General features: G+C 41.7%; 2 protein-coding genes across 2 annotated transcripts; both read left to right on the top strand.

Annotated features, from left to right (window-relative positions):
* Positions 1 to 4,531: 4,531 nt before the first annotated feature.
* Positions 4,532 to 7,999, top strand: PENK (proenkephalin). The gene is made up of 2 exons (XM_068525983.1): positions 4,532 to 4,669; positions 7,094 to 7,999. The coding sequence occupies exons 1-2, from the start codon at positions 4,532 to 4,534 to the stop codon at positions 7,745 to 7,747; spliced, it is 792 nt and encodes a 263-aa protein (XP_068382084.1). The 3' UTR covers positions 7,748 to 7,999.
* A 38,013-nt stretch (positions 8,000 to 46,012) lies between these two features.
* On the top strand, positions 46,013 to 70,899 carry LOC137751283 (short-chain dehydrogenase/reductase family 16C member 6-like). Its single transcript, XM_068525792.1, has 6 exons — positions 46,013 to 46,330; positions 47,310 to 47,441; positions 54,368 to 54,467; positions 55,029 to 55,173; positions 68,782 to 68,907; positions 70,830 to 70,899. The coding sequence occupies exons 1-6, from the start codon at positions 46,013 to 46,015 to the stop codon at positions 70,897 to 70,899; spliced, it is 891 nt and encodes a 296-aa protein (XP_068381893.1).
* Positions 70,900 to 72,089: the final 1,190 nt, after the last annotated feature.

Raw genomic sequence — 72,089 nt, 5'->3', positions numbered from 1 at the left:
GTCTGGTTGCATCCCCAGCTATCTCTTCCTCGAATCTAATGAGTCATAATGTGACTTGCTTTATTCACGGTCTGATTACCTATACTTAATACTAAAATGTATGTTTCCCTGTCTGAGAGTGGAAGGCCAAGGTTAGGAGCTCTCTTTGAAGTCCTTCTAAGCTTACAGGATGCACACAGTGTGTTCCACAGGCTTCCTTTAGTTTCCCTTCCCGGCTGGTTTGTTATTGTTTCCTCACTCTCTTTCTCTCTCTGACACATTGACACATTTTCTATTATTTACACTCAGTTTCAGGCAACTTTGTACCAGGTTCCTTTTTCTTCCAAGGGGTTTATTTTGCTCCCTGGCTGTTTGAGGGTGAGGATGTGCCAGCATTCACCCTCCTTAGAATGGGGATTTATTACAGCACAAATCATCTTCCCACCAAGTCCGCTTACACCCTCTCTGCCACGGTGCTCTTTCTGTGCCAGTCTGAAGAAGATGCCTCAACAGTGGTCCTTCATGGTAATATGCCCAGCTCACAGAATCCTATCTTGCAAAGCCCACACTTTACAGTGTAACTGAAAATGGGCAAGTTTGCCCTGCCTCTGGTGTGACTCCAGCATCTGAAATGTGAGAACATGGTGCTTTTATGCTGAAACATTACACAATCCCCAGAGTGCGGAACTGCCTTCTTCCCACTGCTGCTATTTTACAGAGAGAGGGGCAGAAAAACCAGTTTCCATAACAAAGAATGTGTGTTTGGGCGGCGGGAAGTGGAGGGGAGGAGAGGAACCTGAAAGACATCCCGGAAATGATGGGAAAGGACCCTGAAAGGACTTGTTAAAATCCCTCCTAAAGGCTCCCAGAATACATAAGAACTGAGTAAAACACCACTCATCATCGGGGCTTTGAAAGCCACATTTCTTGGTCTCTAGAATGAATCTCTTTTGTCTAGTGTTTGGGACCTTAGGATCAGAAGAAGGTGAGGTCTTGATCATAACCTGGGAATCAGAATTTTGTGGATTAAATGCTTTAAGAGAAGGTTCCCTTCTCTTTTTTGAGTCTGATTTCTGAATAAGTTTTTCCCCAGAAGATAAGGCAAAATCTATCAGTGCTTGATAAGTATTTAAAGGATCGTGAAAAATGAATCCCTTGCAACTCACTACCACTGTTCAAATATAAAGAAATGAACACAGAAACGTTATGTCTTGTAGCCCCAGGGTAGATGGGGGAGGGTGGTAGGAAGAGATCCTCGCTGTTTGGGGCACGCAAACCAGACCCACCTCTCCCCACCTCATCCCTCCAGTCTGTCAACACACATTCACTCAGTACCATCTACATCCCAAGCATCTAGGCGGGTGCTGGAGCACTCAGTATCCCCACCCTACTCCTAGGGGACAGCCTTCTCTTTCCTTTTCTCTCTCCCCTGACATTTAAAACGCCTCAGAGGGCTTCCCTGGTGGCGCAGTGGTTAAGAATCCGCCTGCCAGTGCAGGGGACACGGGTTCGAGCCCTGGTCCGGGAAGATCCCACATGCCGCAGAGCAACAAAGCCCGTGCACCACAACTACTGAGCCTGCGCTCTAGAGCCCGTGAGCCACAACTACTGAGCCCACGTGCCACAACTACTGAAGCCCGTGTGCCTAGAGCCCATGCTCTGCAACAAGAGAAACCAGCGCAATGAGAAGCCCGCGCACTGCAACGAAGACCCAATGCAGCCAAAAATAGATAAATAATTAATTTAAAAGCCTCAGAGAATGATGCAGGTTCACCAAGAGACACTAACTCAGAGGAGACAGTGATTGTTCCAACAGAAACAAAAACCAGGCCTGAGGGTTGGGGGGCGAGGGGCGGGGGGGAGGAGATCTCCCCAGAGAGGTGTGATGGGACCTGCTTCTGCCTCGTTCTGTCTGGGCCGGTCACTTGGACGTCACTTGTATGCTCGGATCCTCGTTTTTCCCGTCTATAGAATAAAGGTTGGAATAACTTATCCCCAAGCCCCTTTCAGTCTTCAGCTTCTACTTTTCCAAGATTCTAAGGGGTCTTTCGGCGTCCAGCACTGTGTACCCAGGGAAGCAGCACGTGGTGCGGTCACTCACACGGGGGTCTCAGCCTTTGGCCCCGGTTACGTGTTTAAAGTTCGTACCTGGGTGATCCCCAGGATGCCAATGCTCAGATATAGCAAGTTTTCTCCCCTTTTAGGCCCGGTTGTTCGTGCACGGCTTTCGCACTGAGTACTGCAGTGTAGTCGCTGCCGTTCCAGACCCCGGGCGGCAGGGGGAAACCTCGTTCCTGCTGGGGGACGGGTAGGTAGCTGGAGACAGCATCACCAGCTCTCCACCCTCGTCCATGTGAAAAGCCTAAAACGTCGAAGGGGAAACGTGCTGCTTCATTCCGGCAAGATGTCAATGCTGGCTCCTCCGAGCTGTGTGGAGCGTTCTGCCGCCGCAGCCCCGCGCTCCGCTTCCCGGCCCGGTGCAGGGCTGCCTTGCCCGGGAGGCAGGCAGGGGCGCGGGAGCTGCTCCGCGGCCTCTCGGGTGCGTGTCCGCGGCTGGCACCCTAAGACCCCCTCCCCGGAGCCCAGACCTACGCAGGAGAGCGCTGCCCTCTAGTGACCAGAGTGGGAGACGCAGCGCGGCCCGAGCTCGGAAGAGCCCTGCGGCGGCTGGTCCTCGCGAAGGTCCAAGCGCTGGCGCATCCTTTGCAGAAGGTGGTTTGACTGGGAAAGCACTGGGATTCTTTCTCTGTGTACGAGCTGTGGGACTCTGTGATTTCCCTCTAAGACCAGGACTGATAGATACATAGATGGATGGATCGATCAATAAACAATAAACGTAGGATAAGTAAATGATAGACAAACCTAAAGGCAGATGGATGGCAGGGTTAGAAACACGTTTTTAAGGCTTGCCGTGCGCCAGGCACAAGGCTAAGTGCTTTGGTCCATTATTTCATTTGCGTCTCTCCGGAACCCTATGCGTAGCCTCCGGCCCTATTGTCCCTCATTACCTCTGTCCCTATTTTCCAAATGGGGAAACTGAGGCCTCAGACAAGGTAAATGGCTTGCTTCTTGGCAGTCTTCCGTAGAGCGAGGATGGTGAGCGGGCCTCAATCGGCGGCCCCAGCCTCCGCCGTCGGCGCTCTGCCCGGCCGCGCCCCAAGCCCCAGACGCCCCGGGTACCGCGTCCCTCCCACCTCGCTCCTTCGCCACCAGCCCTGATGCGGGCATCGCCCCGGCCCCGCACCCCGTCTCACTTGTGGAAATCCCCCAGGACACCCTGGTGGGTGGGAACATCGTTTCCGAAGCGTGGGCTTTACCGCGTGCGCGCTTGGCAAGGGGTCTCACTAATGAGAAAGGGGAAAGCTCTGTCCAGAGATTTTAAGATCCCCGGAAAGTTTCAATCAGTCATTCCTTTAACCGTTAACTGAGCGCTTACTACGCGCCTGACGCTGTCAGCAAGGGAGTCTAGGGCGGGGACAGACCGGTGGACAAGTGACCACATTCCGGACGGCTGTGCCCGGCGCCCACCCGGGCCGCGGGGCCGCTCCAGGAGGAGGCGGGGGAAGGGTACCCCAGCACACACTCGGAGGGTCTCCAGCACATTCCGTCTGCCCCGATAACTCCCCCTCCAGCCTGGGGCCTCGACCGGAGCCCGCACCCCGGGGAGGGCGATGGCAGTGACCTTGCGCGGGGGCCCTTGATCTCATCCCACTCTCTCCCCAACTTTCCTAACTGCCTCGGTGTGTCACCCGGCCGAGGGGTGGGCCGCCACGCGCATCCCCCCGCCGCGGTCCGGACCCCCCTTCCGGCGGGGGCGGCACGCGGCCGGCGTAGGGCCTGCGTCAGCGGCAGCCCGCCGGCGATTGGGGCGCGCCCGCCTCCTGCGCTCCGGGGCGAATTATAAAGTGGCTCCGGCCGCCGCAGCCCGGAAGGCGAGGGAGGCTGGCGAGGCGGGCCCCCAACCCTGCGCTGCGGCCGCGGCGACGCCGAGGACCGAGACGGTGAGCCCCGCGCCGCCCGCCCGCCTGCCTTGCTCTCCTCTCCCTCCTGGAGTCGCCCGCCCCGGCTTTCTCCGACCAGCCTGTGCGCCCGGAACAGCGTCAACGTGAGTGAACTTGGCCCAAGCTCGCCTTGCTGCGTGGGTTTGGGGCCGTCGGCCGGCTGCGTTTTATTCCGCGTTGCGTTGCATGGGGTTCCCCAACTTTCTTCCGCTCCTTGTATGTGACCCGGGTCAATATCGCGCCTCCCCGGGCTGGCGCGCTCTCGCATTGGGTCTCCGTAGTCCCCTCCAGAACCCTGCCCGGGGCAGCGGCCGCCAGGAAAGGGAGCGAGTGCGAGGGGCCGCCCCGGGGTCCGGGTGACAGTGACAACTCGGGAACCGCGGGGCGATCGGAGCGGTCCTCCAGGCGGGCGAGGGGACCGGGAAAGAGTGTCCCGGCGGGCTGTGGTTCGACGAACGCCCCGTTGCAGCTACCCCGCGAGGAGTCCCTGCCGGGGACCCGCTCTGCGCCCCGGGCGGACTCGGAGTTCGTGTGCCCTCTCCCCGCAGACCATGGCGCGGTTCCTGAGACTCTGCACTTGGCTGCTGGCGCTCGGCCCCGGGCTCCTGGCGACCGTGCGGGCGGAATGCAGCCAGGACTGCGCGACGTGCATCTACCGCCTGGCGCGCCCGACCGATCTCAACCGGCTGGTGAGTGTTGCGCGCGGCGCGGGAGCTGGTAACCGCGACCCTGCGCGGACAGCCCGGGTCCGCCGCGCGGCGCGTCTCGGGGTCACAGTCGGCGCGGACCCCTGGTGACCCAGGGGTCCCGACTGTTCCCCGAACGCTGACCAAATAGGTCTCGGGACCCGCGGCTATCTAGGGACCGGAAAGCGCGGCGGCGTCTCCGCGCAAACCAAGTTTGTTTTCACCCCGAGGAGGCGGGAGCCCCGAGCTGTACTGTCTTCAGCACCTCGGAGAGCACTGGGCCGTCGCCTCACCTGCGGCCAGGAAGGTGCTCAGTTACCCCGCCTCCTCGCGTGGCCCACCAGGGCCCCTTCCGCACGCAGCCATCTTCCCATCCTTCCCGCAAGCAATATTGACTTTTTTATTAGTGATATTCCGCTGCCTTTATTCGAATGTCATTTCTCTAGCCCTTTCAAGCTCAGGTCTCTCAGACCCTGACCCTCACTTGTGGGTAGGAGAGAGCAATGGGATGGGGAAGGGATAAAGGGAGGGGAGGAAGGGAGAGCGCAGCAGACTGGAGAGAAGAGGTCAGCCGCCGTTTTACAGACAGCAAGTGATGCTGGAATTCCACTTCTGTCCTGTCTAGAACGTACTTGTGTAACACCTACTAAGACAGCAGTTTACTTTGGCTATGAAGAGGGCACAAGAGAGGTGGCGGAGTCCAAAGAGGTCGCCACAATGCAAAGATAAATTACGCAGGGGCTTGGGGTGGGGGGGGGGGGAATCTAAGGTCAGAAGAACTGTCTTTCTAATCATGGTCTGTGTGCTCTTGAATCACTCCTGTTGCTCTACTGAGTCAGAATCTCTGAAGCTGGGACTCAGGAAGCTTCATTTTAACTAGTTGTCCCAATAATTCCTTTGCACTGTCTCCTCAATTTGTTGAACTTATGTGATAACTGAAGTTGGGCAGAGAATAATGTATTAATCCAAAGAGTTCAGCTCCTCACCAGAGCTTTTGAAGCAATTTTATTATGTAGATGCATAAAACAGGGACAAAAATTGAGGAAAGGATTCCACAAAACCCAAGGTGTATATTTCAGGTTAAATGTTTCTTCGTTCCATTTGGATTACCTGATCCACTTCATTTGACAAGTAGTAGGGCTTTATATTTAAACTCTGAGAAAAATGCTGCATCTTGAGTAGGGGTAACAATCCCCTTCGTCCATCTTTTTTCTTTCTGATTTGTTTTTTGTTTAACTGGTGAGTTTTCTATTGGAGCTTACATTTAGGATTGTTATTTTCTCTGTGAAAAGAGGCTTGTTGATGACTATATTGTTAGAATTACAGCAGCTCTGGAATTTTCGCTTGGATGAAAAAGACACATGAGAAATTAGGTTGCTTAGCCAGAACTATGTAGTAAAATCAATGTAACACATATTTATTGAGTTATTGAGTTTCTACCATGTGAAAGACACTTGTGCTTCATTCTGTGGTGGATACAAAGATAAGCAGGCATGCCATGATTGATGTCCAAATTGAATTTACCCTCTAACACAGAGGGTAAATAATACAAAAATGCATAGATGGCTACAGGAGCATATAAATATAAATTAACACCACTTCCATTCTGTGACTGTGCTATTCCGATTATTTGCCATTATTTGTTTTTGAAGGAATCCCTTTTAAAAAGCCTTTTGGTAACAGTATACAAATATTCAACATTAATTTTTGGCCAATAGATTATTTAAATTTCATTTTAGGATGGAAATATTCTTGACACCTGAACATCTTAAATTTTTAATGATGTTTTGATTTCTTAATCAGATGTCAAGAATAAAACAGAACCATTTTAATTAGATCTTTAGATTTTTATATATGCATATATTTAATTTTCTTAGACACAAAGCTTAAATAATCATTAAGAGCTGCTTAAATATATACCCTAAAGAATTTTGTTGCACTAATAAAATGCTTCCTTTCATTGTGAAAATAATATGTGTGTATTTCATATTAAGTAATATACCAATATATTTTAAAATCTCCAGAAAATGCCTGGTTTTTATGTCTAAATCATGGGTTGGTAACTGGGTTCTGTAAGTAGACTTCGGGGGGCCATAAAACCCCCGAATTGCTAGGAAATAACTTATATAGGTTAAAATTGGGTGGGAAAAATATCTTTACAATATTGCAATGGCACAGCATATACAATCTGTTAAAATGCAAAGAAAAATTCTAATTTGATTCCATTAATTCTCCACAATCTCCCCTTCTGAATTTCCTTCGATTTGCCTGTTCAGTACGGCAAAAAGTTGTAATAAGGAAAATGAGATCATTATATGGGAGTTTCCACATCAAAGCAAGCATAGAGTGGTCTTAAAAAAAAAAATGTGTTTGGTGAATGAAATCAGAAAAGCCTCTTTTTATCACTAAATCGAATTCTTTTCCCAGGCTTGCACACTGGAATGTGAGGGGAAACTGCCTTCTCTCAAGACCTGGGAAACCTGCAAGGAGCTTCTGCAGCTGTCCAAGCTGGAGCTCCCTCCAGACGGCAGCAGTGCCCTCGGCAAACAGGAGGAGCACCGCTTGCTCGCCAAGAAGTACGGGGGCTTCATGAAGAGGTACGGAGGCTTCATGAAGAAGATGGATGAGCTGTATCCCCTGGAACCGGAGGAAGAGGCAAATGGAGGGGAAATCCTTGGCAAGAGATACGGGGGCTTCATGAAGAAGGATGCGGAGGAAGACGACGCCATAGGCAATCCGTCCGACCTGCTGAAGGAGCTGGTGGGAGCGGGGGACCAGCGAGAAGGGGCTCCCCACCAGGAGGGCAGTGATGACGCAGACGTGAGCAAGAGATACGGGGGCTTCATGCGAGGCTTAAAGAGAAGCCCCCAACTGGAAGACGAAGCCAAGGAGCTGCAGAAGCGGTACGGCGGCTTCATGAGAAGAGTGGGTCGCCCCGAGTGGTGGATGGGCTACCAGAAAAGGTACGGCGGCTTCCTCAAGCGCTTTGCAGATTCCCTGCCCTCCGACGAAGAAGGTGAAAGTTACTCAAAGGAAGTTCCCGAAATGGAGAAAAGATATGGAGGATTTATGAGATTTTAATCCCCTTTCCCATCAGTGAGCCCAGGCCCCAGCAAGCCTTCCTCCACCCCGCAGTGAGAGACTGCTTCGCCGGTCGTGTTGTATTGTCCTGTGTTGCTTGCATTATATAGTTGACTTGATTGTCTGGATAACTTAACTGTACAACCTGAAAGCTGTCATTCCAGGTCCTGTGTTCTTTTGAGAATCCTTAAGCCTTCAAGTATTGGTCTCTTGCAGCTGTCTTGTTTACATGCTCAAATAGTTTTTGGTATTACCTTGTCCTTTATTTTTGACAAAACGCCAGTAAATGCATACTTGTATGTAGATATAATAAACCCATCACCCCAACTGCACAACATTCTTGCAAGTTTCTTCCCCTCCAGAGCTCTCATTCACCCTTAGGTCTCCACCGCATATCCTAAACTCACAGACAGTGAAACCATCTGCTTTCAACAGAAGTATCACTGGCCTACTCCTCTTCCAACTGCTGAGGCTGCAACAACATTTTTCATTTAATTCCTTGTATATGACATCTTAGATGAGCAAACACACAGTAGCAAAGCAAAATGTATTTCCACTCTCGTTTCTGGAATTCAGATACGTGAGGAAAAACCAAAGCCTCATAAAGATACAAACTGTACCCTCCTGTATAAGGAACTCTGCATTTACATCCAAATGTGTATGTCTCTTTTCTTCAGCAAAATATTTTAGACGTTAATTAAAAAAAAAATTAAAGGTAATTTAGCCCCATTTTACAAATACAGAAAGTGGAGCCCAGAAAGGTCAATTCATTGGCCCAAGATTGCCCAGCAGTTGAAGGGTAGAAATGGAATGAAGACCCCAAACTTCTTGCTCCCAAGCAATGTCCTTTCCACTCCAGTTCCCTGTCTCTCATCCAGGCCATGACCAAGAATTGGAAGGACTTGGGTCTCTATCTTGCTCACTGTTACCCAGCCCTACACCACAACCGCGGTGGGTCCTCCAGTATCTGATGAATGGACAGATGCATGAATGGAGGGATTTGGCGACCAGATCACTGGGCAAGGTATTATGAATGTTTTGGAAGGCAAATTCTCATCACACAAGGAGTTTATGGCTCCTTCACATTAATTAAACCATTTGGGACAATAGTCAGGTACAAAAAATGTAACATGTCTTTGTTTTTCTAATTGAAACCACCTGCAGCTAAATTCCCATCCACTGAGTCATTTTCCCAGGACCCTCACTCATCCTTTCCTTTGCGTTCTTCCCCCCAAATCAGAGTTTAGCAACTGAGGGAGACAGAGGAAGAGCCTCTCTCTGCTCTGCAGCCCAGGTCTGTGCAAGACCATGTGCTGCATCCCGATGGGGCGGCCACCGCCCCTCTGAGTCCAGCCCTGCTGGGTTCTCGGGACATCCCCACGGCCATGTGCTGTCCCCCCACCCCCTGGTCAGTGCAAGGGCTCACAGGTCCCTGCCACTCACTGATCCCCACCAGCTTCTATCTCATCTCCATGATCTTTGACAAACTAACTTCCAGGCCAGAGCCCTCCTCCTTTTGAACTAGAGATGCAGATAATGTAAGCGTTTGAAGCAGGTTGGAAAGGAGCTGATAAACAGCAGCAGGCCTGTGGAAATCCGTGTCCGGAGCAGTAGGAAATGATGGGGCTGAAACACATCAGAGATCTTAGGTCTCTATTCAACCTGAGCCAACTCCTTCCCTTGGAAATGCCAGCCCAGTACTTTTCCAAAGAAATCTGAAACCTCAATTTTCATGATCATATCTCAAGTTCTTAATTTCAGCCTATTGATTCCATTTAAACCAGTGTGGCCCAAACAAAACCCATCTGCAGGTCAGATTTGAGAGACAAGGGGCTAGTCCTTCGAGGGAAAAAAAGTCACTTAATGCTCTCCCTTGGAGACACAAGAGGGAGGAGATATGGGGATACATGTATATGTATAGCTGATTCACTTTGTTAGAAAGCAGAAACTAACATACCATTGTAAAGCAATTATACTCCAATAAAGATGTTAAAAAAAAAAAAATTCTCTCCCTTAAAACTAAGGATACCCAAATCTGAGAAAGAGAAATCCAGCCTGCACCCCAGAGACAGTATGAGTAGAATGACTGGTTCCTTCCCTTTAAGACAATAATCCAATTATTATGTTACTGTAAAACAATACGTGTACATATATATCTCACCCAATATGTATGAGAAAATACAATCAAATGAATATACACTCTTTTTCAGATCAAGCATGGTTCTTCCCGAGGAGCCTTTTCATTTCTACTTGGGGTAGCTGTGCAGACCGAGCTCAGATGTTCAGAGTGGTTAACAGACAAATGTCTGGCCCTCTACTTCACCGTCTGGGGCCCCTTCTGAGGGCCCACTGATGCCCCGGGGAGGACGCTGTCAACTGCTCTCATATTTCCTCACCCCTCACACCTGCTGGTGAATTGAGGGCCTGGTGGATGCACCACAAATGTTTAGGGAGGGAAGGAACAGAGGAGAGCGACGGGGAAACAGAGGAAGGGAGGAGAGAAGGGAAAGACCATGGAACACGATGGTTTGTTCCCCTTAGGTGCACGTGGGGCTGTCAGCCCCTGCTCAGAACATCAAACGAAGCAAGGAACTCACCCAGGCTGACCTTAACAGTGAGGTCACATTTTGCGCACAGCAAGGGCGGCTGTGCGCAAAACGTGACTCCTGTGGCTCGAGGGGTGCTGGGTAGGTCTCCCTGTGTCCCCAGATATCCCCCAGGCTGTCCAACCTTCAGTCTGAAATACCGTCATCAGCTTTATCTCTTAAAGGCTTTTATTTTCAAGACTTTCCTATTTAAATGCTGAGAGGCATTTGCCTAAGAGGCCCCTGGGATGCTCTTTTAAACGCAGATAACTGTGCCCTGGCTGTGGCGCTCAGCGTGTGTTCAGCACAGGTGCTCTGGGCCCCATAACCGCGGAAGGGTTAGGACTAGCCCAGGACGAGGACTTCAGGTTGATGTGTCCTATACTATATAAAAAGAGTGTATATATGTGTGTGCGTGTAGTAGTAATTGTCAAGCGTTGTACCTTGCCAACCCTGGGGAAGACTCTAAACACTTCTGCCCTTTACATCTTGGTATCAGAGTCTACAGTCAAGTACTGGATGGAACAACGCTTCACTTGGAGAAGAGACAGGGCATGATCACCTTCAATAGTGGGCATTGGTCAGTCCCCCATTATCAACAGGTCTCTCCCTGCAGCCAGTGCAGGAAATTCACCTATGGGAACCCATCTCAAGCCACAGGAGAAGAAACCCTGTCCCTTCCCTGCAGAGGACAGATACAGCAGTGGTTGGCCAGGTGTCATATCATGCACATGCTATAAGCAGAGACAAAAGAGCCCTCATTGAGCCTGAAGCAAGGAGAGAAATTCCCACATAAGGTGGTATGCCTGTCCCAGGCTGTGTAGCTTTTTATCTCTTGGTAAGGAAGCACTCCAGGCTCAAGGTCCATCCTTATGTGGCTGAGTGGGGAGTCTAAAGATTTCTCTTGAGACCGCCTTTCCCAAGAGGAATGTGTATTGCAACTATTCCATAAGATTAACTCTTAAAAGTGGAATTAGTGGATCAAAGAATATGGATATTTAATATTTTATGGTTATTGCCACATAGCTTTCAAAAATGCCATACCAGTTTATACTCCCATCTACAATGCATAGGCATCCTTTATGTGTGCTCACACTCTCACCAGTGTTAAATAATTTCAGTCACTTAATTTTGCCATGTGATGGGTAAAATAGCGTCTCGTGTTAATTTGTATTGTCTGTGGCTGGTGAGTCTGAGCTTCATTTCTGTTGGCTGAACATGCTTCTATAAATTTCTTGTTTATTTATTTGCCCATTTATCTGTTTGGTTGTTTGTCTTTTTCTTACTGATTTATAGGTAACCTTACATATTTTATTAAATAATCTATTTTTGTGTATATATTGAATTATGTAATTAAGAAGTTGAAGCTTTTCATCATTGTGTATATTAATCTGTAAACATAATGCCTCAAATTACAAGTCTCTTGAAAAAGCTTTGGAATTTAACTTTCTCAAAACTCTAGAAATCACATAATTGTGCTCTACATGATGTTACTCCAAGTAGGAAACAAGTCTAAATGTCTCCTGATGGAGGTATCCTTCGTACAGTGAAGCACAAAAAAACGTGGAAGCATTTGAGGGTTGGAAAATATCACATGGAAACTCCCTTGTGCACAAATAATCTCACAAAATAATCTGCCAACAACTAATCCATGCATTCAATTATTGACCCAATCATCTTTCCAAACTGTAACACGGTCTAGTGATGGCTGCCATAGCAAACAGAATGCGCAAAGCCTTTGAACAGAATAAAAATAGGACCATAAAAATAGGAGCTGTAAAAACAGGACTAGGCAGAAATGGTTTGATATGGTCAAGGATCTCTAAGTTGAAAGCTGTAATCCTCCTTGAAGCAGCACAGGAAGATTTGTGTAGTTGAGCATCTTCTACACCTGAAAGTCTTCAAAGAAACAAAAACTAAATTTTATATGACTGACTCCTTGTTGTATAGGGTCTTAGAAGATATTCCACCAAGGGAAAAAATCTTTGTAGTATTCGATCAAAATTTAAAAGCCACTAAAACAAACAAATATATATATATATATATATATATATATATATATATATATATACACACTGATGAGAGTCCATGCTCTCATCTAAACTCATAATGAAGATATGTAAAATGTTTTCATTTAAATACATAATTATGCTCAGAAAATGATGAGCATATGTGCAGCCTAGCACCAGATGAGAGAGATGCTGCACTAAGCAGGAGTTGAAATGGGGGCTCCTGGGCTCTGAGTCTGGAGTCTGGGGGAGGCAGCCTCCTCTTTATTTCATGACAACTGGGACCAGATGGCAAGAATGAGAGCCAGGTCCATAGCCAAGGACCTGAGATATGGGCAGGTCTTGCCCATCAGTTGAAGAAGGCTGAAAAAAGTCAAGATTGTCAACTAGGACTGCTGGTTACTTAGGGTGGGAGGAGTAAGTAGATACAGCTGAAGGAACAGAATGTGGGCAAAGCCACCCCCTGGCTTAGCCACTTAGATTTGCAATATGACTGACTTCATTCTGGGGAAGTGGCCCCAAACCTCCAATGTGAATTCCATTTCTGAAACAAAACTGTGAAAACAAGTAAGAATGAGGAAAGAGAGAGAGAAACAAATACTTTGGTTTGACATGAGTAGCACTATAAAATTCTATAATATATAAGGAAGATGATGTTAAGAAAGCCAACAAATGCAACAATAATGACTTCATTTGTGATGAAATGCAAATATTAAGCCCAACTGAAAAGGAAGTTTAAAGGACTTCCTGAAAAGGAAGTTTAAAGTTTAAAGGAAGCATTCCAAGATTTTCAAATAGATAAAGGCAGGAAGGCCATTCATAAAAAAGGGAGCAAGAAATGATGAAATTAAAATAAACAAGGTATATAGTTATTAGGAAAAAACACTAATTAAATGGGATAGATTCTAGACCAGACACAGTTAAAGACTGTTTTATATAATAGGAAGTTAATAATGAGGAATTCATCCACAACAAACAAAGAAATTTTTTTTTAAAAACTTGAAATCGAAGTTAACTGACAAGAATAGATTGAATGGCTTCAGTAAATACCTTTTAGAAGTTCCAAAAGATGAAACTGCAAAGAATGACAGAGAAGAAAATAGTAGCCCTTCACACCCACTGGAATGGCTATAACAAAAAAAAAAATATGGCCAATAGCAAGTGTTCTCCAGGATATGGAAAAGTTGGAACCCTCAAATATTTATGGAAAACAATTTGGCAACTCCTCAAAAAGTTAAATATATAGTTACCATATGACCCAGCATTTCCATTCCTAGGTACATGCACAAGAGAATGGAAAACATGTGACTGCACAAAAACTTGTACACAAATGTTTATACCAACATTATTCATAATAGCCAAAAAGTGGAAATAATCCAAACATCCATCAGCTAATGAATGGATTAATAAAATGTGATCTAACCTAGAGGGGTGGAATAGGGAGGGTGGGAGGGAGGGAGACACAAGAGGGAAGAGATATGGGGATATATGTATATGTATAACTGATTCACTTTGTTATAAAGCAGAAACTAACACACCACTGTAAAGCAATTATACTCCAATAAAGATGTTAAATAAAAAATAAAATAAAATGTGGTCTATCTATGCAATGGAATATTATTCAGCCATAAAAATGAATGAAACACAGATGCATGCATGCTGCAACATGGATGAACCTTGGAAACATTAGGTTAAGTGACAGAAGCAAGACACCAAAAGGTCACATATTGTATAATTCCATTTATATTGAATATCCAGAATAGATAAGTCCATAGAGACAGGAAGCAGATCAGTGTTTGCCAAGGGCTAGGGTGAGAGGGGAGTGAATGGGGAGTGACTGCTAATAGTTCTGAGGTTTCTTTTCCAGGTGATAAGACTGTCCCAGAATTAAATAGTGGTGATGGCTGCATAACTTGGTGACATATAAAAAATGACTGAATTATATCTCAATAAAGATGTTATTTAAAATTGTCCAGCTCTGGTGAAAACTATAAACCCATAGGTTCACTGAATGCAACAAATTCCAATCACAAAAAAAGAAGAAAAATACAACAAAATACATCACGGTCAAATTAAAAGCATTGTACTTAAAAATACAGTGGCTGCAAATTTCACAGGATTGAAGAAAGATTTTAATCCAAAGATAGAAAACATGAAGGGGGTGCCAACGAGGTTACATAAAAGTAAATCCATATCTAGCTACACCATAGTGAAATTTAAAACATCTTCAGTAAAAAGAAATCGTAAAAAACTACCAGAGATAAAATAAAATTATCTACAAAGGAATAACAGACAGATTGAAGGTTCTATATCAGACATAATATATGCTAGAAGACATTGGAAAATATCTTTTAAAAACTAGCCACAGTGTCGGAGGAGGATTGAAGAAAGTCAAGTCAAAATCTTACATTTAATTAAACTAGTATTAAGAGTGTAAAACTGAGACATTTTGAATAATACAAGTATTAATAAAAATTATAACAGCTTTATTGGTGTGTAATTGATAACAATAAACTGCATGTACTTGAGGCATTTTAAAGATATTGCTTCACAATGTTCAGGACTACACGCTTCTCACAGCAAGTATGCTGTCACCCTCATCTTCCTTTTTCTTAATTTTTATTTTATATTGGAGTACAGTTGATTAACAATGTTGTGTTAGTTTCAGGTGTACAGCAAAGTGATTCAGTTATATATATACATGTATCTATTCTTTTTTGATTTCTTTTCCCATTTAGGTTATTACAGAATATTTAGAAGAGTTCCCTGTGCTATACAGTAGGTGCTTGTTGGTTCTCTATTTTATATATAGTAGTGTGTGCATGTCAATCTCAAACTCCCAATTTATCCCTCCCCGCTCCCCCCCTTCCCCTTTGGTAACCATAAGTTTGTTTTCAAAGACTGTGAGTCTGTTTCTGTTTTGTAATTAAGTTTGTTTTTATTTTTTCATCTTTCTTCTTCTGTATATAAGATGTCTTTTTTTCCTTTGGCTGCTTTTAATTTGACCTTGATGTATTTTGTTGTATTTTTCTCCTTTTGTGTGATTGGAATTTGTTGCATTCAATGAACCTATGGGTTTATAGTTTTCACCAGAGCTGGACAATTTGGGGTCAATATATCTTCTAATATTTTATTATGACGCCCTTATTCTTTTGGAAACTCCAAATATACATACATTTGTCTCCTTGACGATGTCCCACAGTTCATTGATGCTCTGTTCATTTTTTTTTCAGGATTTTATCTCCATTAAGCACTTTACCTATATTATCTCACTTTCTTTCACAACAAACATACAAGTTAGTTAGGCAATTTTATCACCGCATTTAGAGCACTAAATGGTAGGTAACTTGCCAAGATTACACAGAGCTAGTCATTGGAAGACCAGCATTCTAACCTAAGCAGTCTGCTTCCAAGGCTTGTAATTACTTTTATCCACAGCAAAAGAGAATGCAGATCACGTCTAGGATAACTGTGGAAACCAACTATCCCCTCCTTCTCTTGTTTGCCTTGGGAACTTGTCACTTGACATACCCCAGAAGTGAAATCTGACCATAATGCAGAAGCATATTTTCCAAGGCTCTGTACTGTACTTTCTGAAACATCCAAGGTGTCTAATGCTAAATGGCATCAACCACGAGCTCCAAGCCTTCCCTGGTACCATCCTCAGGCATCATCCCAGGCCCTGGGAAGAGCTGAAAGGACAGCAGGAGCTCAGCTCAGCCCATGAACCAATCCACCAAGTCAACCTTAGACCTTTCATCGAGTTCATAACAACTAATGAACTAAATCCAGTATCAGAAGATGTGAGGATTATATGTTACAATCCATATCCACCTCTTCATTTCTTAAGACATGTTTTGACATTTGTCCCACTTTCAAAGTTCAGAGAGGAGCTTCTGTCCAGAACAAGAAAGTAATAAGTATAAAAATGGTCTCACAATGTATAGGAAAGAGTTCAATATAAGCCACAGCATCTTCCATATAAAGACATTAACGTAATAACTACACTGAAACTATGCTTCCAATAGTGGGAATCTGGGGGAGGAGGGAAAAAATTCTTAAAAGAATAGGAAAAAAGAGCTGTACCCAGCACCAGTCCCTCCCATCAGGAAACTTGCCCAAGCCTCTTAGATAGCCTCATCCACCAGAGGGCAGACAGCAGAAGCAAGAAGAACTACAATCCTGCAGCCTGTGGAATAAAAACCACATTCACAGAAAGATTGACAAGGTAAAAAATGCACAGGTCTATGTACCAGATGAAGGAACAAGATGAAACCCCAGAAAAATAACTAAATGAAGTGGAAATAGGCAACCTTCCAGAAAAATAATTCAGAAAAATGATAGTGAAGATGATCCAGGACCTCGAAAAAAGAATGGAGGCAAAGATCGAGAAGATGCAAGAAGTGTTTAACAAAGACCTAGAAGAATTAAAGAACAAACACCTATAAGAACTAAAGAATGAACAAACAGAGATGAACAATACAATAACTGAAATGAAAAATACACTAGAAGCAATCAGTAGCAGAATAACTGAGGCAGAAGAACGGATAAGTGACTTGAAAGACAGAATGGTGGAATTCACTGCCACAGAACAGAATAAAGAAAAAAGAATGAAAAGAAATGAAGACAGCCTAAGAGACCTCTGAGACAACATTAAACACAACAACATTCACATTATAGGGGTCCCAGCAGGAGAAGAGAGAGAGAAAGGACCTGAGAAAATATTTGAAGAGATTATAGTCGAAAACTTTCCTAGCATGGGAAAGGAAATAGCCACCCAAGTCCAGGAAGTGCAGAGAGTCCCAGGCAGGACAGACCCAAGGAGAAACATGCCAAGACACATAGTAATCAAATTGACAAAAATTAAAGACAAAGAAAAATTATTGAAAGCAACCAGGGAAAAACGACAAATAACATACAAGGGAACTCCCATAAGGTTAAGAGCTGATTTCTCAGCAGAAACTGTACAAGCCAGAAGGGAGTGGCATGATATATTTAAAGTGATGAAAGGGAAGAACCTACAACCAAGATTACTCTACCTGGCAGGGATCTCATTCAGATTCGATGGAGAACAAAAGCTTTACAGAGAAGCAAAAGCTAAGAGACTTCAGTGCCACCAAACCAGCTCTACAACAAATGCTAAAGGAACTTCTCTAACTGGGAAACATAAGAGAAGAAAAGGACCTACAAAAACAAACCCAAAACAATTAAGAAAATGGTCATAGGAACCTACATATTGATAATTACCTTAAACGTGAATGGATTAAATGCTCCAACCAAAAGACACAGGCTCGCTGAATGGATACAAAAACAGGACCCGTATATATGCTGTCTACAAGAGATCCACTTCAGACCTAGGAACACATACAGACTGAAAGTGAGGGGATGGAAAAAGATATTCCTTGCAAATGGAAATCAAAAGAAAGCTGGAGTAGCAATACTCATATCAGATAAAATAGACTTTAAAATAAAGAATATTACAAGAGACAAGGAAGGACACTACATAATGACCAAGGGATCAATCCAAGAAGAAGATATAACAATTATAAATATATATGCACCCAACATAGGAACACCTTAATACATAAGGCAGCTGCTAACAGCTCTAAAAGAGGAAATTGACAGTAACACAGTAATAGTGGGGGACTTTAACACCTCACTTACACCAGTGGACAGATCATCCAAACAGAAAGTTAATAAGGAAACACAAGCTTTAAATGACACAATACACCAGATAGATTTAATTGATATTTATAGGACATTCCATCCAAAAACAGCAGATTACACTTTCTTCTCAAGTGCACACGGAACATTCTCCAGGATACATCACATCTTGGGTCACAAATCAAGCCTCAGTAAATTTAAGAAAATTGAAATCATATCAAGCATCTTTTCTGACCACAACGGTATGAGGCTACAAATCAATTACAGGGGAAAAAACGTAAAAAACACAAACACGTGGAAGGTAAACAATACGTTACTAAATAACCAAGAGATCACTGAAGAAATCAAAGAGGAAATCAAAAAATACCTAGAGACAAACTACAATGAAAACACGATGATCCCAAATATATGGGATGCAGCAAACGCAGTTCTAAGAGGGAAGTTTATAGCAATACAACCCTACCTCAAGAAACAAGAAAAATCTCAAATAAACAATCTAACCTTACACCTAAAGGAACTAGAGAAAGAAGAACAAACAAAACCCAAAGGTAGTAGAAGGAAAGAAATCATAAAGATCAGAGCAGAAATAAATGAAATAGAAACAAAGAAAACAATAGCAAAGATCAATAAAACTAAAAGCTGGTTCTTTGAGAAGATAAGCAAAATTGATAAACCATTAGCCAGACTCATCAAGAAAAAGAGGGAGAGGACTCAAATCAATAAAATTAGAAATGAAAAAGGAGAAGTTACAACAGACACCACAGAAACACAAAGCATCCTAAGAGACTACTACAAGCAACTCTATGCCAATAAAATGGACAACCTGGAAGAAATGGACAAATTCTTAGAAAGGTATAACCTTCCAAGACTGAACCAGGAAGAAATAGAAAATATGAACAGAACAATCACAAGTAACGAAATTGAAACTGTGACTAAAAATCTTCCAACAAACAAAAGTCACGGACCAGATGGCTTCACCGGCGAATTCTATCAAACATTTAGAGAAGGGCTAACACCCATCCTTCTCAAACTCTTCCAAAAAATTGCAGAGGAAGGAACACTCTCAAACTCATTCTATGAGGCCACCATTACCCTGATACCAAAACCAGACAAAGATACTACAGAAAAAGAAAATTACAGACCAATATCACTGATGAATATACATGCAAAAATCTTCAACAAAATACTAGCAAACAGAATCCAACAACACATTAAAAGGATCATACACCACGATCAAGTGGGATTTATCCCAGGGATGCAAGGATTCTTCAATATACGCAAATCAATCAATGTGATACACCATACTAACAAATTGAAGGATAAAAACCATATGATCATCTCAATAGAGGCAGAAAAAGCTTTTGACAAAATTCAACACCCATTTATGATAAAAACTCTCCGGAAAGTGGGCATAGAGGGAACCTACCTTAACATAATAAAGGCCATATACGACAAACCCACAGAAAACATCATTCTCAATGGTGAAAAACTGACAGCATCTCCTCTAAGATCAGGAAGAAGACAAGGATGTCCACTCTCACCACTATTATTCAACATAGTTTTGGAAGTCCTAGCCATGGCAATCAGGGAAGAAAAAGAAATAAAAGGAATACACATTGGAAAAGAAGAAGTAAAACTGTCACTGTTTGCAGATGACATGATACTATACATAGAGAATCCTAAAGATGCCACCAGAAAACTACTAGAGCTAATCAATGAATTTGGTAAAGTTGCAGGATACAAAATTAATGCTCAGAAATCTCTTGCATTCCCATACACTAATGATGAAAATATCTGAAAGAGAAATTAAGGAAACGCTCCCATTTACCATTGCAACAAAAAAAATAAAATACCTAGGAATAAACATACCTAGGGAGACAAAAGACCTGTATGCAGAAAACTATAAGACACTGATGAAAGAAATTAAAGATGATAGAAACAGATGGAGAGATATACCATGTTCTTGGACAGGAAGAATCAGTATTGTGAAAATGACTATACTACCCAAAGCAATCTACAGAGCGAGTGCAATCCCTATCAAATTACCAATGGCATTTTTTACAGAACTAGAACAAAAAATATTAAAATTTGTGTGGAGACACAAAAGACCCCAAATAGCCTAAGCAGTCTTGAGGGAAAATAACGGAGCTGTAGGAATCAGACTCCCTGACTTCAGGCTATACTACAAAGCTATAGTCATCAAGACAATATGGTACTGGCACAAAAACAGAAATATAGATCAATGGAACAGGATAGAAAGCCCAGAGATAAACCCATGCACATATGGTCAACTAATCTACGACAAAGGAGGCAAGGACATACAATGGAGAAAAGACAGCCTCTTCAATATGTGGTGCTGGGAAAACTGGACAGCTACATGTAAAAGAATGAAATTAGAACACTTCCTAACACCATACACAAAAATAAACTCAAAATGGATTAAAGACCTAAATGTAAGGCCAGACACTATAAAACTCTTAGAGGAAAACAGGAAGAACACTCTTTGACATAAATCACAGCAAGATCTTTTTTGACCCACCTCCTAGAGTAATGGAAATAAAAACAAAAATAAACAAATGGGACCTAATGAAACTTAAAAGCTTTTGCACAGCAAAGAAAACTACAAGCAAAACAAAAAGACAACCCTCAGAATGGGAGAAAATATTTGCAAACGAATCAATGGACAAAGGATTAATCTCCAAAATATATAAACAGCTCATGCAGCTCAATATCAAAAAAAACCAACCCAATCAAAAAATGGGCAGAAGACCTAAATAGACATTTCTCCAAAGAAGACATACAGATGGCCAAGAAGCACATGAAAAGCTGCTCAACATCACTAATTATTAGAGAAATGCAAATCAAAACTACAATGAGGTATCACCTCACACCAGTTAGAATGGGCATCATCAGAAAATCTACAAACAACAAATGCTGGAGAGGGTGTGGAGAAAAGGGAACCCTCTTGCACTGCTGATGGGAATGTAAATTGATACAGCCATTATGGAGAACAGTATGGAGGTTCCTTAAAAACTAAAACTAGAACTACCATATGACCCAGCAATCCCACTACTGGGCATATACCCAGAGAAAACCATAATTCAAAAAGACACATGCACCCCAATGTTCATTGCAGCACAATTTACAATAGCCAGGTCATGGAAGCAACCTAAATGCCCATCGACAGATGAATGGATAAAGAAGATGTGGTACATACATACAATGGAATAACACTCAACCATAAAAAGGAATGAAATTGACTCTTTTGTAGCCTTTGTGCTATTTCCCACTTTCCCATCCACGTTCTCCACTTTGTTCTGTGACCCCAGGAGGCTACCTGAATGGATTCCTTCACTGGGAGACATTACTCCCTGGCTTCCTGCTGGGGTCCACCTGGCAGAAGCACCTGGAGATCAGAGTAAGAGGTGGATGATTTACACGTCTGGCCTCCTCCCTGCAGGGTTGCCTCAGGCTCAATAGGCCCCTGGACTAAAGGTCTCAGAGCACAGCCCTCCGTGCCTTCTGTCCTGGTGATGCTTGCTCCTTTGCTCCTTTGGACCTAGAGGTGGCAAAGTGCCTGCTGTTTCCAGCCACTGTACTCTGCACTCTCCCATGTGGTTTTCTCAAGTCCTGCCAACACCTCTGTAAAAAGTCTCTTTATTCAACTCCCCTTGAATTATCCTAATTTTGAGCGTTTCCTGCTGGGGCCTTTACCGTACAGATGCTGGTACCCAGGACGCCATGCTGTGAAAATAGAAAGCCCTGAAACGCAAAAATAAATAAATGAAATAAAAGAAAAGTGAGGTAATATGTTTATAAAAAAGGAAGGAAGGAAGGAAGGGAGAAGGGAGGGAGGGAGGGAAGGAGGGGAGGGGAGGGTAAGAAGGAAGAAATCCTGAGACTGGGGAAGAAAAGACAGCAGAGAAGCCGTACCCATGATGGGGCTGGCACCTGCTGTCAGAACAAATTACTCTGTACGGTTCTGTATGGTTTGCCATTTCCATAGCCATGCTAATCAGAAACCTAGGAAAACGTGACATTGAGATCACTGTGAGGTCACAGGAGATTTGAAATTCCTCAGATGCCCAGAATTATGACCATTTCAAAATATTCTGTGATTAGAGTGAACAAGGCCACTCAGGAACCCACTCTGGGTCAATTCTCCGGTTCTTCGAGGGCATCTCAATATAACAACGGGGAGGAATGCTCAACTCCAGGAAAGAGATCATATTTTCTGAATAAAAACACACATGCAGTACTTGCAGTGGATAATTGTAATGAAACATAACTCTCGGATGCCCTTAAGCCCTTGGAATTTACCGGATCTGAATTGCTATAGAATGCTATATTCCACAACCCTGCTTCTCTTAAATGGATTTTGTTCTATAAGAGTTGTTTTCACCTATAGGTATGTTTTCGATTTTGTACATATTTAACTGTGTACATTTTTCAGATGTGCTTTAGTGGAAAGAGTACTAGGCTGTGAATGAGGGGACTGGTCCAGCTTTGGGTCACCTGTCTGACCCGTACATCATCTCCCCAAGCTCCAGGTTCCTTATTAGTCAATCAGGGACGGATGGTAGCAATCAACCTCATTTTGAGCATTCTTACAATGATGTCTTCATTCTGGTTCCACAAGCTCCTCGTGCTCTGCATAAAATAGGATACTGTGTAAATGCAAAACCTAGTATTCTCATAAGGGAGAATTCCTTTGTAAATTTTATTAAAGTGGGTCAGATCTACATTTCTATTGTCAGCTAAAAATGCTTCTTGAAAATGAATTTTATTTAATTGTCTGCTACACTGTCAGTTTAGTTGTTTAACTAATTCGAGCAAAATACATTTGTTACAATTAACCTTGTACCTATTACGTGGTAAGAATTTCAAAAAAGACTTGGGCAATGATGAAAATTTCACAGCAGCCCCAAATATTGAGTGTTCTGTCAGGATTTCTATGCCACCATATTAGCAAATGCTGTTTCATCATGTTTGGCTTTATCTATCAAACTTTAACCTGATCTGTCAAACTTATGGCAAAAGATCAAGTAACTTCAAAAGATCAATCACTGTCCTATAATTCCATTTCAGAATCATGGGACATATTTCAGTAAATTCCAGAAGGCAAAAGGAAACCACACGTCTACACATACTAAACTTTTAAGTATAAGAAACTCTCAAAGTGTTTATCTTTAAATCTACTGTCATTTTTTTCTCTATTTGTCAACAAGAATTAGGCTTTATATGCTTTATGGATGACATAAATCCTGATCTGCTCATTAATCAATTAATAAATAGCTGTTATATACTATCATGTGAGAGGTGCTGCAGGGTAACAGAGTACATAAATATTACTAGGGAAGGTCTATTTTAGATTCTCTGAACACCCTGCTTCTTTCCTCTGTCACATATAATTAAATATTTTTGATCAATTCCTACTGTTTTCTATTTGACTTCCACTCAACTTCTGAGAAAAAATAATCCTTGGTGCTTTGTCATAGCTGTATCCTGGGAGCCTAGCACACAGGTCTCAACAAAACAGGTGTTTGAAAAATATTTGTTGAATAAATGAATGGCTTACAAATTAGCTGGGAGGAAAACGCACAGAGTTAATTATCAATACAAGGGAGGAAATGATGGGCTCAGGCAACAATTCAGAAAAAGAGGTGTCACTGTGTGCCGTATGGAGGAGATGAACTTGAGCTGTGATTGGAGAGAGGACCTGCCCTTCCCGGAACGTGCTGTGGGGAGCATGGAGTGGGTGCTAGGGAAGGAATCTGGCCTGGGTGTCACATAAGTAAGTCTCACATATATTCAGTCATAGCGGTCCACCCAAGAAGATTATGCTTATGATGGATTAGACACATCACCTCAACAGCACCAAGGATTAGCATTTTTTAATAAGTTCGGTAGTTGTGTCCTTATCAAAATTATACTTCAGTGTGTCTTCTGGGTTAAAAATATGACCCATTAAGTGAAACTTTGAAGCCACAGCTTGGGTATGGGATGGCACAGAGACTTCACTCCAGGTGTCAGGTGTGATTCATATCTGTAAGGGTTGAAAAGATTGAGGACATATCAGGGTTCAACAAACACTGGGTAGCAACATCTCACAAGTGTGGGATGGGAGAACGGCTACGAAGGATCCCTAATTTAGATCAGAGGCAAGTTTCACAGGTGAGGACTGTTGGCAAAGCATCCAACCGAATGGGAAAGCACAGAGGGCAGGGACAAGGCAAGAGTGCCCACTATTACCACCACTATTTAACATTGTTCTGGAGGCAGCAGTCAATGCATTTGACAAGAGAAGTCACAAGTGTAAGGACTGAAAAGGAAGAGATAAAACTCTGCCCATCTACAAATGCAAGAATATCAACTGAAAAGCGACAGTCAAAAAAATCACTACAAAAATAGGCTATGGGGCTTCCCTGGTGGCGCAGTGGTTGAGAATCTGCCTGCCAATGCAGGGGACACGGGTTCGAGCCCCGGTCTGGGAAGATCCCACATGCCGCGGAGCAACTAGGCCCGTGAGCCACAACTACCGAGCCTGCGCGTCTGGAGCCTGTGCTCCGCAACAAGAGAGGCCGCGATAGTGAGAGGCCCGCGCACAGCGATGAAAAGTGGCCCCCGCTTGCCACAACTAGAGAAAGCCCTCACACAGAAACGAAGACCCAACACAGCCATAAATTAATTAATTAATTAATTAATTAATTAATTAAAAAAAAATAGGCTATGAAGTTAACATAGAGAAACTAATACCATAATATACAACTTGTCAGAAGATATAACTGAGAGAATACGGACCTCACACAGGAAAACTGGACATCTAGCCCTCCCACAGGTAGGCAAGGCCATGGGACTAATTCCAGTGCAAGGTCAACTGCGAGGTGACCTTACTGATGGTGGCACCACAGCAAGGAATCGGCCTGGACCGCTGAGTCGACTGACCCCCCTAGCTCTTTGCATGAGTGACAGACAAGTCTTGACTGCATTTTGTGACTAAGCTGTAGGGCGTTAGTTTTTCCATAGCACAGCCTTTTTTACGCTAGTGGTAAAGAGAGGTTAAAATGTGAGCCGTCTGAGTTAGGAAACTTTCAAATATCGTTGAGAGACACAAACTTAGACCTGAACATCAAGAAAGAAATTCCAGGTTTCTGGATAAGAAGGTCTGAAGCTGTCAGTCCTTCCTAAGTGAATGTATCCATTTCGTCCCAAGAAAAGTACCAACAGGTTTTCTTTCTGGAGCTAAACACGTTGACTCTACATTTCATAAGGAAAACATAAATAAGAAGACAGTGGAGGAGCGGCATGCCCAGCCTGGGATGGAGCAGGACGGGCGCTGAGAGGTGGATCCTGCTGCTCTGTGTTCCGGGCACATCCGGAGGCTTCAGCACAGGCTGCAGGGGCCACGCCAGCGCCAAGGCTGCATGGCTGGGAGATGTCAGAGCAGATACTGCAGCATCACTGACTGTGGCACCAGCAGGAGGGCAGGGGCTGTGAGTGCCTCAGGGAACCCCACCTGGTCTGTGCCCTGCTGCCCAGCCTCTGAGGGCTCCCTCCCCACAGCCTGCAGCCTGACGGCTCTGTTTCCTGGCTCAGCGCGTTTTCCTCCCAGTAAAAAAGAGAGAGAAGGAGAACCAGGTACAGCATGGAAGCTTTTCGCCAATTTCTCAACCCTGGCAAGATTTTAATCTGCTGCCTTGAAGAATATGTGCATATATAGCTGATTCACTTTGTTATAAAGCAGAAACTAACACACCATTGTAAAGCAATTATACTCCTATAAAGATGTTTAAAAAAAAAAAAAGAATCCCTGAAAACCACCCCTGTGAGGCTCAAGAAAGGAATGAAATACTGGTTTATACAACCCACTGTTGCATGTAGCCTGAAAATAACACGTTTCATTAAAAAAAGAAAAATCAAGAAGAGCTTGAAAACTCTCTCTGCTCCAGGGAGCTCAGATTTACCTGCCAAAAATAAAAAGTAAACTCAGGGGAAAAAAAAAAAAAAACAGTGGAAAAGAAGAGCAAATACTGGGGAGTGGCCCTACCAGACAGTAAAACAAAGATAGAAAACATCAATATTGCAAACAGTATGGCCCATGAGCAAATGGACAAACCAAGAAACATAGCAGAGAGTTAGAAACACACAAGTATACATGAGAATTTAGAATATGATAGGCGTAATTTCAACTGGGTGCATTAAAACAGACTCTGGAAAGAAATGCTGTGGGTATGACCGGTAATCATTTAAAAAGGTAAAATTGAACCCACACTTCACACCACGAACATAAATTGGAGATTGTTGAGCCAAAGGGGAAGTGCATCCCTAGCGTGGTTAGAACTGCTGAGTTCTGTGCCAGAGGCGTCCTATCACTTGATCTGAATAATCAAAGACCTAAAAGTAAACAAAACTATACACCATCAGAAGAAAACGTGTGTGAATTCCTTTACTTTTAAAGTTGGACTGTGGTAGACCTTTCTAGCTATGACTCAATATTCAGAAACCATAAAACACTGATAAATGCAACTACTTTTTAAAAATTATGCATGGAAAAAAATCATAAACAAAGGACAGAAGGCAAACTGAGAAAAAAATATTTCATACAGTCGTCACAGTTAAAGGGTGGATCTGACTAGTATATATATAAGTGCTAGTAAAAACCAGGAAGAAAAACCAATATCCTACAGAAAAATAGGCAAAGAGCATAAATAACAAGTCACAAAAAAAGAATTATAAGTGGCGCTTGAACAAAAGAAAAAATACCCAACTGATAATTAGAGAAAGGAAAATTAAAACTACTCCTGGACCCTGCTTTTCATTCATCAGATTTTTTAAAATCCCAAAAGTTAACAACGCAGACTCTTGCCCACCCCGGGTAGCAGCACTTTCACACATGGGAACAGAAGAAAAACAAACCTAGAGGCAGGAGTTTGGCAGTATCTGACATCATCCAGTGCATTTACCCTTTGACCCATTAAGCCCACATCTAGTAATCTATCCTTCAGGTATGCCTGCAGAAGTATAAGCTGAAATTTATTCAAAGCTGTTAGTTTCAGCATTGTTTGAAATAGCAAAAGATTGGAAAAGATCCACACCATGGAATACTATGCAGAGTAAAAAACAAACAAACAAAAAGACCAAGGTCTCTGTGCTAACATGAAAGTATCACTGGGATACATTTCTAAGGGAAAAAAATCAAAGCACCAAACATTATATACAGTGCTATTTCTGTGTGCAGAACAAGTGAGAACTAAGAATATGAATATATAAATACACACGTGCAAACACAAGTATTAGTATTTGTAAAAGTAAGCACAAAAAGAGAAACAAGCAAATACTACAAAATTCTATGTATAGGGACTTCCCTGGTGGCGCAGTAGTTAGGAGTCTGCCTGCCAGTGCAGGGGACACGGGTTCAATCCCTGGTCTGGGAAGATCCCACATGCCGCGGAGCAGCTAAGCCCGTGAGCCACAACTACTGAGCCCACAAGCTACAACTACTGAAGCCCACGGGGCCCTAGAGCCCATGCTCCGCAACAAGAGAAGCCACCGCAGTGAGAAGCTCGCGCACCACAACGAAGAGTAGCCCCCGCTCGCCTCAACTAGAGAAAGCCCGCGCACAGCAACGAAGACCCAGCACAGCCAAAAATAAATAAATTAAATTAAATTAATACATATTTTAAAATTCTATGTATAGGTACATATATGTGTGTATATACACACGTGTGTGTGTGTGTGTGTGTGTGTAAAAAGAGAGAAAGCAGAAAAAACAGGGTAGGAGTAGGCATAGCTTCATTGGAGGCAGGACTTTTCTGTATAATTTTGTCTTTTGAATAATGAAGATAAAACACCTATTCCAAAAAAAATAGATAAAACCAAATTTTTTCAAAATGATTTTACTTTTAAGCAAGCTGAAACAAATGAACCTATCTGTATATCAAACTGATAACCCAAACCACACGGGAAAAGACTGATCCCAGTTGACTTTAGCACATAGTGCTTTATACAGGCATAGCAGAATATTTGCTGCAGATGCGAAGAAACTCAAATTTTAAATTTCCTGGCTCTCCTGCCTCCCCTTCCACATTGAAAGACCCTTGTGATAAAACTGGGCCCACCCAACTAATGCAGAACATCTCTCTGTTTTAAGGACAGCTGATTAGCACCGTTAATTCCCCTTTGCCATATAACACAGAGGTTCTAGGGAAGCCTGTGGGCACCTTCTGGGGCCATTATTCCGCCTACCAGAGTCGCCTTCTGTATTCGTTTCCTAGGGATGTCATAACCAATTATCACAAACTGGGTGGCTTAACACAGAGAAATACATTCTCTCTGTTGGAGGACAGAGGGAATGAAAAATGCCCACTGAGCTGAGAAGACATCTTGAGACCAAAATCCAAGGCAGGCAGCTCCATAAAATCAATGGATCAGTTTCTTGTAGCGTTAACTTACTCACAGGGCGGGATCTGGCAGACAACCACCCAGGAGCTTTCGCAGCTGCCCTCCACGCCGCCAAGGGGCCACTGGGACAATGTGATAGTTAACCTAGGGTATGAGGGTAGGTGCCTAGCAACAAGACGTGCATCCCAAGTCAAGCTTTATGAATGGGTAGCTGGTCCCGTGGGCACTGGGAATATGTCAGGGAAGGTCTTCATCACTGTTTGGGGACTAACAGAGCATAGAGGCCATCTGGTCCTAATGATAAGTAAACAATATCCATTCATTACAAAGCCCTAGACGCAGAGAAGTGATTCACTGCACAGGACAGTCCTGGGTCGGGTCAGCGGAAGGACAGCAGAAACTAAGGGCCCAAGTTGGTGTCAGGAACGCTAACAGCCGTACACTCCAGCCCCACATTCTGAGAGGCCGTACAGTCGGTCCCCTACGTACAAACGAGTTCCATTCCAAGAGCACATTCGTGAGTCCAATTTGTTCGTAAGTCCAACAAAGTCAGCCTAGGTACCCAACTAACACAAGCAGCTTTAGAGTACTATCCTGTAGGAGGTTTATAATACTTATCACACAAATCATACAGAAAAAAACAAACACCAAAAAGAAAGAAAACATTTTTAATCTTACAGTACAGTACCTTGGAAAGTACCGTGGTACAGTACAACAGCTGGCATCCAGGGGCTGGCATCGAGGGAGCAGGCAGGAAGAGTTACTGACTGGAGGAGGGAGAGGAGGTGGGAGATGGTAGAGCTGAAGGATGGTCAGCAGTAGAAGACAGAGGGCAAGCTGCAATTTCACTCACGCCTGACGCTGATGGCACAGGTTCTGGGTCCTTGCTGGTTTCAGTTCTATCTACCCTCTTGAAAAAACGGTCCAGTGATGTCTGGGTAGTAGCTCTTTTTTTCTCATCAGAGATGACCCAGTAGCACTGGATTGCATTCTGAACGGCTGCTGCAACCTTCATGTACCGTTCTACATTCAGGTCCTGTGCCTCAAAAACTAACAGTGCCTCCTCAAATAAAGAAAATCCTCTTGCCATTTCCTGCGTCGTGAATCTCTTTGGTTCTTCAGTTACTTCTTCTTCCTCTTGCTTCTCTTCTTCCTTTTTCTGGGCCCCCAACTCCTGGCACTTCTTAGCAGTACCAGCTACATCACCGCTGCTTTTACACTTGCTTCCAGACATCCTGGGCTTGAAATAAAGATACTCTACTACTGTACTCTATACAGTACTGTACAGTAAAGTACACAAAAGCACAACCACTTGTAGAGGATGCACACATGTGACAATGTACACCAGACATGTGAACTAACTTCCGTTATTGGACATGCGAACACACGTTAGCATCTTTGAAAGTTCGCAACTTGAAGGTTTGTACGTAGGGGACCGTATAAGCTTATCCGTCAGTGCAATCTTATCTGTCATTCTTCTAGGTAGACCAGAGGGCCAGATATCGGGAGGTGGCTTGCATCTCGAGCCCACAGCAACAATGTAAGCAGCAGTAAGATCAAAGGATCCCTCCCAAACATGAAAGAATACTAAGAAATACGGTTCCCCTTTTACCCAGGAGGAAGTAAGCCAAGGAGTAAAAGCTTCAGCAAAGGAAATTGTATCTATTTGATTAATGACTGTTTTCATCTGGGAGAGCAAACCAGTCATGTTGGATTCATATGACGGTGTATATACAACATTCCTGCCTGATTAAGGCACACGTCCCTCCCTACGGGGCTGTCCACACGTCCAAAGCCACACTGTTTTGCAGCACCAACTTTCTCATTGGAGCGGGTTCCTGTTCTGAGGCCAGAAGTCCGTGCTCCATCCATGAGGCTCTAGGGGAGAATGCCTTCCTTGCCTTTTCCAGCTTCTGTTGGCTCCAAGCGATCCTTGGCTTGTGGCCATGTTACTCCAGTCTCTGCCATTGAGGTCACATCGCCTCGTATCTCAGCCTCTTCTCTGCATGTCTGTCTGTCCTCCTCTGGGTGTCTGTCCCGAAACTCCCTCTGCCTTTCTCTTATAAGCATGTATGTGATTGCATTTTGGGCCCACCCAGGTTTACATAGGCTAAATCTCCTCCTCTCAACATCTCTATGTAATCACAACTTCCGCCATATTAAGATTCAAAGGCTGCAGGGATTAGGGTATGGACGTATCTTTGGGACCACCTTTCGACCCATTGCACCTTCTAAAAAAAGACTTGTCTGATCAACAATAAATATCTGATGACCATCACTACCACCTGCCTTAACTAACTCTTAGAATATGGGTACAAATTTCACAGTAGCATCCTAGCCTGCATTAGCAGGGTCACCAGATCACTTCACATCTGCTAATTCATGCCAGCTGCTGAAACGATGAAACCAGCCCATACTAGCATAAGGGGTCTCCTTCAGTCTCCTTGTAATTACTGTTTTCTTTCAATGTGGCAATTCAACACTTTAGCTTGTCTGCCAGCCAAAATGCTTGAATTTTTCTTTTTTATGGTCTTCATTCCAGAGTAGAAGTAAACACTCCATTTCAACCATAGGCACCTCTCTATTCATTGTGCAATTTAAATTAAAAGATACTGAAGCCTCTTTACCTTGGTTTTCTATTCACAGAGTGTTTCAATATGGTTTGTACCCAGCTCCACGCAGGCCTAGGTCTTGTCCTACCTTCACTTTACTGTCATCCTTTTCAAATCTTCTAATCACATCTAATTTACTTTTGATGTTACCAGTTTTCATTTATTTGCTGTACTTTAATCTTTTTTGGCCAATTCTCTCTTTTGATTATCTATCTATATAAAATATCATGTGAGTTAATCACTGGGAGACAAGGAGGTAACACAACTACATACTTTGCTGTCTACGTGGGAAATGAATAATAGATACACAGTGACTCATCACCAACAGACTATGAAAAGACTATGATCGGTCACAGACCACGATGCTCATCTGTTTTTTAGGTAATGATTTTCAGACTCAAGAGCTAGCAACCGAGTCTGTGTTTTATGCAATTACTCACAGTTGATATCCATGATAACTGAAATTTGAACAATGTTTTGGGGGGACTAGTGTGGTTTAGCTCAACTGTGGTAACTAAAATCCACGTGTATCAGAAGACTGCCTGCATTTACCAGAATGGCTAAAATTTAAAAGACAGACAATACCAAGTGCTAGTCAGGATACAGGGCAACTGGAACTCTCATACCTGGCAGACATATAAGTTGGTACAATTTCTTTGTAAAACTCTTTGGCAATACTTCCTAAACCACAATATACACATGCTCTTTGATTGAGCAATTCTATTCTTCAGTTCTTATCCAACAGAAATTCATATTTATGTGTACCCAAAGACATGTATAAGAATGTTCACAGCGTTGTTTGTAGTATCCAAACCTGGTAACAACTCAAATGTCCATCAGTAGTAGAATGGTACGTTGACACGACTGAGTATTATACTGCAATGAAAATGAACAAGCTACCACTATAGGCAACAACATGAGTTTCATGAACTTAATTTTGAGCAAAAGAAGACAGAAAGAACAACAGCAAAAATACATGTTGTATAGTATGAGTGTGTTTCATGTTTGGTAATTGCAATCATTGTTGCTTTTGGTGTGGTCATCCATGTACAATGCTTGGTGTCAGTCTATTTATCTCGTGTAAAAATAAAATACAGTGTGTGTGTGTGAAAAAAAAAAAAACTACAATGAGGTATCACCTCACACTGGTCAGAATGGCCACCATCAAAAAAAAAAAAAAAAAATACATGCTGTAAAATTCCATTTACATAAAGTCCCAAAACAGGACTGTGGTGTCAGGCCAGTGGGGTTTGGGGAATAATGACTAGGAGTGGGCATACAAAGGATATAGAGGGCTGGTAATTTTCTTTTTCCTGATCTTAACTTTGTGTTCTTCTGAAGATCCACTAAACCATACATTTATGATGTGCACTTTTTGGTAATAACAGCATACTTTAATAAATAAATGTATTGTTTTAAAATGATGGGGCCATATAAAAAGTATTTAGGCACCAGTTGGGAGGTGACCCCACACATCAAAGTGGTGACAATTTCAGCCTCAAAAATATTAATGAGTTTAGTAGATTCAAGGGCATTTAACCAATGAAAATGTATGAGTTTATAATAATCCCCCAAAATAAGAGAATTTGAACTACTGATGCATGTGACAAATTGGATAAATTGCTAGGGAATTACGCTAAGTGAAAAAAAGTCCCAAAACGTTACATACTGTACGACTTCCTTGATATGACATTTTCGAAATGCCAACGTTCTAGAAATGGAGAACAGATCAGGGATTGTCAGGGGTAGGGATCAGGAGGAGGTGATGGGGTGTGGGATCGTGGTGGGTGTCGTTACAAGAGGGCAATTTCAGGGGATCCTTGTAGCGAGTGTCTGGACTGTGGTGTAAATATATGTGAGAAAACTGTATAAAACTAAATGCACATATACACAGAAACACACACTCACACTCACAAATGAGTACAAGCAAAATTTGGGGAATCTGAGTAAGATGAGGTAGATTGTATAAATGTCACCATCTCAGCTATGATATTGTACAGTGGTTTCCATGGTAAGAAACTCGGTAAAGGGTACCCAGGAATCTCTCTGTGTTATTTATTACAACTGCATATGAATCTACTTAATCAAATTTCAATTTAAAAACAGAGAGAACTGGAAAACAGCCTCTATTTGAGGCATCTAATAAACCAACTCCTTAGAAAATCAGTGACTAAAGAGAAATAACTAAGCATTTCCAGTAGGCACTGTATTTCAGGGAAACCAAATGAAGACAAATCTTGGCAGAAAAAGCTAGCTAACAAAGCATAAGGAATGATCGAATTAGAAAATCATCATTCTGCAACACCTAACAAGATTACTGACTCATACAAAAATTATGTCAAGATTAAATGTATTAGGTGTATTTTTACTATTCATAAATGGGAAAATGTAACTGTCTAATAAAGTAACCAAAGGCGCATTTCACTCATCAGCAGACCATCTCAGATATTTAAATTTCCTGATGTGATATAATACAAATTGCACATTGCCTATCATTTGTCTAGACAAAAATGTTTATCGTATGTCCTGCGAGATAACAGAAAATATATATTGGTCTCTGCCCGCAGTTCCTGGCACAGAGCTCCTAAAACTCCTGTAATTTCCGAAGCGATAAGAACACTAAGCGCATCTTTGTTCTGCTGTGGCAGCTCTGGGTGGGCTCCTGGAAAAGGGCTGGTCACCAGAAAGACCAAATGCCAAGATTAGAAGTTTAAGATTTTCAGCCTCCCTCCCATCCTCCAGAGAGAGGAGAGGGGCTAGGAACTGAGTTAATAATTGATCATGCCTATGTGAGGAAGCCTCCCTAAAACCCCAACAATATGGCGTTCAGGGAACTTCCAGGTGGATGAACACATCCCCGGTAGGTACTGGGAGGCCGATGTACCCCAAGTCCTGAACCTGGGACCCTTCCAGACCTCAGCCTATCTCTTCCTCTGGCTATTCTTCTGTATCCTTTATCATATCCTTCAATAAACCGGTAAATGTAAGTAAGCATCTCCCCGTGTTCTGTGAGCTGCTCTAGCAAATCAATGGAACCCAAGGAGGTGGTCGTGGGGACCTCTGACCTACAGCCGGCTGGTCAGAAGTACGGGTCACCTGGGCTTGCAGCTTGCATCTGAAGTGTGGTGGCAGCGGAGTGGGCAGTCCTGTGGAACTGACCCCTTAACGTGGGAATCTGACGCCATCTCAGGGTAGTTGGGGTCAGAATTGAATTAAATTATAAGATGCCCAGCTGGTATCTTGGAGAATCGATTGATGGGGGAAAGACCTCCACACGCTTGGTGACCAGAAATGAACTGTTTTGTGTGAGTAATGAAAGAGACTCACAGGGAAGAAACTTAGACTAGGGAAGAACTGGACTTTTCCCTACCCGGGAGGTAGAAGATTTTTTTTCCTTTACAACCTTTAAGCTTCTGCATCTAACTTGTAGTTTGTAGGAAATACAGGAGGTAGAAGAACCACTTAAACTGCACCAGAAAAACTGAAAGATGTGACATCCACAGGATAGCACCTGGGCCTCTTCAGCATGACAGGTCGGGGGCTTAAAAAGGAGAAGCTTAGGGCAGAGACGTGCTCGCTTACAGTTCCAGATGATCCCCTGCATTTTCCAACTTCCCTCGCCATTAGGTTGGGACCATGTGGCCTGTGAGGGTGTCAATTCTGGTCCAAGACAGTGAGGAGCCAGTGGCCCTTCTCGGTTCCTCTCTTGGAGGCCATCACCCAGATCTAGACGGCCAACACAGGGGAAGGGAGGGCCACGTAACCTTTGTTGGCTTTGTTGACTTCAGCTTTGTCAGCTGCAATAGCTAGCATTAATTATTCTCCACCAATGCAGGCAGGACTTGTGCTAAATTCAAAGGGACACATGGGCAAAGCAACAGATGCACTGCATGTTTCTGTACCGGAGGGCTAAAAACCCAGATAAACTGCTGGAAAAGACATTTAGGAGTCCACTGGAGAAATTCAAATACAGACTGGTTGCTCAGCAGGGTGTAAAAAAATTGGAGGTCATTAACTTAAAAGAAGTTACAAAGCAAATTTTCTGGAATGATATTATTTGCATATTGTGTGTGTGAACATACACATATCTACATTTACAACACAGGGCGCTAACAGTGACAAATTTGGGATATAGTTGTCTTATTTTCTTACTTTTGCTAATCCTCAATAACTGCTTTCATAAAGGCAGTTTACGAAAAAAGGCTATTTTTTTTAATTAAAAAAAATTTACTGGCAAGACTGCAGCATTATGCTTGGTCATGTTAAAAAAACAAAATTCAACTGAGTACATTTTAAAGATCTTATTGGCTTTATTTAGTGATTCATGAATCGGGCAGCATCCCATCCAGCAGATAGAAAGGCGCTCCAAGGAGCTGCACAAGGTGAAAGACTTGTATAGGCAGAAGGGAGCAGGGACAAGGAAGTTATGCTGGAAAAAAGCACTTTCCTTTAGGGGATGCCAGGGGTCTGGCAGACAAATGACCCCACTAGTGCTAATCGGGTGATTCCCAATTGACTGGGCTCACATTCCATTTCTGGGGGAACCCAAAGTGTAGTTAAGTCTCGGTTTGGTCACGGGGGACTTAGCATGAGTGACTCTATTGGGGGCCTGTTGTCTTCTTTCTTAACAGTCACAAATAGGGGGGGCATCCAGGTAAACCAGGTTTTGGTCAAAAAACTAATGTGAGAACAGAACAGAGTTAAAGCCTAAACAGAACTCCAGGAAAAGAATCCCAGGAGTCTTTCTGTTGTTAAAATTGCTTCATTTCAGAAGCAGCTGTTTATGGAAGGCAATAAACGTCTCCCCCAGCGGCCTGCCCTCTTCCTGTCAAGCAGGTCTTCCTCAACTTTAAAAGACCCTAGAATGGTGAGTGGTGAACATCTCTGTTATCCAACAAGGTAATAACCACCAGCCGTATGGAGCCATTAAGCTTTTTTTTTTTTTTTTTGAATTTTTGAATTTTATTTTATTTATTTTTTTATACAGCAGGTTCTTATTAGTCATCCATTTTATACATATTAGTGTATATATGTCAATCCCAGTTAAGCATTTTAAATGTGGCTGGTGCAACTGAGAACCGAATTTTTGATTTTTTAATTTGATTTGATGTAATTACACTTTCCATTTAAAGAGCCCTACATGCACATCCCAAGCCCTGCTCAAGCTGCTGGAAGCCCAGCGGGCCGAAACGGGGAGCAAGCGGGGTCCCCTGGGAGGGTGGCTCGTCTTGGATGGGAGACAGGCTTGGCTGGGTTTAGACCTGTCGACTTTAAAAAAATATGCACAACCTAGAAGTTGAGAGTTGCGTTTTATTCGGCGGGAATTTTTAGGACTTCAAGCTCAGAGGCAGCATCTCAAGCTGAGGAGGCGAGGGGAGGAGCCAGGTTACATAGAAGTTTTGCAACAAAGGGCAGGTAGTCTGAACTTCAAAAGATTACTGTTAGTTAAATAAAACCAGATATGTCAAGTTAAGGAATTCAGCGCTTTTCTCTGTCTGGGAAGATGCAAGAGTCTGGGCTCACTGAAATCATTCCTTTGACATGCACCTCAGCTCTCTGGGGCCAGTATCCTGTGCTTTCTCATCCTGAGTTTCCACAGGGCTCACCTAGGGAGTGGCTGCAGTCTGATGGCTGCTAGATGGCCGGTGTTCTTTCCTTCCGGAGTTTCCTCGGGGCTCAGCAGCTGACCGTAATGGCTGATGGCCGTGACACCCTTTGTTTAGTGATATGTCAGGCGACATTCCATTTCTCAGACCCCTCTTCTCGCTTTCTGCCTCTGATGTTTTGCCTGCTGCATCCCTACCCCAGGCCTAGGGCAAGGCTCTTCCTAAAGAGGCTCTGATAAGGCTGCTTCTAGGTTTTTCCTCAAGCGCAATCTCTCCTCCCAAGGCGCTGCTTCTGTAACCTTAGAGGCTGTCCCCGGATGCCCTCTGGAACTGAAACATTGCCCGAGGCAGCATTCCTCGTGGGAGGTTCTGAGCCTCCCAGGTTTATTGTCCAATCCAAGTGAAAGAAGGAGGAAAAATTACTTAACCAGAACAAAGCCTCAAATTCAGGGCTTTGCATTGCTAGATAAGCCTTTGAAGGCAGTGATGGAGACCTGAACCTGGGAAAGAAAAAACTTTTTTTTAATTGAGGTATAGTTGATTTACAGTATTATATTAGTTTCCATGTAAAACATAGTGATTCACTATTTTTATAGATTATAGTCCATTTATAGTTACTATAAAATTTTGTCTATATTCCCTGTGCTGCACAATATGTCCTTGTGGCTTATTTATTTTATACACAGTAGTTTGTACCTCTTAATCCCCTACCCCATCTTGCCCCTCCCCCTTCCCTATTCCTACTGGTAACCACTAGTTTCTTCTCTATATCTGTGAGTCTGTTTCTGTTTTGTTTTGTCCATTCATTTGTTCCACTCCTGGGTATATAGCCAAAGAAAACGAAAACACTAATTCAAAAAGATACATGCACCCCTACATTCACAGCAGCATTATTTACAGTAGCCAAGATATGGAAGCAACTTAAGTGTCAACAGGTGAATGGATGAAGAAGATGCGGTATATATATACACATGCACGATGGAATATTACTCAGCCATTAAAAAGAATGAAGTTTTGCCATTTGCAGCAACATGGATGGACTGCAGGGTATTATGCTAAGTGAAATAAGTCGAAAGACAGACAATGTTGTTATCACTTAGATGTGGAATCTAGAAAAACCAAACAAATGAGTGAGAAAACATGCTTTGAGCTTCTGGAGGCCTCCCTCCTCTGTTCAACCGTGTCCAGAGGCACGGAGGAGACCCCCTCATTGAGCTCAGGCCTCCTCTGGAGCTGGGTGGTGGGCTCCCTGGGGCTCCTTGGTCCATGGCCGGAGCAGAGGCAGTGGCTTGCACAACCCCAGGGATGGACACACAGCGCTTTGATGATGTTAATTAGGGCAGAAAGCAAAATGATGATTTGGAACACCGGCTCACAGCAAGAAACCAGTAAATACTGAAGCCAGGCCTGAAAAGACAGACTCAAAGGACAGAAGGAGCCTGAAATCCCAATGACTTTGGGGAGTTACCATTCTAGTCCAGGAACACTTAGCCATTGTACGTGTATCTACATTTATAGAGCAGCACCTGTGCTATGCAGTAGGTCCTTATTAGTTCTCTATTTTATATGTAGTAGTGTGTACGTGTCAATCCCAGTCTCCCCATTTATCCCTCCCTCCTCTTTCCCCCCTTGTAACCATAGGTTTTTTTTCTACGTCTGTGATTCTATTTCTGTTTTGTAAATAAGTTCATTTATATCATTTTTTTTAGATTCCACATATAAGTGATATCATACGATATTTGTCTTTCTCTGTCTGACTTAAGAATCTAAAAAAGAGTGGATATATGTATATGTATAACTGATTCACTTTGCTGTACAGCAGAAACTAACACAACATTGTAAATCAACTATACTCAATAAAAATTTGTTATTATACTTCAAAATATATCTCTTCTGCTATCATATATTTCTTTCATGTCATTTTCTATTTTCCAAGACCTTGAAAATACGTTGAGAGTTTATTGATCACAGCCATAATAACATTTGAAGCTCATTATTCAATTCAATTCAATTCAACAAATAATTACTGAGTACTTGTTATATGCAAGGCATTGGGCTAGGTTTTATGGGGAATACAAAATATGATGGAGTAACAGTCAGTCTTCACGTAGCTTTCCGTGAGTCCAAGGCGGGCACAAAGCATGCTAAAGCTACATGGGCAAGAGAGTCATTCTTTTCTTTAGAATTCCCCACTGTGAAAGAGAGATTAAAAAAAAAAGAAAGAAACATGGCAAAATGTTTCCTGTTACAGAAGAAGCCTATTTAATAAATGTAGTAAGGGATGCTAAATTAGAAATTCACCATTTTGCAAGCCCCGGTATAAACATTGACTCAGGCAAGGGTCATGAGTGGAGGTTAAAATCACTGGGTGCACCCACACCTATTCAAATGGCTAAGATGTAGACACTGACAGCACTCAGTGCTGGCGAAGGTGTGGAACAACAGGAACTCTCATTCATTGCCGATGGGGACGCAAAATGGTGCAGTCTCTCAGTTTCTCATAAAACTGACCATACTTTGGGCTTCCCTGGTGGCGCAGTGGTTGAGAATCTGCCTGCCAATGCAGGGGACACGGGTTCGAGCCCTGGTCTGGGAGGATCCCACATGCCGCGGAGCGGCTGGGCCCGTGAGCCACAACTACTGAGCCTGCGCGTCTGGAGCCTGTGCTCCGCAACAAGAGAGGCCGAGACAGTGAGAGGCCCGCGCACCGCGATGAAGAGTGGCCCCCGCTTGCCGCAACTGGAGAAAGCCCTCGCACAGAAACAAAGACCCAACACAGCCATAAATAAAAGTAAATAAGAATTAAAAAAAAAAAACTGACCATACTTTTACCATACAATCCAGCAATCACGCTCCTTGGTATTTATCCCAAGGAGCTGAAAATTTATGTCCACAGAAAAAGTCACACACAGATGTTTTTAGCAGCCTCACTCATATTTGTCAACTAAGATGCAACTAATGTGTCCTTCAATGGGTAAATGGATAAATAAACTGCGGTGTATCCAGACAATGGAATATTATTCCACAATAAAAAGAAATGCGGGGCTTCCCTGGTGGCACATGGTTAAGAATCCACCTGCCAATGCAGGGGACACAGGTTCGAGGTCTGGTCCGGGAAGATCCTACATGCCGTGGAGCAACTAAGCCCGTGTGTCACAACTGCTGAGCCCATGAGCCACAACTACTGAAGCCCACACGCCTAGAGCCCATGCTCTGCAGCAAGAGAAGCTACCGCAATGAGAAGCCCGAACACTGCAACAAAGAGTAGCCCAAGCTCACCGCAACTAGAGAAAGCCTGTGCACAGCAACAAAGACCCAACACAGTCAAAAATCAATCAATAAATAAATTTTTTAAAAAAGAAACTAAAAATCTATACATTAAAAAAAAAAGAAATGGGAAAAGAATTTGAAAAAGAATAGATACATGTATATGTATAACTGAATCACTTTGCTGTATACCTGAAACTAACACAACATCATGAATCAACTATGCTCCAATATAAAATTAAAATTTAAAAATAAAATAAAACAATAAAAACAGAAATGCACTCTCAAACCATAAAAAACAGAGGAAACTTAAATGTATACTATAGTACTAAGTAAAAAAAGTCCATCTGAAAAGACTACAGTCTGTATGATTCCAGCTCTATGACATTCTGGAAAAGGCAAAACTATGCATACAATAAAAGGATCAGGGGTTGGAGGAGGGAGGGATGAATACAGAGGATTTTCAGGACAGTGAAACTACTTTGGATGATACTGTAATTGTGGATACATGTCACTATACATCTGTCAAAACCCAAGAACAGAATGAACCCTAATGTAAACTATGGACTTGGGGTGAGAATGACATGTCAATGCAGGCTGATCGATTATAACCAGGGTACCATCTGGTGCAGATGTTGGTAGTGGGGGAAGCGTTTGTGTGGCAGGGGAGGGAATATACGGAAACATTCTGTGTTTTCCACTCAATTTTGGTATTAACCTAAAACTGCTCTAAAAACTAAAATCTATATATTTTTAAAAATCAGTAAGTAAAAGATTGTAGGAAGCAATATAGTCCCAGGGTGCCCAGGTGCCATGCCCCAGACCACTATGAATTGTAAAGGAGAAATATGCCTTTTCGATGGAGAAAGCTTGTGGTGCCACCTTCTCCTGGGGACCAAATTTAACATCTCTGATGGTGGAACAGCCTGACACTAGACATTACGCCAGGTTGCAGTAGGAAGTGTTCAACAGAATGTATGATGTTTTCTTGCCAAAAATGTTTAAACTGAATATCATCAAGGCTCTAAATCTAAGTTAAAGTTTGCAAAAAATACAGGGGATGGAGGTCAAGTTAAATGACACCATGAGAAAAGACAGACAAATAGAGAATTATAAGACATTCTATAAGACACCTGGCCTAGACTTTTCAAAAAGTCAGTGACTATATATTTTTCAAAAATTTTTGAGATGGACAGAGCTATCCTAGGTGAAAATTACTAAAGGGGTATGACAGCCATAAGCAGTGTATAAAATTTAATTGGATCTTTGGGACAAGTGGGCAAATTTAAATATAGATCCATGTTAGATGACGTTATAGCATTAATATTAATTTCATGAGGTGTGATCATTTTACTGTGGTTATGTATGGTAACTTCCTTCTCAGGAGATGAGTGCACGGTATTTGTAGTGAAGGCTCATGCCTGCAGCGTACGTTGAAATAGTTCACCCAGAGTGAAGGAGATAAAAAGCAAATATGGTAAAATGTTAAAATTGTCTTTGTGTAGGTTCTTGAAACACTTATGTACTAGTCAAGTTTTATGTGTGTTGGAAAATTTTTCATAATAAAAATTGGGGGAAAATGATGCATTCTGCTCATCGAGATGCTGAGATGCGTCAAACGCTGTTTCCCACTTTCCTAACTGAGTAGAAGTAAAATTTCAGGACACCTTCAGGAGGGCTTAAGCCTGCAAATCACGTTAAACATGTCCCTTCACAGGGCACACCTTCACTCCAGGTCACTGTGGGATTCGAAAGTTTAGGATGTATATCACCCGCTGCGGTAAGGTCAAAGTGGGTGAAACTCAGGCGGATTCTCACAGTTGACACTCCTTTATCTGAGAGCCGTAGAGACAGCAGAAGGTGTGGGAAGACACGTAAAACCAAAATCATTTACAAAGACAGCGTCTAGCTGCCCACCTGAGCTCTGTTGCTTCATCCCCTGTAAGGAGGACTCTTGTGCCACGGGAGTTCAATGTTTCTGCAGATAAGATTTGGGCTTCTTGGCCACTTAGGAGCAAATATTAGGCTCTCGCTGCTGAGAGCCAGTTTCTCTGGGCATAATTTAGTGCTGTTTCCCAAATAAGGGCATGAGGTAATTCTGTTCTCATCTCCGGGGTCTCTTTTCTCTTTTCTGGTTTTGCTCACTCTGGGCGAGGTGAGGGAAAAGGTGGTGCAAGGACAGCGGAGAAAGCCAAGAAGGAGCCCAGGGGCTGGTACTTGAGGGCGCCGCTGTGCACTCAGGCGACTGCATGCGTTTGACCTTGCAACAGGGCCTTCATTCACCAACAGCTAACGTGAGGATTACGACTCAGATGAAATCCTGTGCAAACCCGGCTCCCAAGCCCCACTCAGCAAGGTCACAGCGCAGGCACACCCTCTGCAGTAAAGAAAAGCTTTCCATACCTCCCTGACGGGTGTCCTCACCGATGACTGGCTGCAGATTGTGTCGTCACCCAAAATTTGCTGATGCAAATGATAAAAATCAATATTTGCGCGGCACTTTACAGTTTACAAAATGCTTCTGTTATATGGGTTATTTCAATATTTTTAACATCCCTGAGAGTCGGAGATTTCTACAAATACATATTCCATGCTCACAGACAACCTTTTAACCCGACGGGCTCAGGAGGGCCTGAAAAATGAAAGAAGGTCCTTGTGATTCAAAGCCCAGTTTACTGAATGGGAAGTTAAGTGTGTGGTGGCCAAAGGGGCAGAAGTTCCGGAATCACAGTCTGCGTTCAAGTCCCACTTCTACTCACAAACTGTGTGCCGCTGAGTTTTGTCTCTACCTGAGTCTCATACTCACCCCACAGGGCCTTTTTGAGGCTTTCAAGAAAAACGAGGTAATGGAAAGGTGTGATGCGGTTTAGAACTTGATAAATGTTTGCTCATCATAATGTTTCATGATTTTTTTCCTAACAGCCTGGTTGCCATGACTGCGCAAGGACCACCTGGGAGTAATCATCTTTTCTCACCAGTACTTCCTACATCGAGGGCTTACATGTACTTTTTCCCTTTGTTCCAAAACTGAATGCTTTTGGAGGCCCGAGAGTGCGGCCTCTTAGTTCAGGGAACATTTAAACAATGAATGATTGGAGAAATGTCAAAATTATTGTCCTCAGAATGGTCCCAAAGCATAACAATCTGTTGCTGAAATTTAATAATTTTTAGAGAAAGCTACTTGAACTTCTTTCAAGATAAATCATCTACTTCGAGAATGAACTTCCTCCTACAGAAAAAGTAGGAGGAGAGGAAAGCTGAAATCTTCTCTTGTTCTCCACATAAGAACCCTGTGATCCAGAATGCCTTCTCTGTTGCGTTTGTATTTGTTTTTACTAGATGATAAGATATGGTTTCCTTTCATGATTGCAACACACTACATGTTGCCAGGATTGCGCTTAAGCCAGAAAAGTCTATATGAGCTTGGAGAAGAGAGAATTTTCCATAGCTTGATCTCTTTCCTGACTGAATACTTGACATCTGCATTAACTCCTGATGAACATTAAGGTAAGTGGAAGTCTCTAAATTTTTCCTAGGATAATACCATTAGGGATATAGTTAATATTCTTCATAAATGCAAATAGGTTAATGGGAGAGATCTGAAATGCCCTTTCTCTTGCTCTGTCTTAAAGGTAGCCTTCTAACGAGAACTCAAATGCAATCCTCCTGTCTACTTTCTTCACTCCTCTACTGAGAAACACATCCGCTGTCCCCAACCCTGGGACCAAGCTTTGTCCAGATTTTATCTGCAGCACTTTTCACTCTGCAACCCTGTGTTTACTTGTCATTTTCCAGAACTGGACTCCATGCTCCTCAAGGCCAGGGACCGTAATGTAACATTTTTAAAACTCAATGCCTAATGTTTTGAAAGTGACTCAGGTTCAGTACATACTCATTTAATCCAATGAAGGCCCAGATGCTTTCCTGGGGGCTTTTTGTGTCCCTTTGGAAATTCACATAAATATTTATAACAGTGTTCTTGCAGTAATGCTCTTTTATGTCTTTCCTCGGTGGAAAGTTCTGGCTGGTCAGGACTGACAGCAAGATGAAAGTAGCCTGGGTCTTCTGGCATCCTCACTTGGGTCCCAGAGACATCTCAAAGTTAATTCCTCACTGACTTAAAATGAAGTAGATCTAATGCAAAAATAATTCTTTTTACCAGACTCAACTTTTGCATTTTTGTTTTTGTTGTTATATCTCTTGTCATCTGGACCTTGGCTGGTAAGTCACTGTGTGGTTTCAAATTCCATCCTCATTATTTTTAACTGTGACTGTGGGCTATTTGGCTTAGCCTCTTAGTAACTCTGGCCTCTCAACTGTAAAACAGGGCAGCCCCTGGAAGAGTTAAATGAATCGACGCATGCAGAACACTTAGAACTTGCCTGGTGTGTAGGAAGAGTCCAAATGTATTGCTGTTGTTACTATTATTATTATTATGGTGCTAGTGTTTGTTATTTCCTCAAGAAGCTGTGGTCTGTTTTTTTGTTTTGTTTTTTTTATTTAAGTATAGTTGATTTACAATATTGCAGCAATCTCTCCTGTACGGCAAAGTGACTCAGTTATACATATATATATATACATTCTTTTTCATATTCTTCTCCATTATGGTTCATCATGGGATATTGAATATAGTTCCCTGTGCTCTACAGTAGGACCTTGCTGTTTATCCATTCTAAATGTAATAGTTTGCATCTACCAATCCCAAACTCCCAATCCATCCCTCTCCCTCCCCTTCTCCCCCTTGGCAACCACAAGTCTGATCTCTGTGTGTGTGAATCTGTTTCTGTTTTGTAGATAGGTTCATTTGTGCCATATTTTAGATTCCATATATAAGCGATATCATATGGTATTTGTCTTTCTGTGTCTGACTTACTTCATTTAGTATGATAATCTCCAGTTACATCCATGTTGCTGCAGATGGCATTATTTTGTGTTTTTTTATGGCTGAGTAGTATTCCATGGCACATATTACCACATCTTTATCCATTCATCTGTTGATGGACATTTAGGTTGTTTCCATGCTTTGGCAATTGTGAAGAGTGCCGCTGTGAGTATAAGGTTGCATGTATCTTTATGAATTATAGTTTTTTCCAGGTATATGCCCAGGAATGGGATTGCTGGGTCATATGGTAGTTCTATGTTTATAGTTTTCAGAGGAACCTCCATACTGTTTTCCATAGTGGCTGCACCAACTTACTTTCCCACCAACAGTGTAGGAGCTGTGATCTGCTTTAATGTGGGTTTTTATAGATGTCCACATCTAACTTCTACAGAAATGATCATGTAAGAATGTTCAAGTGTAACAACGTGATTATCAAAAATCAAGGAAGTGTCACCAAAAACAAAAAACGCTCCGTTATTTTATTTTTTAAAAGACGGGTCTCGGCAAAGGGCACATTAGCTCCAGAAAAAGCCTGTTCTAATGGTAAAGGCCTGGACTGCATGCAGGAGACCTCTGTCCCCGATCCTGATGTTCCCTATTTTATCAGCTGGCTATGTGACCTTGAATAAATCCACTCAATCATTTTAGTCTCAGGTCTTCACAATAAACCAGTAATAACTGTACCTGGTTTGACTCTCTCAGAGGGATATTACAAATATCATGTGAAAACATAAAAAGACTTATTTGTATTACAATAAATATTATTTCTACGTTATTGAACAACTTCTTAATGAAAAGCAAATTTCTATTAGATATGAGATCATGAATCGAGTTCATGTAATAGAAAACTGACCGGACTAAGAATCCAAAGTCTTGGTGTACAAGTCACATAATGTTGGGCAAGTCGATACTCAAAGATCTTATGTCCTTCACTATGAAGCTCTCCTAGTAACATGCGATCTACCTGTAGGTCAAATTAGATTACCTGTAAGAAAGCACCCTGTAAGTTGGAAAGATTCTTGTTAACATAAAATATTTTCATACTCATTATTTATGTAATTTAAGCATTCAAAGATGGTAGCAGTTGTTGCTGAAATTTGTATTTTGAAGAACTGATGTCTCAAAGGTAAGTTCCCTTGGACTAAGTGCTTTACGTGTTTTGCAATTGTTGTGATAATGTCATGAATTTATCAGTTACCTCTTTCTTAATTAAGACATTCCTTTCTTCAGTGAATCAACATGAAGACGATTTTGGACACCTCCATATTTTGGGGAAAATTTCTATATTATTTTTTAGGATCTTTAGTTTACAGGATAATTCCCAAGAAAAAGAATGTTGCTGGAGAGATTGTCCTTATAACAGGCGCTGGAAGTGGACTTGGGAGGTTATTGGCCATAACATTTGCCAGCCTTGGAGCCATTTTAGTTCTATGGGACATTAACGAAGAAGGCAACATGGAAACGTGTCGAATGATCAAAGAAAAGGGTGATGTGAAAGTATTTGCCTACACATGTAACCGTGGCAACAGGCAAGACGTCTACAGAGTTGCTGATCAGGTAAGCTGATTGGTGCTCTTCTTAGTTTCTGTGCCCAAGAAAAGCATTGCATCTAGTATGCTTTTACAAAGAGAAGAGGAGAAAATCTGTCATCCACTTCCTCTGAGAGTTCTATGTGCCTCTCGCTTGATTCTGCATGTCAGAAATCTGACTTTGTGGCCTCCAGAAAGGGAAACAGAAGAAAACAATACAAGTGAGCATTTGCTGAGTCTTTTGAGTTGTTGCCCAGCTGCTTTTTTCTGGTGACTCATTTGCCATCAGAGGTCAGTAGAAACTAGAACTAGCACTGGCTCTGCTGTTCATTTACCTAGTTACCTGTCCTCTCTACGTCTCTGTTTCTTTATCAGTAAAATGAAAAGATTGGACCAGATGATCTTCAATATGACACTCAGCTTTAACTTAAGTCTCTGCATTGTATGATTCCAATGTACATCCATTGTCAACCTGTACTGAGGGTAGAAAGTATGGTGCTTAGCACCAGCCATGCCCTAGGGGGAAGGGGATGTCCTCCTGCACCTGGTCACAGACGAGTCAGGAAGACGACACCTGCAGAAGTAACTGTCACACACACCGGGTTGAAGCGAGACTAAACCGCCACCTGAAGGAAGATGCTGAGAGGCACGCGGGGAGACAGAACGTCACTGTGACATCACTGTGCAGCGCCCCTGGCATTAGCCCCCCGGCAGGAAAGGGTAGGAACATGACAGAAACAGGAGGCAGAGAAAACACACGGCAATATTAGGTCATCTCTGCACCAAAAAAAAAAAAAAGATTCATTAAGCAAAGTTGGCAAATCAATGTGTTTTTTTAAATATAATCAATCACAAAGCTACTTGAAAACTGCTGAATTTCTATGCGCAAGATAAAATAGCTAGGTTTAAAGAAACTACGTGAATAAAGTGAGAAAAAATGATGGCCCGGAAAAATAAGTATCAAAATGTAACACCTCAAGTGAATTGTTGGCCTTGCTTCTGTCCAGGTTAAAAGGGAAGTGGGTGATGTGAACATCCTTGTTAACAATGCGGGGTTCCTGACAGGAAAGCTGTTTCTCAATACTCCAGATCACATGGTGGAAAGATCGTTTCTTGTAAGTGCCCTGTCTCACTTCTGGGTAAGTCTTTCTTTTTCATTTTCTTTGGTTGGTAAATATGAAAATTTCATGTATTTCTATAAACAACTAGTCAAACATTTATCTGTCAATATACTGCTTGTGAGTTTCCACTGAGAGATGAAATAGAACTCTCAACCTATCCAGGTTTTACCTTGTCATGCACTTACCTTTGTTTCTCCTGTTCTTGCCCTACTCCAGATTCTCAGGGCAGGGCCCTTCCCTCTACCCTCTCTAGTTTAGTCCCAAGACTCACTAGGTTGCTAGAAATCGTCCTACCAAAATACAAACAGCCTTTACACAAGAAAGTTGTTCATGAGTGAAAGAGGTGTTTGTGCAGAGAGAGGAGGTTATTTTCAGAGTGGTGGTTTACATGCATGCACCACTGGGTATCCTAACAGAGGAAACAATGGCAGGAGGAATAATTCTCAACATCTATTAAGCTCTTACTGGATACCAGGCACTGCTCTAAGTTTTTTCCTGTACATGGTAGTCATGATGCCATATTCATTATCATTTTACAAATAAAGAAACTGCAGTTCAATGGGTTGAAATGTTTTATCCAAGGTTCCTCAACTGCTGAGAGATGGCCCAAGGTTGCAGAAGGAAGAAACAAGAGGGAAGGGAAAGACTCTTTACAGCAGGAAGATTAGTAAATTTATAACTCAGGAGTGTTTTTCTTGAGGGCTGGAGTGTCTAGACCAGGGTTGTCCACTACGACTATCTGTGGTGAAAGTGTTCTTTTTCCATGCCTCCCAATATGGTAGCCACTGGTCACTTGTGGCTGTTGAGTACTTGAAATGTTGTTAGTGGAACCGAGGAGCTAAACTTATAATTTTCTGTGAGTTAATTCATTTAAATGTATATTTAAATAGTCACGTATGCCTAAAGGCTACCATCCTGAACAACACAACTCTAGAAAATGGATGGGAGTTCAAAGGAGGTTGAGTTACCAGGGGAGTCTCCGCTGAGAGGGCTTATACTTGGAGCTGTAATGGAATGAGCAGGTACCGGCGGTGACGGGGATGCAGGAAGCACAGGTGGCTGGAACCAGGGCCTTGGGAACCACGAGGAAGGGCGCCTCAGCCCTCTGAGTCTCTGAGGGTGGGCCCTTGGGATGGGTTTGCTTTAGGTACCCAGGCGCCTCCTTCTTCCTACTCAATGCTTCTACACTCACTCTCTGAGGTCCTTGGAACAATTTTCTTCATCTCCTTCTGGGGACCCCCACTGGAACCCAACACTATTTATTGAGCACCTAGCACAGTGCTTGACATACAACCGGTATTCCATAAACATATGCAAAAATCACTGATTTCTTTCACTCGCCCACCCCACCCCAAAACTTCTTTTAGGAAGGGGAAATGCCATCTTGGCAAACAGACTAGGTCACACTCATTTCTAACCACGCCACAGATCTAGAAGCCATCCAGGGTTCCTCCCTTTCCCTTAACTCCAACATCCCTGGCTCTTCCCATAAAACATGCTCAAGTACGCTCATTCCTCCCCTTCTACCAGCCCCTGGCCCAAGCCAATGTCACCTCTCACCAGCAGCCCAGCATGGCCTTCCCTCCTCAGTGCTGGCGCCTTTGAGCCTGTCTTCGTGCAGGAACAGAGTGATCTTTGAAACACATAAACTAAACCATCTCACTCCCACTCAGAAATGTTCAGAGGATTCAAATGCACTTAGAATAACGCACAGTCACCTATCATGGCCTGTAAGCCCTACACGAGGTCGTAACATCCTCCTTCATCTGTCTCCCGTCTCCCATTTTCTCTACTTTCTGCCCGCTTCCTACACTCCAAGGATCCTGATGAGACCCCAGAGCACATCAAGTTCTTTCCCATATGGGGGTCTTTGCACAAGCTGTTGTCCTCTGTAGTCTCTGAACTTGTACCTTTGTATTATGCTTGCTATTCTATTTGGTCTGGTTCATGTACATAGTTACAGTAAAGGATATTAATAGGCACACATAACCTTCTTGTTGAATGCCCCCAAATCTTGAGAGAGATGGTGCTAAAGCAACCACTAAAACCAGAGAATCAACTTCCATTAATGATTGTGGAAGGAATCGTCATTCACTGCTCTAAAACTCCGAGAACTTTTTATTTTCTACTGCTCTTATTAGCTCATGTATTCCAAGGCTAGGGAACCAAAATCAAGAAATGTCTCCATCAAGTTTCACCTGCAGTATTTCCAATTATGACAGATTTCCTTCTTCTTGAGGTCCCCCCAAACCTGCCAAGATCCCTGGCCTGCCAGGAAATGACCTTCCTTAATACCACAAAGGCAGGACTTCCCTGGCAGACCAGTGGTTAAGACTCCACGCTTCCACTGCAGGGGGCACGAGTTCGATCCCTGGTTGGGGAACTAAAATCCCTCATGTCTCGTGGTGCGGCCAGAAAAAAAAAAAAAAAAAGGCTGGAAGGGCTCTGAAAGTCACAGAACAGGTATTAGTCCAGCAAGGCAGCTCAGTAGGCATTCATTCTGCATATGAACTACAATCAGTGTCCCTAAAAAGTGTCCTTGTCATACATGATTAAATGAAACAGTCTTAAATATGACACACCTGTGCTCTGGTTGCACTCTCAATCTCTTCAAGTCACAGGGAACTACACTCAATATCTTAGTATCTAAGATATACTAAGAAGAATATAATAGAAGAGAGTGTTAAAAAAAAGAATATATATATTTATATATAACTGAATCACTTTGCTGTACACCTGAAACTAACACATTATAAATCAACTATATTTCAATAAAAAATTTCTATTAAAAATCAATAAATTTTTTAAATTAAAAAAATAAAATAAAATGTGCCATTTAATTTCCAAAAAAAGTCTCTTCAATTGTACCCTGGTTTAAAAAAAAAGACCTGGTTCTTACTGAACCCATGAAAATAAGTGGCCATGAAAGAGGAAGTACTCAGTACTGGTCAGTATAATAGAATCTGCCTGCTGCCCTAAGTAAGTTTGTGAACAAGGGCAATTAGGATCTCTCATGCTATCTATAAAATGACTTGATTGTTTGGATATGTATTACTTAGAATAAGTAAATTTCATTCCATATATTTGTCTAAGCCTAGCGCATTATGAAGACATTCATCTGAAATCCAGATCCAGAGCTAAAATTATTATCCCCACCCTCATGTTCCTCTGAGGACCGATTCGTTTATAACCTACGCTAGGAGTCCCCATAAGATATTTTTCTAGAATTCTGAGACTATTGGTTGAAATGAGAAACCTTTCAAAGACAGTTAAATTGCAGCTTGCATAAGTTAGCGTCCTTAATTGAGGATTAGAAACAGACCAAGAAGAAAAGAAAAGGACTTCTTCATGTGACCCTCAGAAAATAGAACGTTGACCATATTTAGATTTCCCTCATTGACTGTATAATCCAGCCCCACATAGTTATTTCTGTTCTGCTGGAGCCTGGTAAGAGACTGCTTTCAGACTGTCAACCGTCCCTGCACTAAAGAGGCTGAAGGGACCTGATTCAGCCCCTGGTGTGGCTTTCTGAGGGTCACCTCACAGTGGCTATGTCAGCTGTACCAGTGAGTCGGCTCCTTGAGGCAGCCCTTTCCAGTGTGACTTATTTATTTATTTTTATTTTTTTTATTATTGTTTTAATATCTGAATTGTAGGACTGATTTTTTCTAATAAATTTATTTATTTATTATTTATTTATTTTTGGCTGCCTTGGGTCTTCGTTGCTGCGTGTGGGCTTTCTCTAGTTGCAGTGAGCGGGAGCTACTCTTCATTGCGGTGCGCGGGCTTCTCATTGCAGTGGCTTCTCTTGTTGCAGAGCACGGGCTCTAGGCGCGCGGGCTTCAGTAGTTGCAGCACGCGGGCTCAGTAGCTGTGGCTTACGGGTTCTAGAGCACAGGCTCAGTAGTTGTGGCACACGGGCATAGTTGCTCCGCGGCATGTGGGATCTTCCAGGGCCAGGCCTCGAACCCGTGTCCCCTGCATTGGCAGGCAGATTCTTAATGACTATGCCAGCAGGGAAGCCCCTCCAGTGTGACTTTTAGAGTGTCCTGTGATGTGGTGTGTTCCACAAGACCCAGTGCCTGGTTTGTGGCACCAGAGCCTTCAGGCAAGATGACGGAACTGAGTGGATCTGATTATTTCAGTAACCAAAATATCAACTGAAGAAAGTAGAAACCTCTACTGGGGTGTAATACATAACTATCTCAGCAAACAAATCCCCAGAGCATATCTCTCCATAAAATATATATATAGCAATATCATTTTTAGCTTTCAACCATAACATTAAAATATACTTAAACTTATGTCATGTTAGAAGATAAGGTATGTGCCACACTGAACTGACTTTCTCGATTCAAGCTTTAAAAAACAAGCCACTGTTGACTGAAAAAAAAAAAAATTGCACAACCTAAAAGTTGAGAATTATGTCTTATTCAGTGAATATACTGAAGACTTAAGCCAGGAGACAGCCTCTCAGAGAGCTCTGAGGGACTATTCCAAAGAGATAAAGGAGGAGCCAGGGTAAATAGGAGCTTTTTCCCAAAACACAAAAAAGAAAACGTAGTTAGAACATCAAAAGATTATAGTTAAAGCAAACCAGACATCTCAAGTTAATGAATTTAGTGCTTTTCTCTACATGGGAAGATGCAAGAGTCTGGGCTCATTGAGATCATTCCTTTGGTACGCACCTTAACTATCTAGGGCCAGCAGCCTGCTTTTCTCCATCCTGAATCCCGTCAGGGTGCGGAGTTGGGGGGCGGCTGCAGTGACGGATGGTTTGATGGCTGCAGCATCCTTTGTTTACTGAAATGGCAAGTGATACTCCTCATCCACACCACACTGTGCTGGGTTACTCCATAGCTTTGCTCTATGAATTTTAACTTCTTTTAAAATTTTATGGGAAGCCAAATATTTCTCATAAATTTACCCAACTTAATATTCTTCTAAAGCCTTGAAGTCATTTAAGGTGACACTACGGAGTAACACAATCACTGGTGATATTAAAAGGTTGTCAAAAAGATAATTTTAAAAAATTGTAAAAGACAATGCAGGTGGAGAGACTAAGTTCAAACAATTTGGAAACCTGTCTGAAGTTCAAAAATACCAATTCTTTTTTTTTTTTTAACAATAAAGTCATCATTTGTTGTAATTCAGTTTAACTGAACACATATTTGCCCTCTTCATTACCTGAGATACTTTATGAAAACAGTGATAACTTATCTGACCCATAACCAGGGTGAAAAAATTTAGGAAGTTCAGTAATTAGACTTTTGCATAAGAAAAACCGAATCATACAACAAATGGGACACCCAAGAGACAGACATATAAAATGCCACCACACTTGGACGTGAACTGTCGAAAGAGACCAATTGTCTGCATCTAAGCAGAAACTTACCCATCAGTTCAGCAGTCCTGAGAAAGGTTAGTGAGACTCAAAAGATCTCAAAAGCAAAGGTGATATTCTTTGATCCAGTAGCTGCTTTTGTGTTCTACCTGTTCCTTGTATATAAGCACACCTTGGCAGACTCTCCAAAACTCTTAATGCAAAACTCTGACATTGTTAAAAATCATAAATCTCAGGCTTCCCTGGTGGTGCAGTGGTTAAGAATCTGCCTGCCAAGGCAGGGGACACGGGTTCGAGCCCTGGTCTGGGAAGATCCCACATGCTGCGGAGCAACTAAGCCCGTGCACCACAACTACTGAAGCCTGTGCACCTAGAGCCTGTGCTCCACAACAAGAGAAGCCACCGCAATAAGCCCGCACATCACAACGAAGACCCAATGCAGCCAAAAATAAAATAAATAAATTTATTCTTTTAAAAATCATAAATCTCATAGAACTAGATGGTGAGAGCATTATCTGTCAAGGTTTTGTTTAACTCATTTATGAGAAAACCAGAAGAATAATACTGCTGATAAATTGATGATGTGAGGAGTTTGGATTTATATAGATAATGAAAAAGAATGCTGAAATAAGATCACTAAACACTTAACTCTGGGATTATCTTTTCTATTAGATCAAAAATAAAAAATCACACCTATTCATTTTCTACATGTTAACCTCCAATTTTACAGGATTGTGACACCTCTGGGTTCTAATAACTATTAGTCAAAGTTACATTGCTAAGGGAGTTATATAAATCTCAGGCAAGATTATTAGAAATTGCCCCAGCATGTTGAAAGTCGTTCAGTTATCTCTTTGCCTTATTTCAAGTTTTGGATAATGTTTCCCAACAGAAGTTAGATTAAAGAGCCCAGTATTAGGGGAAGAAAGAGTGAACAAGTTCCCTGAGAGAACCACAGGGATTAGGGAACTGGGATTTTCCATGGCGTGGGGACTTAGAACATTGAATTAATACCTTACTTGAGGATAAATGATTCAATTTTGCCAAAATAGCTAAGAATGTATCTAATCATTGTAGACAATTCCAAAGCACTTTTGTTTTCCAGGGCACATTTTCCTTGCATTGGAATTCAACTTTCCTTGAGCAGTTTTTCCCATTCTGCCAATACATCCATTGGAGTGAGAGGGAAATCTTACTTAAGGTAAAGCCAGGAAGGTGACCGTGATCAAACTTTAATACAAATTGCTGAAGACTACACGGAAGAGCTCTACAGACTAGAAAACAATAGGTTTTAAGTTTGGGGGTTCTTTTTTAGCAAACTCTAGATGTAAAATGTTGATTTAATTCAATTGGTATAGTTTACTTAAAAGCAAAATCAAGTCAAATAGTATCTCTTTTAGATTAACACATAATAAATGTTAAGATCCTTGAGAACCGTGGCTCCATGGTACCAGTGACTATTTTGTACTGCCACAGAATCTAACACATCGTAAGTGTTAAATACTTATTAAGTGAACCTGTACATTGATCACATGCTAATTGAGCAAATAAAATAATAAATGAATAAAGAATATTGACACAGTGTATTTATATCTTCCAGACTTGTAAGGCCTTCCTTCCTGCCATGCTTAAAGCTAACCATGGTCACTTAGTCTGTATTTCAAGTATAGCAGGAGTAGTTGGTATCAATGGACTATCGGGTGAGTACTTCACCATGTGCCTTTGAATTCCCCAGTTTATAGCACCCAGAAATTAGGACTCTTCCAAGGTACAGACAACTCTTCCTGCACCAAGGAGAAATCTCCAGTACATTTGGCTCTATTTCTAACGCCAGGACTGCTTCCCATTTCCCAAATTTGGATTCCACATATAAGTGATATCGTATGATGTTTGTCTTTCTCTGTCTGGCTCACATCACTTCGTATGATCCTCTCTAGGTCCATTCATGTTGCTGTTCCACTCCTCTATTTAAAATGGCAGTGGTAAAGGAAGATATTCTCGTCTGTTTAAAAAACAAAGAGAAGAATGTACCAATTGGCTCAGTAGTCTTCTTGGGTTAAGAGAAATTGAAATAGTTTTCATTTTGTTGTTGGGTATGTAGTGTGGAGATACAGGAGTAGAGTGGCCACAAAAATGACTTTAACAGAGTTGTTTTGCCCCCAAAATAAGCCAGAGAAAGGGGAAGGAGTTTCAGTTTTTAAAATAATTCCATAAATTAACTTGTCAAATTCTATTACTAACAGCTCTTCACTTTGTTTCAGATTATTGTGCAAGCAAATTTGCAGCTTTTGGCTTTGCAGAATCTCTCTACCTTGAATTAAGACTACTACAAAAAAGTAACGTTAAAGCCACCATTGTCTGCCCATATTTTGTCAACACTGGAATGTTTGATGGCTGTACAACCAAGTAAGTGAACTCTTACAGTAATCTTTGCCCTTCCGATATATGTCAATGATCATCTTTTCATTTTAAAGTTTTGAAATATGAAAAGTAAAACAAAAGAAATGATTTGAATGCCTAATTTAGCAAAAGAAAACATTCAATATGTATTAAATTAATGAGTTTATTCAATTTAAGGATAACAATACGGTTATGAGCATATGTTATTGTGAAAACATAAACCTAAATTGTTAATCAGAATATCACAATGCAACAGAAAAGTTGGTAGTGAGAAGTTATTAAAATATTTACCATTGTAGTGTTGAGAAGATAATTTCTTTTCTAAAAAAAATATTGAAGTAAAAATCATCCAACAGATAAAATATTTTGAAAGATTGATTAATATATGTGGGGAAGTTTAGGGAAATGATATTTTGATATAAAGTTTACATTTGGTAGAACAGCCAAATGAGGATGCAAATGAAATACAAAGGCTTTTACACAAAGGAGCCAATCAGTAGAGTATGTTAAAAAGTATAAACATGACCTAGGGCAAGTGTAGTCATTACAATTATTAAAAAGGGGATTGACATGAACCAAATGCTATCAATCAACTATATTTGTAGGAAACAGAGACAGCCAACAAATAGCCCATCTAAAAAGCAATGAGGTTATTTAGAGACTAGTGAAACCATAACATTAAATAGAAAGTGCCAAAACAGGTGGTGGAGTTGACAGAGTATAGCAGGGGAAAATCTCTCCCAAAGAAACATCTACTATGCAAGTCAAAATTAGCAAAGACAATCATTTAAAGTCTTTGGAGGTCGACCAAAGGGCATGCAACGCATTGGGAAGTATTTATTTAACAAAATCTATGGAAATTCAGTAAGAACACTGAGAGGCCATGGCACTGGGGCTAGGGACTACACCCACCCACCCACAGCTCTGCCTCTTAGAATAACTGCTTCAGGGGCTTGGCAACCAGTGGCAACTCCCATATCCTCAGTCCCTGGAGTGGAAGAACTCCTCTGGGCAGTTTGGTAGCAGGTGACTACTGGAAGATCCCATTTTCTGCAGAAGGCCTGTATTGAAAGGATAGACTCATCCAGACAGTGTTTGTTCCTCCACCCCCAACTCCCACTGGGTAAGAAAGATCTGGGGAGAGGCTCTTGGTGAAGAGAGCAATTCCTCTTTCTACAACAGCTCTTTGTTGTTGGAGAGCCGCACCAGTAATTTCAGCAGTCATGTGGCAGAAGACCTATTTTGGGTAGACTTACCAGACAGTAAAAATTGGCAGATCCAAACCTCCCAGGTTCTGAGTTGTGGAAGATTCATACAGGCTAGTAACAGCAGCTGGGTGACAGCACTACTTCCTGCCATCCCCCCAGGTCCTGTTTGATAGGGACAATTCCCGTGGGAAAGCCAGGGAAGAGTCAGTTTCTCATTACACCCAACTCCGGCTTTGTAACACAGAGATTCTGACAGGCAAGGGTCATAGTCAGCAGCAAAAACTGGCATCTCTCTGCCTCTGCCATGGAACCCAGCTTCAACTGGCTAAGACCATAGATCAGAGCATCATCCAAAAAAAAGTAGCACAACCAGCTAGCAAATTAGAGCATGAGAGCTGGATGTGGTACAAATAGAGGCAGGCCAATTAAAGGCTTAAGAGAAAGAGACAGTAAAAGATTGCCTGGCTAAAACCACAGTTATCCCTGACAGTCAGGAAGGCTATATGCATGCCCAGGTTGGAGCGCGCAAGAATGACATCAGAAGCTACACATTGCAGGAGAGATAGACCTCACAGAACTAGTTCAGCCAAGTGACTGAGTAAATAAACAAGCAAACAACCATGCAGGACTGTTATCCAGAGTTGCTACAATATATCACCTAAAATATTTACTTTTTAATCAAAAAGTACAAGATACACAAAGACACAGGAAAGTGTGACCAATACATAAGGAAAAAATGTAGGCAGTGGAAATTACCTTGAAAAGGATGCAGATGTTGGACTTAGCAGACTAACTTCGAAGCAGCTATTATAAATACATTCAAAGATCTAAAGGAATCCATATTTTTAAAATGGAAAGAAAGTATGATGACAATGTTACATCCAATATTAATCAATAAATATAGATTTTTTTAAAAAGAAGCAAGTGTAAATTTGTGAATGGAAAAGAACTAATGTAAATTTGGGAGTGGAAAAGAAAAGTAACTGAAAAGAAAGATCCACTAGAGCTGCTCAACAGTAGATTTGAGCTGGCAGACAAAAATGAGTGAACTTGAAGACAGATGAACAGAGAGTATGCAACCAGAAGAAAAAAGAGAAAATAAAATGAAGAAAGATGGACAGAGCCTCAGAGAAATCTGGGCCACCTTTAATCACATCAGTGTACACATAAAGAGAGACACAGAAAGAAATGAGAGAGGACCCGGAGAGAAGATGGCGGAAGAGTAAGACGCGGAGATCACCTTCCTTCCCACAGATACACTAGAAATACATCTACACGTGGAACTGCTCCTACAGAACACCCACTGAACGCTGGCAGAAGACGTCAGACCTCCCAAAAGGCAAGAAACTCCCCACGTACTTGGGTAGGGCAAAAGAAAAAAGAAATAACAGAGACAAAAGAATAGGGACGGGACCTGCACCAGTGGGAGGGAGCCGTGAAGGAGGAAAGGTGTCCACACACTAGGAAGCCCCTTCGCAGGCGGAGACTGCGGGTGGCGGGGGGGGGGAAGCTTCGGAGCCACGGTGGAGAGCGCAGCCACAGGGGTGCGGAGGGCAAAGCGGAGAGATTCCCACAGAGAAGCGGTGCTGAGCAGCATTCACCAGCCCGAGAGGCTTGTCTGCTCCCCCGCCGGGGCGGGCGGGGCAGGGAGCTGAGGCTCGGGCTTCGGTCCGATCGCAGGGAAAGGCCTGGGGTTGGCGGCGTGAACACAGCCTGAAGGGGTTGGTGCGCCACAGCTGGCCGGGAGGGAGTCCGGGGAAAAGTCTGCAGCTGCCGAAGAGGCAAGAGACTTTTTCTTACCTCTTTGTTTCCTGGTGCGCGAGGAGAGGGGATTCAGAGCGCCGCCTAAACGAGCTCCAGAGGCGGGCGCGAGCCGCGGCTACCAGCACGGACCCCAGAGACGGGCGTGAGACGCTAAGGCTGCTGCTGCCGCCACCAAGAAGCCCGTGTGCGAGCCCAGGTCACTCGCCACACCGCCCCTCCAGGGAGCCTGTGCAGCCCGCCACGGCCAGGCTCCCGTGATCCGGGGACAACTTCCCCGGGAGAACGCACACCGCGCCTCGGGCTGCTGCAACGTCATGACGCCTCTGACGCCGCAGGTGCGCCCCGCCTCCTCCGTACCCCTCCCTCCCCCTGCCTGAGTGAGCCGGAGCCCCCGAAGCAGCTGCTCCTTTAACCCCGTCCTGTCTGGGCGGGGAACAGACGCCCTCAGGCGACCTACACGCAGAGGCAGGTCCACATCCAAAGCTGAACCCCGGGAGCTGTGCGAACAAAGAAGAGAAAGGGAAATCTCTCCCAGCAGCCTCAGGAGCAGCGGATTAAAGCTCCACAAACAACTTGATGTGCCTGCATCTGTTGAATACCTGAATAGACAACGAATCATCCCAAATTCAGGAGGTGGACTTTGGGAGCAGGATATACTATTTTTTCCCCTTTTCCTTTTTTTGTGAGTGTATATGTATATGCTTCTGGGTGAGATTTTGTCTGTATAGCTTTGCTTTATAATAGCTTTATTTTACTTCACTATATTATATCCTCTTTCTTTCTTTCTATTTTTTCTCCCTTTCACTCTGAGCCGTGTGGATGAAAGGCTCTTGGTGCTCCAGCCAGGCATCAGGGCTGTGCCTCTGAGGTGGGAGAGCCAACTTCAGAACACTGGTCCACAAGAGACCTCCCAGCTCCACGTAATACCAAACGGCGAAAATCTCTCAGAGATCTCCATCTCAACATCAAGACCCAGCTTCACTCAACGACCAGCAAGCTACAGTGCTGGACACCCTATGCCAAACAACTAGCAAGACAGGAGCACAGCCCCATCCATTAGCAGAGAGGCTGCCTAAAATCATAAGGCCACAGACACCCCAAAACACACCACCAGACGTGGACGTGCCCACCAGAAAGACAAGATCCAACCTCATCCACCAGAACACAGGCACTAGTTCCCTCCACCAGGAAGCCTACACAACCCACTGAACCAACCTTAGCCACTGGAGACAGATACCAAAAACAACGGGAACTACGAACCTGCAGCCTGTGAAAAGGAGACCCCAAACACAGTTAGATAAGCAAAATGAGACAACAGAAAAACACACAGCAGATGAAGGAGCAGGGTCAAAACACACCAGACCTAACAAATGAAGAGGAAATAGGTAGTCTACCTGAAAAAGAATTCAGAATAATGATAGTAAGGATGATCCAAAATCTGGGAAATAGAATAGACAAAATGCAAGAAACATTTAACAAGGACGTAGAAGAACTAAAGAGGAACCAAGCAACGATGAAAAACACAATAAATGAAATTAAAAATACTCTAGATGGGATCAATAGCAGAATAACTGAGGCAGAAGAACGGATAAGTGACCTGGAAGATAAAATGGTGGAAATAACTACTGCAGAGCAGGATAAAGAAAAAAGAATGAAAAGAACTGAGGACAGTCTCAGAGACCTCTGGGACAACATTAAACGCACCAACATTCGAATTATAGGGGTCCCAGAAGAAGAAGAGAAAAAGAAAGGGACTGAGAAAATATTTGAAGAGATTATAGTTGAAAACTTCCCTAATATGGGAAAGAAAATAGTTAATCAAGTCCTGGAAGCACAGAGAGTCACATACAGGATAAATCCAAGGAGAAACACGCCAAGACACATATTAATCAAACTGTCAAAAATTAAATGTAAAGAAAACATATTAAAAGCAGCAAGGGAAAAACAACAAATAACACACAAGGGAATCCCCATAAGGTTAACAGCTGATCTTTCAGCAGAAACTCTGCAAGCCAGAAGGGAGTGGCAGGATATACTTAAAGTGATGAAGGAGAAAAACCTACAACCAAGATTACTCTACCCAGCAAGGATCTCATTCAGATGTGATGGAGAAATTAAAACCTTTACAGACAAGCAAAAGCTGAGAGAGTTCAGCACCACCAAACCAGCTTTACAACAAATGCTAAAGGAACTTCTCTAGGCAAGAAACACAAGAGAAGGAAAACACCTACAATAACAAACCCAAAACATTTAAGAAAATGGGAATAGGAACATACATATCGATAATTACCTTGAATGTAAATGGATTAAATGCTCCCACCAAAAGACACAGACTGGCTGAATGGATACAAAAACAAGACCCATATATACGCTGTCTACAAGAGACCCACTTCAGACCTAGAGACACATACAGACTGAAAGTGAGGAGATGGAAAAAGATATTCCATGCAAATGGAAATCAAAAGAAAGCTGGAGTAGCAATTCTCATATCAGACAAAATAGACTTTAAAATAAAGACTATTACAAGAGACAAAGAAGGACACTATATACTGATCAAGGGATCGATCCAAGAGGAAGGTATAACAATTGTAAATATTTATGCACCCAACGTAGGAGCACCTCAATACATAAGGCAAATACTAACAGCCATAAAAGGGGAAATCGACAGCAACACAATCATTGTAGGGGACTTTAGCACCTCACTTTCACCAATGGACAGATCATCCAAAATGAAAATAAATAAGGAAACACAAGCTTTAAATGATACATTAAACAAGATGGACTTAACTGATATTTATAGGACATTCCACCCAAAAACAACAGAATACACATTTTTCTCAAGTGCCCATGGAACATTCTCCAGAATAGATCATATCTTGGGTCACAAGTCAAGCCTTGGTAAATTTAAGAAAATTGAAATCGTATCAAGTATCTTTTCCGACCACAACGCTATAAGACTAGATATCAATTACAGGAAAAGATCTGTAAAAAATACAAACACATGGAGGCTACACAATACACTACTTAATAACGAAGTGATCACTGAAGAAATCAAAGGGGAAATCAAAAAATACCTAGAAACAAATGACAATGGAGACACGACGACCCAAAACCTATGGGACGCAGCAAAAGCAGTGCTAAGAGGGAAGTTTATAGCAATACAAGCCTACCTCAAGAAACAGGAAACATCTCGAATAAACAACCTAACCTTGCACCTGAAGCAATTAGAGAAAGAAGAACAAAAAAACCCCAAAGCTAGCAGAAGGAAAGAAATCATAAAGATCAGGTCAGAAATAAATGAAAAAGAAATGAAGGAAACAATAGCAAAAATCAATGAAACTAAAAGCTGGTCCTTTGAGAAGATAAACAAAATTGATAAACCATTAGCCAGACTCATCAAGAGAAAAAGGGAGAAGACTCAAATCAATAGAATTAGAAATGAAAAAGGAGAAGTAACCACTGACACTGCAGAAATACAAAAGATCATGAGAGATTACTACAAGCAACTCTATGCCAATAAAATGGACAACCTGGAAGAAATGGACAGATTCTTAGAAATGCACAACCTGCCGAGACTGAACCAGGAAGAAATAGAAAATATGAACAGACCAATCACAAGCACTGAAATTGAAACTGTGATTAAAAACCTTCCAACAAACAAAAGCCCAGGACCAGATGGCTTCACAGGTGAATTCTATCAAACATTTAGAGAAGAGCTAACACCTGTCCTTCTCAAACTCTTCCAAAATACTGCAGAGGGAGGAACACTCCCAAACTCATTCTACGAGGCCACCATCACCCTGATACCAAAACCAGACAAAGATGTCACAAAGAAAGAAAACTACAGGCCAATATCACTGATGAACATAGATGCAAAAATCCTCAACAAAATACTAGCAAACAGAATCCAACAGCACATTAAAAGGATCATACACCATGATCAAGTGGGGTTTATCCCAGGAATGCAAGGATTCTTCAATATACGCAAATCAATCAATGTGATACACCATATTAACAAATTGAAGGAGAAAAACCATATGATCATCTCAATAGATGCAGAGAAAGCTTTCGACAAAATTCAACACCCATTTATGATAAAAACCCTGCAGAAAGTAGGCATAGAGGGAACTTTCCTCAACATAATAAAGGCCATATATGACAAACCCACAGCCAACATTGTCCTCAATGGTGAAAAACTGAAACCATTTCCACCAAGATCAGGAACAAGACAAGGTTGCCCACTCTCACCACTATTATTCAACATAGTTTTGGAAGTGTTAGCCACAGCAATCAGAGAAGAAAAAGAAATAAAAGGAATCCAAATCGGAAAGGAAGAAGTAAAGCTGTCACTGTTTGCAGATGACATGATACTATACATAGAGAATCCTAAAGATGCTACCAGAAAACTCCTAGAGCTAATCAATGAATTTGGTAAAGTTGCAGGATACAAAATTAATGCACAGAAATCTCTTGCATTTCTATACACTAATGATGAAAAATCTGAAAGTGAAATTAAGAAAACACTCCCATTTACCATTGCAACAAAAAGAATAAAATACCTAGGAATAAACCTACCTAAGGAGACAAAAGACCTGTATGCAGAAAATTATAAGACACTGATGAAAGAAATTAAAGATGATACAAATAGATGGAGAGATATACCATGTTCTTGGATTGGAAGAATCATCATTGTGAAAATGACTCTACTACCCAAAGCAATCTACAGATTCAATGCAATCCCTATCAAATTACCAATGACATTTTTCACAGAACTAGAACAAAAAATTGCACAATTTGTATGGAAACACAAAAGACCCCGAATAGCCAAAGCAATCTTGAGAACGAAAAATGGAGCTGGGGGTATCAGGCTCCCTGACTTCAGACTATATTACAAAGCTACAGTAATCAAGACAGTTTGGTACTGGCACAAAAACAGAAATATAGATCAATGGAACAGGATAGAAAGCCCAGAGATAAACCCACGCACATATGGTCACCTTATCTTTGATAAAGGAGGCAAGCATATACAGTGGAGAAAAGACAGCCTCTTCAATAAGTGGTGCTGGGAAAATAGGACAGATACATGTAAAAGTATGAAATTAGAACACTCCCTGACACCATGCACAAAAATAAACTCAAAATGGATTAAAGACCTAAGTGTTAAGGCCAGACACTATCAAACTCTTAGAGGAAAACATAGGCAGAACACTCTATGACATATATCACAGCAAGATTCTTTTTGACCCAGCTCCCAGAGAAATGGAAATAAGAACACAAATAAACAAATGGGACCTAATGAAACTTAAAAGCTTTTGCACAGCAAAGGAAACCATAAACAAGACCAAAAGACAACCATCAGAATGGGAGAAAATATTTGCAAATGAAGCAACTGACAAAGGATTAATCTCCAAGATTTACAAGCAGCTCATGCAGCTCAATAACAAAAAAACGAACAACCCAATCCAAAAATGGGCAGAAGACCTAAATAGACATTTCTCCAAAGAAGATATACAGATTGCCAACAGACACATGAAAGAATGCTCAACATCATTAATCATTAGAGAAATGCAAATCAAAACTACAATGAGATATCATCTCACACCGGTCAGAATGGCCATCATCAAAAAATCTAGAAACAATAAATGCTGGAGAGGGTGTGGAGGAAAGGGAACACTCTTGCACTGTTGGTGGGAATGTAAATTGATACAGCCACTGTGGAGAACAGTATGGAGGTTCCTTAAAATACTACAAATAGAACTACCATACGACCCAGCAATCCCACTACTGGGCATATACCCTGAGAAAACCATAGTTCAAAAAGAGTCATGTACCAAAATGTTCATTGCAGCTCTATTTACAATAGCCGGGACATGGAAGCAACCTAAATGTCCATCGACAGATGAATGGATAAAGAAGATGTGGCACATATATACAATGGAATATTACTCAGCCATAAAAAGAAATGAAATGGAGATATTTGTAATGAGGTGGATGGAGTTAGAGTCTGTCATACAGAGTGAAGTAAGTCAGAAAGAGAAAAACAAATACAGTATGCTAACACATATATATGGAATCTAAGGAAAAAAAAAAAAAGGCCATGAAGAACCTAGTGGCAAGACGGGAATAAAGACACAGACCTACTAGAGAATGGACTTGAGGATATGGGGAGGGGGAGGGGTGAGATGTGACAGGGTGAGAGAGTGTCATGGACATATATACACTACCAAATGTAAAATAGATAGCTAGTGGGAAGCAGCCGCATAGCACAGGGAGATCAGCTCGGTGCGTTGTGACCACCTAGAGGGGTGGGATGGGGAGGGTGGGAGGGAGGGAGATGCAAGAGGGAAGAGATATGGGAACATATGTATATGTATAACTGATTCACTTTGTTATAAAGCAGAAACTAACACACCATTGTAAAGCAATTATACTTCAATAAAGATGTTTAAAAAAAAAAAAAAGAAATGAGAGAAAAGACCAGAAAAAATATTCAAAGAAATGATGGCTGAAAACTTCCCAAATCTAATGAAAAATATTAATTTACATCGTTAAGAAGCTAAATGAACTACAAGTAGGATAAACTCAAGGAGTTACACACCAGACACATCATATATTCAAAATGTTGAAAGACAAAAACAAAAAGAAAAGAAAGCAAAAACAAAAAGAAAGAAGCGAGAGGAAAAATGACTCATGTACAAGGGAACTCAAGTACAATTAACATCTTAAAGGAAAAAACTGTCAACAAAGAATCTTATACTCAGCAAAACAATGTTTCAAAAAATGAAGGCATAACAAGGCAAAAATTAAGTAAAAATTCAAGGCAAAACAAAAACTGAAAGCATTTGTTGCTAGCTCCTCACCTTACAAGAAATACTAAAGAAAGTTCTTTACACTGAAAGTGACAATAGAGAATAATTTTAATACACACACACACACACACACACAAAAGTGCCAGTAAAGGTAATAAAGTAGGCAATTTCAAAGAGGCAACATAAATGCAACATAAATTTATTCCTAGGTATTTTATTCTTTTTGATGCAATTGTAAATAAGATTATTTTCTTAATTTCTCCCTCTGATAGTTCATTGTTAGAGTATAGAAACACAACTAATTTTTGTATATTGATTTTGTATCCTGCAACTTTACTGAATTCATTTATTAGTACTAACAGCTTTTTGAAGGATTCTTTACAGTTTTCTATATATAATATCATGTCATCCACCAAATAGTGACAGTTTTATTTCCTCCTTTCCAATTTGGATGTTTTTTATTTCTTTTTCTTGACTAATTGCTCTGGCTAGGACTTCCAGTGCTATGTTGAATAAATGTGCTGAGAGTGGGCACCCTTGTCTTCTTCCCGATCTTAGAGGAAAAGCTATCAGCTTTTCACCATTGAATATGATATTAGCTCTGGACTTTATATATGACCTTTGTTATATTGCAGTAAGTTTCCTCTTTAAGAATTATTTTCTCTACTTCTTTGTTCTAACTTTATTATTTAAATAAAAATATTAGTAAGAATTGATAATAATATGTGATTAAGTGATATAAAAGAAAAAAGGTGTTATGAGAGAGAATAAAGGACATATACTTTAGAATGGGGAGGGGTAGTCAGTGATAGTTTCTCAGAGGAAGTGACATTGAAAACTGAGACCTGGCGACTTCCCTGGCAGTCCACGCTTCCACTGCAGGGGGCATGGGTTCGATCCCTGGTTGGGGAACTAAGATCCCACATGCCACACAGAGCAGCCAAAAAAAAAAGAAAAGAAAAGAAAACTGAGACCCAAAAGTCAGATAAGTAGGAATTAACTAGGTAAAGAGCAAGTGGGAAGAGCATCTAGGTACCCTGTACAAAGCCCTTGAGATCAGAAAAAAATGGGGATTCTTAAGAACCTGAAAGAAGGCTGCTGTGTCTTAGCACAGTGAGCAAAGTAGACTGTAAAGTCAGGTGAGGTTAGAAACCATAAATACATTTTTCCCCCCAGAGGAACCATTGTTCACCATTTACCATCACTTCACTGTTCATTATACTCTTCTACTTTTGTTTCTTTGAAATTCTTTATAATAAATATTTTAAATAAAATAATGAATTAAAAATTCATATTAGCTGAAGGAATGGCCATAAAGGGGAAATTTTGTATTTTAGTATTATTGGAAATAGACTTCTAGAAAATTTGAAGGAAGTGTGTCTACAAAAGAACTCTACACAGAAGAGTTTAAAAGCTCTGGAATTAAGCAGTCAACAAAGCAGATAAAGTATATCTGATTGGAAAGGACAGCCGTGAATGGCAGGAAGAGTTTCAAATGATAAAATCAGAAATGAGACCTTTGCATTTGCTAAGAAACTTTTTCTGACAACTTAACAGAACACTAGTCTCTAAAGCTAGAGGGTCAAGATCACAGAATAAATGTGACCAGCCAAAAGGAGGTGGTATGGTAGCCAATGAAAACAGTGATATTAAATGATGGCCCTTCTAAACTTGGAGTTCCTAAGTTCATAAAAGGTAAAAACAAAGTCTCTAGAAAAAGAAAGGTGAATAATCCTAAATGGTAGAGTATGAAATGAACAATGATGTGTAGATTATATTTTTTCCAGCTTCATTGAGACATAATCATCATATAAAATTGTGTGAGTTTAAGATGTACAAATGTGTTCATTTGATACATTTATATGTTGCAAAATGATTACCACCATAGCATTAGCTAACACCTCCATCTCATCACATAATTACCATTTCTTTTTTGTGGTGAGAATATTTAAGATCTACTCTCTTGGGGGCTTCCCTGGTGGCACAGTGGTTGAGGGTCTGCCTGCTAATGCAGGGGACACGGGTTCGAGCCCTGGTCTGGGAGGGTCCCACATGCCGCGGAGCAACTGGGCCCGTGAGCCACAACTACTGAGCCTGCGCGTCTGGAGCCTGTGCTCCGCAACAAGAGAGGCCACGATAGTGAGAGGCCCGCGCATCGCGCTGAGGAGTGGCCCCCGCTTGCCGCAACTAGAGAAAGCCCTCGCACAGAAACGAAGACCCAACACAGCCAAAAATTAATTAATTAATTTTTTTTTTAAACCCATAAATGAGTTTAAAAAAAAGAAAAGATCTACTCTCTTAGCTACATTCAAGTATGTAACAAAATATTGTTAGCTATAATCACGGCTGTACTTTAGATCCCCAGAACTTGTTAATACTATAACTGGGAGTTTGTACCATTTGATCAATATCTCCCCATTTCCCCAACCTCCAGCTCTTGGTAATCACCACTCTGCTGTTTCTATGAATTTAGCTCTTTTAGATTCTCCGTACAAGTTATATCATACAGTGTTTGTCCTTGATTATTTCACTTTTCATAATGCCCTCAAGTTTCATCCAAGTTGTCACAAACGGCAGGATTTCCTTCTTTCTCATGGCTGAATAATATTCCACTGTGTATGTGGATTTTCTTTATCCACACCAGATTTTCTTTATCCATTCATCCACCCATGGACACTTAGGATGTTTCCATATCTTGGCTATTGTGAATAATGCTGCAATGAACATGAGAGTGCAGATATATCTACAAGATCCTGATGTCAAATCCTTTGGATTTATACCCAGAAGTGGAATTGCTGGATCATATGGTAGCTCTATTTTCAATTTTTTGAGGAACCGCCATATGGTTTTCCATAGCGGCTGCACCAATTTACATTCCCACCAACAGTGCACAAGGATTCCCTTTTCTCCACATCCTCACCAGCATTTGTTATCACTTGTATTTTTGATGATAGCCATTCTGACAGGTATGAGGTGATATCTCATTGCAGTTTTGCTTCGCATTTCCCTCATGATTGAGCACCTTTTCATGTGCCCAATTTCATGTACATGTTGGCCATTTGTATTTCTTCTTTGGAAAACTGTTTTTTAATAAATGTTGGAGCCCTTTAGGCTATGGTTCTAAGGAACTTTTAGGAGAAAAAATATAAAGACTAATTACCAACATTTAATTACAAGAAATCGATCAGCTTTCAATAATCAGCTGAGATAAATAGAATTTTTGAGGCAGTGTGGTTCAAATAATAGAGAAGCATAATATAAAAGTATAAAATGTCAAAGTAATGCCTAATGGGAGCTTTATTACATGCTTATCCCATCTCAACTCCAACTGATTTCACAAACATCTAAGTCTGCTTAATGTGGTAACAATAGTCTGCCTAAAATAAAGACACATTACACATGCTCAGGAAACTTTTCCTTTTGGTAATAAAATTTTGCAATTTTGCTTCTTAATAGTGTACAATTGCTTGATGTTTGGACTGAAAGAGAGAAAAGAAAAATACACACAAAAAAAAACCTCAAAGCAATTCCTTCCATAGGTGTAGACCATCACATAGCAGAAAATCAATAAAGGCCAGGCTTTCACTCTAAAAAATTAAATGTATTAGCACTGGTCCCAATGTTGGTCATGAGAGAACACACAAGGCAGTTCCTGATATTTACATTTGGTTTGCATATTTAGAGACATCTAATTAATTACATCTAATTAATTACTGTAATCTAATTAATTATCAAGTTAATAACTTGATATCTAAAATTTAATAATTAGTGCTCACGATGGCAGCCAAAGAATACCACTCTGACAATATAACTTTTTGTTGTTTTCATTCCAGGGATCTACTTCTGCTGCCTATACTGGAGCACGAGAATGTTGCCCAAAAAGTTTTAAATGCTATTTTAGAGGAACAGGTTTACTTGATAATGCCCACATTTTTGCATGTTGTGTTGTTCCTTAAACAGTAAGTTAATAATGACTTCTCTATCATTTTGGTTATGCGTGAACAAATTGTCTCATCATTGCTTCCTCTTTTGCCAGAGAGCAACCTCATACCTTTTTAATGATAAAGGAAAAGTAATATTTAAATAGTTCAAAGGTAATTTATTGGACTGTTTCTAGCTGTGCTTGGTTACTCCAGACACTGAGAAAATTTAGAAACTATTGGGTCTTACAGAGTACAAATTATTAACTTCAAGAGAAACACCAATTGGAACACCAATTTTTTTGGTGAATTCTTTTAGTTCAGCTAATGTAAAATTCTATTTTGAAAACAAAGGACAAATAAACCTGAGTGCGTTGACAGAAAATTATTAAGGATATTTGGCAAGTTCCTCACTGCTTTTAGTAAAAGAGCACCTGCAACTTCACGCTAAGAGTTCTGGAGTCTTTGCAGGTGGATTCAGGCCAGGCCCACTGTCTTCTCTGGAACAACATCTAACATTCGTCAGGAGCCTATATGTGCCCGACTCTGCATAACAGCCTTGCATGCATTTTATCACACTTAGGGAATCTGAAGATTAAAGAGAGTAAGTCATTTTTATAGGATTAAACAGCTAATAAATTCTGGAACAAAGTTTTAATCCGATTATGGATCTTAAGCTCTTACCATCAGATATACTCCTCCCCTGCTATAAGTTACTAGCAGAGTGGAAAACACAACCGGTGATTCACTATTATGAAATTATGTTATTAATAAATCTAGGACTTTCTTTACTATTTATACCCTCTTCAACATATCTTTGCGAACTGTGGGTTTATTCACGCATTCACTGAACAGGGAGGCACACAGGAAATTCTAAGACGCCACCTCCTGTTCATCCGGCCTTGGCTGCTGAACTAGGTCAAAGTCCCTGAGGTTGCAAACTCTCACATCTGCCCCTGACTTTTGTAGCACCCACCATACCTGTGGGTTGCTTGTAGGATACCTGTCCTCCTTGCTAGATTGCACACACTCCCTGAGGACAGGACACAGTTTCCTGCTCCGTGCTCCAGGCTGAGTACCTAACACAGAATATGCACGCAATAAATAATTGCTAAGTTGAGTTGAGTTGAGCAGAACTGAGCTGATCTAAGCAGAACTCAGCTGAAGGCACAGTTCCTCTATCTTCAAGAAACTAAAGCAATGATTCTCCACCTTGGGTGTACACTGGAATCACTTAAAACAACTGATGCCTGGGCCCTACCTGCCTGCCCCCTCCCGAGGAACTCTGCTTTTATCGGTCTGGTTTTCTTTCTACTTTTTGCCACCATGTGTTAGTTTAGTAGATCAGGATATACACAGTCTTACCACAGAAGGCAGTGAGTTAACATGTGGAGGGACTTCCCTGGTGGTCCAATGGTTAAGACTTCATCTTCAGTGCAGGGGGTGTAGGTTCCATCCCTGGTCGGGGAGCTAAGATCCCACATGCCTCGTGGCCAAAAAACCAAAATGTAAAACAGAAGCAATATTGTAACAAATTCAATAAAGACTTTAAAGACGGTCCACATCAAAAAAAAAGAAAAAAAAAAAATGGCTAAGTTGTGGCCTGAGCGTTGGGACTGTTCAAGGCTCCCTGGACGTCAGACTGCGCTCAGCGCACATGATGCAGTGTTTGTTCATCCTTCTCAACGGTGACACGTGCACAGTGTGAATCACAACAACTCACACATCGTGTAATTCAAAGTAATCTTTACAAAGATGTCCCTTTTTTTGTTTGTTTTGGGGGGGTTTTTTGGCCGCGCTGTGCAGCCTGTAGGATCTTAGTTCCCCCACCAGGGATGGAACCCGTGCCCCCCGCAGTGGAAGCACAGAGCCCGAACCACTGGACCGCCAGGGAAGTCCCTAAAGATGTCGCTTTGACTCCTTTTAAAGGATTCTGATTTTTTTCCTCTGCTTTTCTCTAGAATAATATCTCCAGACATGATGATCACCCTTGCCGAAACATTGGAATGGACACTTCCGTGGCTTCCTTGACAGGTCAAGAGAAAGCAGGTGAAGTTCAGACTGAAAACGAGAGGAAACATCTATAGCTGAAGCCTCAAATGTGGTAATAAAACCAAGTGTTGTGAGGACAGACCATTTGGAGCTCTTCCTCACGCTTAGAGCAGTACAGTCTACCAAGGATTACTGAGGCTTTCAGAAGGGCTAGCCTAATTCCCAGGACATGGTTTGCGCACTGATAATTTCCCTAGGCATTCAAATTATATATTTGACAGTTTTTCCTGTCACTTTTTAGTCTGGTAACTAAGGATATTGCAGCCATTCCAGTGAACTCGGAGAATATAATGTATTAATAAAAACATATTAATGCAAATTGACACTAATTTAATTTTTAAATAGACAGTATATGATACTTTTAGAAAAGGAGTACTTATAAATAATGACCTTGTAAATCAGGGTTTTAGGCTGATAATTTTTCAACATCAGATGTAAAGAAACATTTTAGTTTTGCAATTAAGAAAAATAACACTTTTCTGTTTGCCTATTAATTCCTAATGGAGTTGGATGACCACATCAAGGTCCTTAGGGAGATTGAATCTGCTTATTCGATAAAATAAGTCCACAACTAATCATGTTCGTTTGCATCTGAACATGCTAAAAATTCCTAACTTCTTTATTCCGTAAGAAAAAAAGTACACATTAGACTATGTACTGCTGGTTTGAGGAGGAGACTTATTTTCATAATTCAGTCAATAAAGTAGCCTTAACTCTGATGGATTTGTATACACAATATGAGCCACTCCCCTTAAAAAAGTATATACTCGTTCGAATGTGCACCTCACCTGCCAGCTCTCAGCAAACTTTCCTAAATGACTCTCCAAGTTTGGAAATGTTCTTGAGCTGAGTTACAGAACAGCTACCTAGCTTTGCCTCTAACAGGTCAAGAGCTAGTGAGTAACGGTAAAACCAAAAAAAAGAAGTATCAAGTAAAGTAAATGTTTGTAAACCAAAAAGTAAGCACTCAATACATAAGATCTACCCCATTATTTGGGGCATAATAGTTCTACATTCTTGCAAAGAAAGTTTAACTTGCGATGAACAAAGTAGAGAAAATTTTTGAACTAAAAGAGGGATAAAAATTCCAAAGTGCAATAACTTTCAGGAAATGAGTTCTCTTTTAACAGTTTTGTAGGTAAAACCTTTGTAAAATTTTGACATCTCTA

The sequence above is a fragment of the Eschrichtius robustus genome, chromosome 17, assembly GCF_028021215.1.
Source record: "Eschrichtius robustus isolate mEscRob2 chromosome 17, mEscRob2.pri, whole genome shotgun sequence".
Classification (NCBI taxonomy): Eukaryota; Metazoa; Chordata; class Mammalia; order Artiodactyla; family Eschrichtiidae; genus Eschrichtius; species Eschrichtius robustus.
Note: the sequence above shows the minus strand (reverse complement) of the source record. Positions and strands in the feature narration are given on the sequence as shown.

Coding starts and splice junctions, on each gene's coding strand:
- LOC137751283 (XM_068525792.1), top strand. CDS start 46,013: ATGAAGACGATTTTGGACACCTCCATATTTTGGGGAAAATTTCTATAT. Junction 54,468..55,028: donor TGGTATCAATGGACTATCGG/GTGAGTACTTCA, acceptor ACTTTGTTTCAG/ATTATTGTGCAAGCAAATTT. Junction 55,174..68,781: donor TTTGATGGCTGTACAACCAA/GTAAGTGAACTC, acceptor TTTTCATTCCAG/GGATCTACTTCTGCTGCCTA.
- PENK (XM_068525983.1), top strand. CDS start 4,532: ATGGCGCGGTTCCTGAGACTCTGCACTTGGCTGCTGGCGCTCGGCCCC. Junction 4,670..7,093: donor CGACCGATCTCAACCGGCTG/GTGAGTGTTGCG, acceptor TTCTTTTCCCAG/GCTTGCACACTGGAATGTGA.